Genomic DNA, 72,089 nt, shown 5'->3' on the forward strand with positions numbered 1-72,089 from the left:
TCAGGCACGTTATAGTTAGGAATTAGCATTTAAAAAACCTCAGAAATTCACTGAAAAAACCATAGGTTTCAGGGGTGTTATAGTTAGCTGGACTTTTCACTTGTACAAAACCATTGAAATTCCCCCGTTATAGTTAGTTCAGCTAACTATAACTCGCGCGCCCGCAATGCACTGCTGATGACGTCACATATTACATCACTCATGACATGGTCAGTGACATCACTCATGACATCACTGATGACATCTCAAATGACATCACTGATGACATCATCCAGTGAATGTGTGTTTTTCTGAAAATTAAATATGTTTTATATATGTATATCTCAAGGTCGATGGAAGAATAAATGGGTATATAAGTGTCTAAATGGATGATTTGTTTTTGAAAAATTGATTGTGTAACTGACTGATTAAGTGTATCATAGTGAATACATGGCTTAGTGAGTAATGTTTAAATATGTAAATATCTGTATCAGTCTCTCATTTTGTGTATAAGTGGCTGCATGGGTTGGTGAGTAGCTACATGGGTGTCTATATAGGTTATTAGTTGGTTTTTTGAGTATCAGTCTGAGTGTCTGCATGGTTTGGTGGGGGGTATTACGTAGTGCATAGTTGCATGAATGAGTGACTCACTGTTTGTATGTGTTGAAGACAGCATGTGTGCAGGACTGTATGGGTGGATGAGTGTGTGCATGGGTGTGTTAGTGAGTGATAGACTGTCTCAATAGTGTCTTTATGAGTAACTACATATGTTTTAAACTAGTATATGTGACTATTGGTGTATATAAGTGAGTATATGTGAGAGTGAGAGATTGAAAGAGTTCCTGTATGAATAAGTATGTGTTTCTATAAGTGATTGTTTAAAAGACTAAGCATGTGTAAGTTTCCGTAGAAGTAAGTGTGGTGGTGTGTGTATAACTGTATATGCAAGTAAATGTATGTTTGATTCTTTATTAGCATGAGTGACTATGTGTGTGAGTAACTCTATGGATGAGTGGCATTGTGTAACAGGATGTATAGGTGTATGAGTACATATGATGAGTGAGTACATGTATGAGTGACTGTATAGGACTGTTGGTGAATGAGTGGATGTGTATGTGGATCTTAGAATTACTGAAGAGGTTGCTGTAACTGGTATTGGTATGTCCATTGTTTTGAAAATTGTAGTCTCTATTTTTGAATGTGTGTATCAAAGGTTATATTAGGGTGAGAGGAGGTCTGCCACTCTATCACAAGGATGATGTCATCAGTGATGTCATCAGTGATGTCATTTGAGATGTCATGAGTGATGTCACTGACCATGTCATGAGTGATGTAATATGTGACGTCATCAGCAGTGCATTGCGGGCGCGCGAGTTATAGTTAGCTGAACTAACTATAACGGGGGAATTTCAATGGTTTTGTACAAGTGACAAGTCCAGCTAACTATAACACCCCTGAAACCTATGGTTTTTTCAGTGAATTTCTGAGGTTTTTTAAATGCTAATTCCTAACTATAACGTGCCTGAAACCTATGGTTTTTTCTGTGAATTTCAAAGGTTTTTTAAATGCTAATTTCTAACTATGCCTACAGAGATAGGACATATGAAGAAAGAAGAAAAAATGCACAGAAAGAAAAAAAAGAAGTGCAGAAAGAAGCAACAGAAGTCCTCAAAGACGAAGAAAAGTGCAGGAAGAAGGATAACGTGCAGAAAGAACAAAAAGAAGAGCAGAAAGAAGCCTTGTTGCAAAATCATCCTGTACCCTCAACTTTTTCAGACGGATACTGGTGGTAACTGAGTCTGACTAACCAGTCCTAGAGCCAGTGCTATGTTAAAAGACACTTAGAATACAGTGAAAACACCTACATACACTAGGGAACATTATGCGTTGGGGTCCCCGTGTGATTAGCATGACCTCCTCTGTAAGCCCCTAGTATATAATAGGGCAGGGGGATTAAAACTACCTCTTAAAACAGGCCACAGGGCGTTTTTGCACACGTTAACTCAGGCCCCGTCCCCTCCCTTCACCACTGTGTAAACACGCCCTGTGTCCGTTTTTAGTTGGGAGATTAAGTTCATTTGAATCCTGAGGGTCCCTAGGGTCCAACTAGCCCACTAGGTACCTCCAGTAAGTGCCACAGAGCTGCGTTGCAGAGAGGTGTAAAAAGTGGCATGGCCTGGACCACCTCTCTGCAATGCAGCTCAGTGGCGCTTACTGGAAGCACTTGGTGGGCTAGTTAGCCCCCAGGGGCCCTCCGTATTAAAGGGAAATTATATCCCCAATTTAAAACGTGCCATAGTGCGTGTTTGCACACGTCACCTCAGGCCCCGTCCCCTCCCTTCACCACTGTGTAAACGCGCCCTGTGGCTGTTCTAAGTTGAGAGATTAAGTCCCCTTGAATCCTAAGGGTCGCTAGGGTCAAACTAGACCACTAGGTACCTCCAGTAAGTGCCACAGAGCTGCGTTGCAGAGAGGTGTAAAAAGGGGCTTGGCCTCAGAACACCTGTCTGCAGCGCAGCTCCCTGGCGCATACTGGAGATGCCTGTTGGACTAGTTGGCCCTCAGGGACCCTCAGTATTGAAGAGGCATTAATTCCCCAACTTACAACTCGCCAGGGGGCGCGTTTGCAGAGTGCTGCAAGGAGGGGGCGTCGCCTCCGGCACGATGCCAGTCTTTTATTTATTTTAATTTTTTAAGAAGGGGGGCTGTGTGGTTCCCCTTCTTATTCTAATTTATTGGCCCTGATGACCCCATCCCCAAGGGCCTGTCTCCTAATTATATTTTTTTGACCCCAATCCCCAGGGCCGGCCACTGTTTTTTATTATTTTAAAAAAATATATATTTATAGACACACCTAGGACATGCTGGACAAACCGTACGTACCTATCACCATGACGATTTGCGTGATATTCATTAAAAAGCGACTAAGCATACAATGAATCCACGTGGAATGTATTTACACCACTAGTGAAGCTCTGACATGTCTGATGCCCTACCATGCCTAATCCCGGTAGACACCCTTGTCATTTATTTATACAAACATGGGTAGCTATTGACGGGCACATTTAATACACATGCACACCAAGCCATTCAAAGGGGATTCGACAAAAATTCGACCAAAACCATGCAAGAAACCCCCCTCACAATTAATAAAACACACATCCACTGCCGGATGTGTAATACTTTTTATTTTACTCTCTGGAAAGGGGACGAACATCACTTGAAAGTCACAGCGCGCTCCTGGCAGAGCCCAATGCTGTGTTACACCCACCATTGCCTGCTGAGTGCCACACACCTCTGTGTTGTATTCCACTAGCTAGTGCATATGCTATGACACTCTCTAGCCCATGTGCACTGTAACACCACCCCGTGAATATGTCATGCCACACTTGTCTTCGCACGGGTTATATTGCCCCATCTAACGTGCCTTCCTCGATGCCTATGTTATAACACACAGTGCTATGCCATACATATTACAATCTGGGATCCATATCTTTGTCACAGTGCATATGCAACGTTACACTCCCCAGCACATATTTTATATTACAACTTTAGAGACTAGTTAGGTTACACAACACTGTCCTGTGCATATTACACTCCAAGGCTCATATCGCATAGCACGCGCTAGTGCTTGTGCTATCTCGCGCTCTCCAATGAATCTGTCATTGCGCACAATGTATTGCATATTATATTTCATGCCCGGTTCATCTTATATCACACTTTTTGGTGCATAGTTTATACCATACACTATATCTAGTTTTCATTTTCAATCGTGCTCTCAGGACTATGTTCTATATAACACTGTGTTCACCTACCCTTTTCACGGGCATTACATTTTGCGATAGGGGGTGGAGGGTCAGGGGGTGATTCTGCCAAGTGAGCCGGAGTCACAGTCACAAACGTCCTCTTCTTCCTGAATAAAAGTGAGATTATGCTGCATACTTGTTCATATTTTAAGTAGTTCGCACAGACACACGTTTTAAAAACAATAAAGTTCCTAATACCCGCCTTCTCTGAACAGTTAGCTTGCTGCCCCATCCCCCTCCTCCCTATCCTCTGTTGTGTGAATCCATGGACTAGCCTCCTCCCTCCTGCCATGCATGGTCTGATGTGCTGCCACTGCCCTCAATTTAGTATGATGTAAGGGTGGGCGTAGTTCGTGAAGTAGCACTTCGCGAAGCTACGCAAAGTGAAGGTCGCACTACGCGAGCTACGCGTAGCACTTTGCGAACTGCGTAGTAACATGTTCGCACTGTGCAAGATGTTGTTTTCAATGATTGCACAGTGCGGACAAGCAACCGGCAATGTGCAATCATTGAAATTGGCATCTTGCACAGTGCGAGCTGTAGTTTTCTGCTGCTCGAGTAGATTTTTACTCGAGCGGCAGCTTTCTCAACGCGAACTGGTAGTTTCTCATCGCGAGCGGTCGCGAGCATACGCGACCCCTCGCAATGAGAAACCTGACCTCCTCGCGTTGGGAATCTCACCGGGAGGTTTATTTTCCATGCTCGCGATCGCAACTTGATGTTGCTGATCGCGAACAAGGAAAAAGTCTCGCCGGGATGTCATTTTGCTTGCTCGCGGTCGCCAACTTGACGTTGAGGACCGCGAGCAAGCAAAAAATGACCGCAGCACTACGCAACACTAGGCTACGTGTGTTCGCACTGTGCTACGTGCAGTTCGCGTAGTGCGAAGTAGCGCGAACTTCGCAAACTACGCGAGCGTAGCGTAGTGCTTCGCCCAGGCCTAGTATGATGTACCAGTCCACTCCTCCTGCCCTCCATTGCCCAATTCTATGTCCCATCATTGACATTCTGCTTAAACTCTGTGCTTAGCTTGCTGCCCCTATTCTCCTTCCCCCTGCCCTCCGATGTCTTTGTGCATGCCCCTGCTCCATTCTTTTTGCCCACCATGTTCCATGGACCTGCCACTCCTATCTACTCTGAGTGTTCTGTTGAGCTGCCACTCCCCTCCCACCTGCCTAGCATTGTCAGATGACTGTAACCTGTCCCTGCCACCTCCACCCTGCCTGTCCACATGCCATGCACCTATCCTCTTCCTCCTGTCCACATGGTCCATTGTACTGCCACACCCTTCTGCCCTCCCTGGTCTGTTGTGCTGAAACTGCTCCTCCTGCCTGCCCCGTGCGGTCTGTTGGGAGGCCCCTTCCCCTGAACTTTCTTGTCTGTGCACAGGTCCTGACCCTCCCTTCTATCCTCCATCGTCCTTTGTGCATGCCCCTGCACCCTCCTTCTTGCCCATCATAGCCATTGTGCTGCCACTAACCCTCCCACTTGCCATGCATGGTCTTCTGTGCTGCCATAGTCCCTCCCACCTTCCCTGTGTGGTCAGTTAGCTGCCCCTGACCCCCTCCCACCTTCCCTCCATGGTCTGTGTGTATGCCATCACAGTCTCACTGCTGCTCTTCATGGTGTGTCTTGCTTCTAGTGCCCATCCTGCCTGACCTCCATGGCTATCTTGCTGCTCCTGCCCTGCCCCCTTGCCCCCAGCCCTCTGTTTACATGTGCAGACCCCTACTCCCTCCCTCCTGGCTTGTCTGTTCCAGTGTAATGCCCCTGATCCGTCCCTCCTGCCCTTTATGGTCTGTTATGCTGCAGCTTTCTCTCCTGTCTGTCCATTATGGTCAGCTAGCTACCATTGCCTCTTGCCCCTCTGTTCTCTGTTGTCCATGTGCATGGTCCTGTCCCCTCCCTCTTGCTTTCTATGGATTGTTGTGCTGCACTCCCGTCCGGCATGCCCTGTGTGGTGTATTGTGCTGCTGCAAACCCTGATGCCTGCCCTGCAGGGTCAGTTTGGTGCACCTCTCCATGTCCCTCCTGTCCTCTGTTATCCAAGTCCATCTCCCTACCCCATTTCCTTCCATGATCCAATGTAACATACTTGCGAACATTTTGAACTTGGTAAGAGGGAGATTTTGAAAACAAACTGGGGTATTGATTTTCCCCTTTGAGTTACATTGAAAAAGAGGAGATTGTAGACAGGAGACAGATCAAATAAAGCCCATTTGAGCTTAAAAACATTGGACCCGTTTCCTGGCTGAATCGGGTCTGTTGGCATGTATGGTTGTACTACCATTGCCTCTTCCTTCTGCCCACAATGGTCTATTACATTGCCACAGCCTCTCTTGCAAGTCCTGTATTGTTGGTTTGTTGCCCCTGCCCCCCTTTCCACTGCCCTCCATAGTCTGTTGTGCTGCCACAGCCCTTCCTGCCTGCTCAGTGTGGTTAAATTGTTGCCTTTGCACCCTCCTACCTGCCTTCAATTTTCAGAGTCCGTGCCCCTGGCCTCTGCCTCTCAACAGTATCCTAATGAACAACTAGATTGCTAACATTCTATATTTATTACAAAAGTGTGGAACGCCTGACGTCATCTTGATGTAATCAAAACTGTAATACCTAGAGCATTTCCTTTAGAAATTACATATATGAGAGGGTCTTATTGGCATCAAAATTATGGTTAGTGCTCTAAAAGACTAAAATAAGGACATATTTTCTGAGTCTTCAAATAGCGACAAAGCACTTTTAAATTATTTGTTATCTTTATGTTTTTTTATCCAGTTGACCGCTTGATTAAATGTTGCACTTAGGGGAGAGGATGTGGTGTTACTTCCAGAACTGCAGACTTTGCAACTGGGGACCAGGTTGGAGTTTCTGCTTCAGCTCGACATTCTGTGATTCTGGTCAAATCACTTAGTCTCCCCATGTCTACAACCAAAATGAATTTGTTCTTGTGTGATGTAACCAATGCTCATGTAAAGCACTCCAATACCTGACAAGTCTGCACTATATAACACTGCAAAAACACAAAATAATAAGTGTTTTGCACACTTCTGTCATTGGGCTATATTTGGGCTACATCTGGGTGATTTTGTCTCCGGTGGCCATTTTGGGAGATTTATTTGTTATGAAGTTTCCTAATTTCCTCATGTACTGTAGTCTCCTCAGTAGGAAATGCTTTCAGTTTTTTACTTTGATTCCATCATGAAGGTATTCAGATATGTCACACATTTGCCATAAATTCTGAATGTAAGCACTCTAGTTGCTCATTAGATCACTGTAGTAAAACTACTGTTCACCATGGAAGTCTGCTCCTGGTATTAAAAGTGCATGTTTCAGTCTGCATGTCAGAATTTTTTAATGAAATAGAAGAGGATTTGAGAAGTCACTCAAAATGTGCCCTCATTTTCTTTCTTCAGCATTAATCATAATTTCTATGGCAAAATGAACCCCCTCATTGTGTTCCTTTTTAAATTAAATGTTTTAAGTGTTACCAGTTTATTCCAATCAAGATGGCTTCAGGTGTGCCATACTTTTGTCATAATGAAGACAGTAAGCGCTCTAGTTGTTTTTAAGAACACTCTGGGACATTCTGTCATTGGGCTATACTTGGGCTACATCTGGGTGATATTTGGGCTACATTTGGGCTCTTTTGTCTCTGGTGGCCATCTTGTGAGACTTATTTGTTATGAAGTTTCCTAATTTCCTCATTTACTGCAGTCTCCTCAGTAGGAAATACTTTCAGTTTTTTACTTTGATTCCATCAAGAAGGCATTCAGATGTGTCACACATTTGCCATAAATTCAGAATGTTAGCACTCTTTTTGCTCATTAGATCACTGTAGTAAAGCTACTGCTCACCAGGGAAAACTGCTGCTGGTATTGGAAGTGCATGTTTCAGTCTGCATGTCAGAATTGTTTAATGAAATAGAAGAGGATTTGAGAAGTCACTCAAAATGTGCCCTAATTTTTCTTTCTGCAGCACTAATCATACTTTTTATGGAAAAATGAACCCCCTCATTTTGTTCCTTTTTAAATTAAATGTTTTAAGAGTTACCACTTTAATCCAAGCAAGATGGCTTCAGGTGTGCCATACGTTTATCATAAGTAGGACTGTTAGCGCTCTAGTTGTTCTTTGGAACACTCTGGGAAGCTGCAGTAGAACACAAAGGAATCAACTGACAGTCTCTGCCCTTGTTGGATGTACATGTTTTACTGAGAATGTCAGACTTCATTCTCACATGACTGAGAAAGATAATGTGAATTTACAGAAAATATGCTCTCAGTTTAGCTTATAGATCACCTTCCACACCTCTGTGGGAAAAGCATGAGAAAATATTTTTCTCTCAATCATGATATCCCAGCAGAAGGCTTTTTCACATGGTGAAATCACCTTAGAACATACCACAATTCCTAAAATGAGTATGGTACCATCAACAAATGATTTATAATGTAACTAAAGTCTTAAAACCTTCTATTAACTGCAATGCTTTTTAATGAGGTGCTATCATGTATATTGGTCCCAAGATGGCTGCCAACACTTCTTGGATGAAGTGCTGACAGCCAATCAGGTCTCAGGATGAGATGTGTGGTTAGGCGCCGCCCACATATATACATGATTTTACTTTTGATTTTCTCAGGAACTACTGAACAGATTGACACCAGACCTGCAAAAGGCACTTCCCTGACCTGAGGACTACCTCTCTGCCAAATTTCAAGTAATTCTGTTCAGCCGTTCGGGCTGTACCTTGGACTAAAGGTCCCTATGGAAAAATGTATGGGGAAAACGTGTTTTGGGACCCCCCTTTTTTCTCGGCCCTCGCTTGACGAATCACCCCGAGACTTTCAGGGTAGGAGCGGAGCGGAGCGCCCCACCTATTTTGAAAATTTTGCGAGGATTTGTCAACCGGCGCCAAAGTTATTCCAAATAGAATGTTGCAGATTTCCTATGGAAACACGATCCTAACTATAACTATCTACTGGCGACCGCCAGTAGATAATATATATATATATATGTTAATAAGAGAATGTTAGTGTGATCGCCATACGAACACAGAAACAACACATTTGATGTAATACCAATGAATACAGCAAGTGGTTAATTGAGTACACAGGGGTGCGATCGCAACAAATAATTCGTTTTTTACACTACTAAAATCTATATTTAAAAAAATCTGAAACTGAATGAGGTCCACACAGAGCATGATTAATACTATCAACTAGAAATATGTATGGAGGCAACTGGATTCGAAAAACAGGTGTGTTTAGCTCCTTCAGTGTACATTGCCTGTGACTTAGAAATAATTCCTTCTCATTAACATATTGTACACTATTTTCTTTTATCTGAACTAAGTTCCCCTTAAATGTGCCCAGCCATTCAATATAACACTTTTCCTCATTTCCTTTGACTACTGGAAATAAATGAGCAATTTCACTTCTACTGTGCTCCCATTTGTACTTCAGTCATTCGACTTATTTCTCCTTGCTATAAAAACGTGAATTATACACAATTTTTGCCTGTACTTGTAACTGGCTAAATCACTACACAGTTGACGGTTTTGCTCATGTTGGTTGAGAAAAAAAGGCCTGACTGGGCAGAAGATTCTGCCTTTTTTAGGTCGACCCTGCAGCAGTGCTTGGCCTGCATGTGCTCTCGCTTGAGAGACTTATTTATTACAGTAAAGGGCTTGGAGCCCTCCCATTGCTTACCATTTGTTAGTGTCTGATTTCTTTGCGATGTTCCAAATGGCCAGCGCAGGCCAAGCATAACTTCTGTTCCTTTCTGTGGAGCATGGAACAAGCACAGATTGATTCAACTTAATTAGAGCCCATCTGCTACTTGTGCTTTGATGGACGTACTATTTCTTCTTTTCCCTCCCACCCATCCTATCTCCAATGTTGTGGCCCCATTTGGTGTTCTCTCCCTCCTCGCCCACACCTCCCTTGTGTTGCTATTCCCCTCTCCTGTTGTTGCTGCTCTCACTCTCCTCCCCTGGCACTCCCTTGTATTGCTTCCCTCTGCCTTTTTAGGTCTCGCTGAGCCAAAGGCTCGAAGAGACATTTTGTATGTGGGATTTTCAAAGTGCTACCCACAGTCTTTTGGCTGGCCTAAACCTTGAGTGCACGATCACATGCACGTGCACAGCTGCTCCCACTCCCCCCTCCCTTCTCTATAGCTTTCTTTCACTTTATCCGCTTTGACCCTTGCATTCCCCCATCCCTTCTCACCCAGCCCTTTGATGCTCTGCTCGATTACTTTCACTTTCGCCGCTTTGATGTTTGATTTTTATTGCCTTTGTTTATGTGACGGAGATCCATTGCATTTGGCAGAACATTTCTGGGGCCGTATTGCATGAAATACACCAGGTGGCGCTAACGTGTTTTACAGAGCACCATACAGCATATTGTTCTGCGTTAAAAAAAAGACGCTTTAGGAGCGGAAAGGAGCTATCCCTTTTACTTATATTAAAATGTATTTTTAAAGGTGTCTCAAAGGATCCTGAACATAGTTTATACTAGCATGCTCCAATACTGTCCGTATTTCACTCCTGATTGCACTGGCCTTCCAGGTCTCATGATTTTACTGTTATTTCAAAACCAATCTAACATTTGTTTTGTTTTAGGTATTACCTTAGTAAAGCATACCTATGTGATCTTACTCTCCTTGGTCAGTGTTTTATTATGGATGGCAAGATGTTTTCTCATTAGGACTCGCACCATAAGCCTCTTTCATTCCAAACATCTGGAAACGCATTAGTCTCTGTAACTATATAGTAATGGCTTTCAGTTACAGCTGGCGGAAATTATGCTACACACCTATTTATTGCCTTCACCAAACGATTCTGCTTTCACTGGTGTGACCATAACTTGCCAAAATATTTTACTGATGCTTTAGGCAGTGTCTCCACTTCTGTCTGATCACTCCTCAAATGACACCTTCCTTAATCCCACCCACAAGCAAGGTAAGCCACTCAATTTTATGCTAATTTCAAACACTTTATCGAAATCTAAACCCATCATCGCTCCATCTGACATCACACATTTCACATGCAAATCAGTTCGCCTCCTTGTAGATCGCTCTCTCATGTACCCATCTGCTGTAGAAAACAGGACCCCACTGCACTCACTGCTTTCCACGTGAGCTTCATAAAGACCTCACTTCAGTCTTGCACTACAGCTCATACAACTGCTTCATTATCCACCTTGTACCAAAGATAGGCCTCAGCCATGAATTACACTTGAAATAAGAGCGCATAACAGTAAATGAGGGCAGCAGTACATAAATGGCGAAAGCACATATTCACTGCTAACTTCTTGGTTAATAAGCAAGCCCTTCATACACTGCATAATAATCTAGGAGGTGTCAAATCTATCTTTTCCAGGACCTCATTACCTCACCATCCACAAGCGCTCTGTGCAAACCTTCAGCTCTTTACTCTCTCCATCATCTTCAATTATCAGTATTCTATTGTTCATCCTTACCTGCTCATGACTTCACCCTGCTACATCTGCTCCAAGATTAACACTATAATTAGTCCACAGTGCTCAAGTCCTCACTCGCCTCAACCCTGCGCAGTTACATTATTACGATTTAACACAACATCCTCCTAACAAACGTTTCCTCTTATGAAAGTAGCTAATCCACCCTGTGCCCCCCCCTGTAACCATTTCGTCCTCCCTTCATCAAATCTTTGCCTCTTTCATCCAACAGTTTCCCCTGCGTTTCCCTTCGCACTGACTGCCTGTCCTGTAACCGACTACTCAACCCTCTCCTGTGTTCGGGACCCTTCATTCCACTATCCTATCCTCTCCTCTGTTCTTGTCTATGCTCATACTCTTAGATCGTTCTGCCTCTCCTTTGATATTGCTGGTCACCCCACACTTTTCTCAATGAGCGCACGGGGCATTAGCTGGGTACCAGCCCTTATGCTCCTCAATAAGCAGCAGCAATCGTTGCAGTTTCACCAAGGTGAGTTTAGTAAAAGTTTATTTTACTACTTTCGATAACTGGTGCCTAACGCAAACAGAAAAGGTAATGACAATGTATGGCACATTACAAGATGGCATGTTTTAATACTAGGGCTTCTGATTATATGCATAACGTTTGATCTAGCAGACATGATTGAACATATGGTGAGACCCTTAAATGAAGGCTTAGGGCTCAAATCACAAAGGGACTAATATGCAATAAAGTTACGTGTCTCTTCACTCATGGCAGAATCTCCGCACTGCACTCACTGCAGTGCGCTGGACAGAGAGGCTGCCCAGAGTGCAGAGACTCCACACTTGTACCTTTACTACACGTAAGTCCCTTTGCAAATCAGACCCTTAACCTCTACTTCTTTGTGATTTTTAAAATAAAGAGAGGGAAGCATTTATAGTAAAAATGGAAAACTCGTGTCTCTATTCACAATGCAGTTATTGGTTGTTTTTAACTTTCAAGAAAATAACACATTTGTTCTTAAACGACATCCATATCTTAAATCACACATTTTATGATTTTGACATTTGGAATTTCATGTCATACCCTTCACTTGTGCCCATTCCCGACTTCTTATACCCTTGTTATCTAGCAGTGCTTTCAACACCACAGGCCATCAAATTCTGGACGGAACGGCCCTAAACGGTTTCGCCCATACCTCTATAATCACACTCAAATGCTAACAAGCATTGGCATAGCCAATAGGTCTCGCCTTTGGGACCGTTTAAGTGTTTAGTTATCCAGCACAATATCCTTGGTGCAGTAACATTAACTGTTGCATGGCTAAACACTTATAAGGTCCCAAAAGCGAGACCTATTGGCTATGCCAATGCTTGTTTCAACTTTGTTTTAATATAGTGCACAATAGTGCAGGCTGCTGTGCAACATGGCTTTAATAAGTGATATGACACGGCCAGCATTGGCCATCATAGAACTTATTTTCTTCACCTTAAGCCATATTGCACAACAGCTACTAGTTCTGTGCAACATGTCTAAAAAACAAAGCCAATAGAGCTCGCATAGTTGCAAATTTTTTGGCTTTGCCAATACTTGTTACCATCTTTAGTGGTAGAAAAAGACCACTTTATTGTAAGCCTGGGCGGAGTACGCGGAGTTAAATTCCACCACGCTACGCAGAGTTCCGCAAGCGGTGGCGTGCATTAGGGTCATGCTGTTTGGGGTGATTTTCAGTGCCGGGTGTTTGTCCCGCGCTGGAAAATCATTGCGAACAGCACCAGGCGCAGCGCAAGAAGGCGCTGCTTTCTTTCTGCTGCTTGGGTAGATTTTCTGCCTGAGCTGCAGCTTTCTCAACACGAACAGAAGGTTTTTCAACGCAATATGTAACCACTCGCATTCTGAAATTCGACCGCCCGCGTTGAGAAATCTCACAGGTTGATTTTCCTTGCTCTTACTCACCAACTAGACATTGATGAGTGCGAGCGAGAAAAAAACTCGCTGGGAGGTGTATTTTCCTCGCTGGCGCAAGGAAAAAAAAGGGAGCAGAGTTTTTCGGAACTCTGTGAGCTCCGCGGAACACGGAGCACAGAAAACTCTGCAAACTTGGTGAGGGAAGCAGAGTTCACTGACCAGGGTTACTGATGTGGGGTAGATTTTATTGGGGTGAGATGGATTGGATTGTGGTGAGGTGGATTGGAGTGGGGAGGATTGGATTGGATTGGAGTGAGCAGATTAGATTGAAGTTTGGTGGATTGGATTGGAGTGGGACGGATTGGATTGGAGTGGAACTCATTGGATTGGAGTGGGGCGGATTGTTTTGTACTCGAGTTGCCCAGATTAGAGTGGTGCAAATTGTTTTGGACTGGAGTGGGTAGATTGTTTTGGATCTGAGTGGGTCAGATTGTTTTATATTGGAGTGGAGTAGATTGTTTTGTGTTGAAGTAGGGTAGATTGTTCTGGATTGGAGTGGGGCAGATTGTTTTGGATTGGAGTGGGGCAGATTGGAGTGAGGCAGATTGTTTTTGCTTGGAGAGGATTTGATTGCTTTGGATTGAAATGGGGTAGATTGTTTTGTATTGAGTGGGGCAGATTGGAGACAGGCAGATTGTTTTGCATTGGAGTGAGGCAGATTGGAGTGGGGCAGATTGATTGGATTGGAGAAGGGCATATTGCTTTGGACTGGAGTGGGGGAGATTGTTTTGGATTGGAGTGGGGCAGATTGGATTAGGGCAGATTCAAGTGGAATAGATTGGAGTGGGGTGAGGTTGATTGGATTGGAGTGAAGTAGATTGGTTTGGGCTGAATTGGTGTGGGGTGGACTGGATTGGAAGGGGTGAATTGGGATGGAGGGAGGGAGATTAGATTGAAGTGAGATGGATTAGATTGAATGGGGCAGATTGGAGTAGGGGAGAGTGTCTGGACTGGAGTTGAGCAGATTGTTTTGTATTGTTGTTGACAGATTGTTTTGGATTGGAGTGTGGCAGAGTGGAGTGGGGTGAGGTGGATTGGATTGGAGAGGAGCAGACTGGATTGGGGTGTATTGGATTGGATTGGTGTGGGTTAGTTTGGAGGGGTGTGACTTGGGAGGGAGTGAGGAGGATGGGACTGGAGTGGGTCAGATTGGAATGGGGCAGATTGTTTTGGATTGGAGTGGGGCTGATTGTTTTGGACTGCTGGATTGGAGTGGGTCAGATTGTTTTGGATTGAAGTGGGCTGATTGTTTTGGATGTGAGTGGGGCAAATTGACATGGGGTGGGTTGGGAGGATTGGAGTGTGGTGGATTGGATCGAATTGGGGAGAGTTGGGTGGACTGAATTGGTCTGGGGTAGATTGAATAGAGTCAATTGGCTTGGAGTGAGGTGGGGTAGGTGCATTGGAGTAGTTTGGAGTGGGACATATTGGATTGGAGTGGGGCGCATTGAAGTGTACTCCACTGCATAATTTCGAAAATTAAACTTAAGAAAGAAACAATGTCACTTTGCAATATATAGACCAAGATAATGATCATCTTTTGAGAACAGTACCCACGAGTAAAAACAAAGCATGAGTGCAAAGTGAGGAAAAAAGAATTGGTAAAATATAGTAAAGTTAACTATAGAAAATGAAAAACTTTGCAATTTTGTTTGTCCTGCTGGCCAAATTCTTGGCTTCTGTTGGTAGGGGACTGGAAGTTAAAAAGAACAAAATAATACTTCAATCATGTCAGGAGCAGCGGACGGGCACTGACTAACTTGAATCAATCAATACTGGTCCCTGCTCCACACAAAGGAACGGAAATGATGGTTAGCAAGCAATGACCAGTGATGAGGCTGTAAAGAAGAGTGTGATGAAGGCCAACAAATACTAAGCAACAGGGCAAGCTCAAATCCTTTTTTGCTAAGAGCACCATCTTGTAAGCGGTACGCATGTGCTAACGCATGCTACAGCAGGTTTAACCCTAAAAAGGTGGCCTGTGGTATCACCACATACAGTAATGGTTTTATCTTGCTTGGTGATCTAAATATTTTCAATTTTCCTCACCTCCATCTCCCTAAACCTGCATTTGACTTCCAGTTGTAGCTGATGGGCCTACCCACTTAAAAGTCCACACAGAGAATGTCTGTTCTGCTAAAAAAAAAAACAAGCAATTTCCAGTACTAGCACTTTTTGTTGCCTTGTGAAGACCATCATGGAATACTATGAATAGCATTCAAGGTTAAAAGTATGCACATCAATCAAAATGCAGCAACGAAATTGAGAAAAATATTAACTACGTGTTAATTTAAGGAGCTTCCAATGTAAGCCAGTGTGCAATCACTCCACTATAGCAAACGCGGCTAAAATCTAAAACTAATGGTTAGCAATTGTCCTCATCTGGATTTGTGTGCAAAAAGTAATGCTCTGGTTAATTTCAGTACATGGTAAACACCTGGCTGTAGCCAAATGTAAGAGACTATTTAGTCTACAGGGATTCATGGCAATCCATCTACCAGCCCTCACTCACGCCCCACACTCCAAATCTTCTTCCTAACAAAACTGTGTGGCTGAGGGTATCAAATATTGATAACACATCTAAGATGATCAAGATTCAGCATATATTTCATGATTCCCTTCAATAAAGCATTTTAAACTTAAATAAAATTCAGTATACAACTGTCGGCTGCCCAAGACTTTATATACTAGTTTTAGAAATTGAACTGATGACGTCCTTTCCAGTTCTGTAAAGGACATGCAATATTCGATAACTGACAACAAATTAAGACCAAACCTGGGTCAAATTCAATTTTTTACAAAGTGGAAGCATCCAACCATCCACTTTCAGCACACCAGAAACTCTAATTTCTGAAGAATATGACAGCAAAAGTGGCTGGAGTGAGTACTACAATGTCTGCCATAAAACAGAGGTGCTGGAACATAAGGCTCCGAGTGCAATGCACCTTTAATGAAGAAATTATATCCAAAAGGCTAGTTTCTAAAACTGGAATAAATGAAAGAAGCTTTCTTGCATCCAAATCGAACTAATAATTCCAGTTGCTTTTGATCAATTACTAGTTAGTGATCACCACATTAGGGAACATTCAGTGATTCAAGCTTGCACGCACTGATGGATTTTTTGGTTTCAGCGATTTTCCAATGAAACCCACAAGATTTCCCTTTAGGCACACCTATGGTTCATTTTTAGGAATGTTGGAATTGAGCAAGGAAACTCATTTTACCTCAACATGTTAAACACATCCTTTGATTCAGAGATGCGTTCATTTGAAGAATTGTAGTGTTCAATTTCAGATGAGACAATGTTATTTCTGTATGGATGTCGTCCAACAGAGAATATAGTGATGTCGAGTTTTTATCCATACGGGGTGAAATTGCCCGATTAACTTTTTAGGTTGCTTCATGTCGGCAACATGACAACAAATGGTCTATGTTTTACTTTAATGATTAAAAAAAAAAAGTTTAAGCTGATGTCTCATCCAAAATTGTAAAGAGATACTGAATTATTTCCAAGGGAGTTCCTCGTCTATAGAAGACCCAAGATATGCTTTCGGGTAAGGAAGGAAGCTCTTCTTTTTTGTTTGTGCTAATCTTTTGAGGGGTTCAGATTCCTGGCCAGGACTTCAACGTTCAAGTGGAAAATGTGATACATTTTGACCAGTGCAATGCAGAACAGCAATTCTGGAAGTCAGAATTAGGTGATAAACTAATCTAATCTGGTTAGGCTGCTTATACTTGATACTAGCAAGTAATCTTCAATATTCAAGCCAGTTACTAATTTCCACAGAATTTACATCCAGAAACTATACAAGAGATACATAGGGAATTAGTATCGCATGTGATGCTGATATTCGAAGAGTGGCCATTAGTCAATAAAAAGAAGATATCCTACAATCAGTGATAGCCAGGAGGCTAGTCCGAGTCCGTGAGCCAATTGCTACTGAGTGATCATGAGATCTGGGTATTGCAAGAAGCTCATTCATAGAATGAGCTGTAACAAATATTTGGATTCATGACACGCAACATTATGAAAAATCTATTTGAGTGCTTTATTCTGGAACATTGAAGACTAGGGGCCAGATGTATCAAAGGGTTATACCCATTCTGTGCCTATGGGAAAATCTGTTCATACATATGGCCCTAGGAGCTTCTTGGTACCATGGATAACTTTAATTTGACTTATTTTTTTGTTTTATTAGCATACTTTCAATATACTCACTTTTAAAACATGCGCTTCTGGACATCGACCTTTAAGTGTAAAAACTTTTTGTTATGCTGTATCAACCTTCACATCTTCCAAGTAAGTCTTCACTGCACGAACACTGCAAGTACTGGAAAGTCATGGACACCAACCGTTTCTTAGCTAACCTTTGTAATAAAAGGTGTCGAGTATTCTTGGTAAGAAGGGAGAACCAGCAAGTTTTAACTCTGATACTACCCAGTACTCCTTGCACATCACAGGGCGTAAAGTAAAAAAGTCTGGTAAAAGGCATATGGGTGCAATACCATCCATTAATGCCCATCGAATGTGATAGTCTGTGAAACAAGCCGGGTAACTGAAAGGAGTTTTGCTGCAATATAAAGCAATGTAAGGATACACATTGCTAACATATCATTATTAGCAGAAAGAAAATAAAAGAATTGTGCTATGATGGGGAGTTGCGTCATTTAGCAGGCACGCACACAACGCGTGCGTGGCCTACAAAATTACACTTTTTTAACCAATTTGATCAGCAAATAGATCAAAATAATTAACGTGAAAGCATTATTTTTTAAGTGCGGTATGTGGGAAGGAGATCAGCATGGATGGCTGGGGTGGAAGAAGCAACTCGGAGGGCTTTCGTGGGAAGTAAGCAAAGCAGGGGGAACGGAAGAGAAGGTTGGGTAGGGGTAGCAACATGGAGGGTGGGGTAGGGAAGAGAAGCAACAGGCAAGAAAGGAGTGCGCGGGCGGGGCGGAAGCAACACAGAGGGCGGAGTTTGGGAGGAGAAGCAATAGGTGAGAAAAAAAGTCACAGGTAGGGAGAAGCATGGGGAGCGGGCAGGAAAGCAGCTAGTACAGAAGAGCAAAAATGGAGGGGGACGGAGAGAAACTCATGGGTGACAGACAGCAATATGGAGTGCACGGGGAGAGAAGTACATTAGGGAGACAGCTAGAAAACACAGTCACTCCTATGAAATGCTTAACCCAAAAGAAATAGTGGTTGAAAAGCAAGCATTAAAAGCGTAGAAACCTGCTAATCAAAACAAATGGTGACGAGTCCATTGTTTATGGGTGGAACAAACTCAATATTGAAAAGCTGGGACATGAACCAAGGGTAAGTAATGGGTGGGCTCCAAGCACCAGTATGTTCTTGATGTGCCCACAACACATCTTGCAACAAACAGCACATGCATGGTCTAGTAGGTGCGACCTAAAAACAACTATCTGAAACCAGCCTTTCTCCCCCTGCTCTTACTTGCTGCCTTCGTGGGGCGGCAAATGCAAGGATTGCCAACACCCCTCTCTCTTACCTGCGGCCGTATGCAAATACAGGGACCACCACAGGTGGCAAAGGTTCTAGCTACGCCACTGAAAGCACTCACAATGCCCTCCTTGCCCCTGTTTTTCATACGTTTTCTCTCTCTGCTGGACTCCCCTCCCGTCTTCTCTTCTGTCCACCCTTCAAGTTCCATTATGTCAGTAATAGAAAGAAGATTAATGCAATGGTGTTATTTATTGTTAGTAAACGTAGTGCATTTTCAATGTGTATTACTTTCCATTTTGGCTTCAAACCAAGCATTTAAAACTCGCCCAGTTTTTTTTAGCTCAACTAGTATTTTTTCTAGGACACAATGTTTTGACTGTTGATATTCATCAGAATGACTTCTATTTACTTTTCTGTTTCAAAGAGACATAGTTTCTTGTGTTTGTGAATTTTTGTTTTCGTGAGAAACTATGGTTTTCCAGCGATGTTCCCTGCAAAACGGCGATACCCTTAATGCATTCCTCCAATTCCTACAGTCTCAGTTGAAACACTGAAGCGAAGGTGGCAGGTTTTGAAAACTGTGGAGGCTGCAGTAATGCTCGTTATTTGTTGCAAAATTTGGGATGCTTGTTTATACGTAATGGGTTGTTACTCCCGTGTAGAATTATTCTTGCCCACTTTGCATCCTCACTACCGTAGCATTGTTTTGTGAATTGTGTTACATTTTAAAAGCAATGCGTACATTGTGCCTGGTAAATAGATTGCATTGCAGGGCATCATTACACTATTAGATGAAGGGAAACTCTGCATTGCCGAATGAGAATCTCTCCCTTCAGAAGAATTGCACTCCCTGTTTCAACTCCTTCTAATAGGAGACTAGTGCTTCACCTCCCGCTAGCAGCTGAAATTTGTAAGGCAGAAAGGATTTGGCAATCAAGTAAAGATTTCAGGTCTTCTTTGTGTGGGCTCTTTATACCAATGTAAAGGTTTTGTGATCTTGGCAGTGTCAAGGACAAGCATTTTGTTGTATAATGTTGTATGTTGTTGTATTGTGCCACACCTACTTTTTTTTTTGTCTCCCTCCCCCTCACCGTTTGCCCAATTATTATGTTTTTGCTTTATCTTTCTCGCTTCCTTAGTTCATGCCATGTAATGCAACCTTTATCTCTCACTGTTTTGCCTAATTATTATGCTTTTGCTTATATCTTTTTTGCTTCCTTAGCTCATGCTATGTAATGCAACCTTTTTCTCCTGTGTATATGTAAAGTGCTCTGATACCCACGGGTCAAGTTAGCGCTATATAAAACTTCAAAAATAAAATAAATAAAATAACAATGCAATACTCTTGGTTCCGGGGTGTGCTTCAAATCAGTCTCAAATCTGGCAATCCCGGCTCCAGGTGATGCTGAATAAGCAAAACCATCCACAAAAAATGATATGGGCAACCGGGGCCCAACAGAAGCCAACCAAAACACATAATGTATTCTTTCCTGCCATTTGTGTCACATGATGTGGTCTGGTCTGCGACTTTTGAGCTAAACAATATGCCAAAGCATGTTTGCAACCAGACCAGCTCCAGTGAGCAGGCCCTATCATAGCGACTGCTTCTTTACATGTAAAATGCAGAGAAATTAACAGTCCCACAGCAGTGGGGGGTCCTACCTCAGAGAAATAAGTTTTCTTTGTGCCCCCCTGCATACAAAACACTTTCAAAGTGTACTCCTACATGCAGAACTAATTGAATGTGGGGGGCCTAGTGAAGGTTGCGGGGGGAGAAGGGATGTGAACCAAATAAGCACTGTCAAAGTCAACATGAGCAGCGAGGGCACTCACCGAAGAATCAACCTCACTCACCACAGCTCCAGTCGGATCTCTTGGCTGTAAATTAAAGGAGATGCGTGGAATGCGGGTGGAGCACTGAACCATGAACTAAGAAGTGCTCGATGTAAATAATACAATCATTGGCATAGCCAATAGGTCTCGCCTTTGAGACCTTATACGTGTTTAGCTGTGCAACAGTTGATGTTGTTGCACCAAGGATATTGTGATGGATAACTAAACACTTACAAGGTCCCATAGGTGAGACCTATTGGCTATGCCAATGCTTGTTTTGTTATGGGGGGCATAAATACCAGGAGGCAGAAGCTTGGGAAATAGTACCTGTGTAACAGTTAGTGTGATAGTTAGTGAGTTAGTTAGGGGCATATTATCAAGCACGGCGTTAAAATTATCGCCGCTTTAGCGGCAGAAAACTGCAGCTAAAGCAGCGATAATGGGCTTGATAATATGCCACAGAGAATTCCAATAGACGCCCATGTTGACACCAGAACATGTGCTTCTATGGGAATTCTCACGGGCATATTATCAAGCCCATTATCGCCGCTTTAGCGGCAGTTTTCTGCCGCTAAAGCGGAGATAATTTTAACACCGTTTCTTGATAATATGCCCCTTAGTTTGTTAATGAGAGAGTTAATTAGTTAGTGAGAGAGTGAGAGAATTAGTAAGCTAGTGAGTGAGAGAGTGAGTTAGTGAGAGAGAAAGTTAGTGTGAGAGAGAGAGAGAGTTAGAGAGTTAGTTAGTGAGAGAGAGAGATAGAGAGTTAGTTATTGAGAGAGAAAGTCTATGAGAGAGAGGTAGAGAGTTATTTTGGAGAGAGAGAGTCCGTGAGAGAGAGATAGTTTGAATTAGTGTTTTTAAAGAGAGTTAGATAGTGAGAGAGTTAGTGAGAGGGAGTGAGAGAGCAAATAATCAGGCAGAAGGAGAGGCAGGAGCAGTGCATCAGTGGAGCAGGACAGGTGGGAGAACAGGGGAGCAAGTCAGGAGAAGAGGGAACTGAGGACATAGGAACATCGGTGCAGATGGGGAGGGATCTTAGGGGCAGTTTACCAGGGGAGAGGAGAGTGAAGGGCAGAAGTGGGGCAGGAGTGGGGAGGGCATGGTAGCAGTGGGGTAGAAAAGAAAATGAAGAAGAAGATGGAGGAGGAAGGGGAGGGGTAGAGAAGGAGAATGAAGGGAGAGAGGAGATGAGAGGAGCAGTATTTAGTGTTACAGAGTCATGTGCGCGCGGGCCTAGCAGCGGCGGCGCGGCAAATAACTGGGACCACACAAAGGTACTGCGTCTCGGCGCGAATGCCCAACGGGGCACGCCCCCCTTTATTTATACAGACGCGTACGCCACCGTCACGGCGTACAAATAACGTTCTCAGCTTGCGCGCTCTAGCGTCGGACGCTAGAGCGCTAACTGCAACATCCCTCTCCAACTTGGATGATGAAACTCGGACTCGAACTCCCCACTCAGTCACTTACTTGGCATGCAAAGTCTTTGAGGCGGCTGCTCGGTGGAGGATTCCCTCTCAGCCCATATCTGGCCGTCGCTCGGGTGCTGGTGTTTGACGGGCAGTCGCGTTCCACCCTGTCCGCTTCGGAGTTGGGCTCGTCCGGGCCTGCTGTCGACTCTGGCCGGTTCGGAGGTGATGGAGGTTCTCTTTCGGGGACCTCGGTGTCCTCGTCTTCCTCTCCTACGGTCTCTTGTCGGTGTTCTGTGGCCGCGGGGATCCGTTTGAACCACCAGATGTTGCGTGTGGCTGACTCGCTCCCCCTTCGGGCTGTAACCATGGTCCCATGGCGGCGTTCCACCATCCAGCTCCCGGGTCTTCGGTTGTTTATGAGGACATTGTCCCCCGGCCCGAGGGCGCGCTCCCGACTCCCCCTGGCCTGGCTCACTTGCTGGTTCCGGCGCACTCGTCGTTGCAGCGCTTGCTCTTCCTCAAACGGTGGATCGGCCCACCCGGGGGCTGTGGGTAGACCATCACAGCGTGTCCCTTTCAGCATAAGGGCCCAGGGGGCTTGTTTGGTGGAGCAGTGTGGTGTGCTCCGATACTCCCCAAGGAAGCGTTGAATCTCCCGCTCCGGGTCTTGATGTTCGGCGCCTGCTATTCGTAAGACTTTATTTAGGGTCCGCATAAAGCGTTCGACCTCGCCGTTGGCTTGGGGCCACTGCGGGGTGATCCGCCTGTGTCGTATGCCCTAAAGTGCTAGGAATTCTCGGAATTCGTGGCCTTGGAACGGTGGCCCATTGTCACTTTTCAGTTCCGAGGGGCGTCCAAACATGTGGAATATCTTCTCTAATGCTGGCCCTACAAACGTGAAGGCTGTGGATGGCAGCGCCTCCACCAGGGGGTATTTGGAGAAATTGTCCACAACTACCAGCGTTACTCTCCCGTCTGGGAGGGTCCCAAAGTCTACACTGCTTTTGTCCCAGGGGTGTCTCCCTGGTTCTTCAGTCACGATGGGGGCTGGAGGTTCAGGTCTGCTAGTCTTCTGACACGCCGGGCAACTCCTTACGATGTCTTCCACTAAGGTGTCCATTCCCGGGAACCACACCTTTTCCCTCATTCTGGCCTTCATCCTCTCCGTCCCCTGATGTCCCTTGTGAGCGAGGAGGGTGGCTTGGCGGCGTAGCGCTGTTGGCACGATGATCCTGGCTCCTCTCAGGACTATTCCTTCCCTGGTGGCGCTGAGCTCATTCCGTATGCGCCAGATCTGTTGCAGGTCTGTCCTCTCTTCCTCCGTCCACGTGTTGGCAGACTGTATGAAGTTGGTCCACGACCCCTTTTGGAGGGCCTCTCTGGTCTTGGTCATTATGGTGTCACGCTCTGCTGCCTGTAGAATCTCTTGGAGTGTCAGCACCTGGGGGCAGGTTAGGGCAGCGATGAGGTCGAGGTGTGCTTCAGCGTCGTCTTCCTCGTCTTTCCCCGCCGGGGTGGGCTCGCATTTGTCTGGGTGTCTAGACAGGAAGTCGGCCGGATTCTTGGCGCCTGGCCGGTAGGTTATGTCCATGTGGTACTGTTGTAGTCCGATGGTCCACCGTTCTATTCGCGGCGGGGGGTGTGGTGCTGTCCCTTTAAAAAGGGGCACTAGTGTTTGGTGGTCTGTCACGACTGTGAACGGATGTCCACAGACATACAGGTGGAAGTGTCGACAGCCCCATCTTATGGCCAGTGCCTCCCGCTCGATCTGGGAATACTTTTGTTCGGTCGCTGTGAGCGCCTTGCTCGCGTAGGCCAGTGTTGCCCACCGCCCCGGCTCTTGTTCCTGTGTGAGGACCGCCCCGAGTCCCACCGGGCTGGCGTCGACTAGCAGCTCAGTCTTTCGTGCTGGGTCAAAATAGACCAGGGTGGCCTGGTCGAGGAGCGCAGTTTTGATGGCTTGGAATGCGTTGTCTTCCCGGGGCCCCCACTGCCACGGTGCATCCTTCTTTGTAAGATGTCTGAGTGGCTCGGCAATCGTTGCCAGGTTCGGGATGAACCGCCCACAGTACGTGGCCATCCCCAGGAAGCTGCGCACCTCCGAGGCGGATGCGGGTGCTGGGGCGTCTTTGATGGCCTGGGATTTTCGGGGGTCCACCTGAATGCCGTGGTTGGTGAACGTGTAGCCAAAGAATTCGATCCGCTGCTGGAACAGCTGACACTTTTCCTTGTGGAGTGTGACTCCGTACTCCTTGAGGCGTGTCAGTGTGGCTCGGACTCGCCGATAGTGCTCATCTACGGTTGTGGAGCGGATCGGGCAGGCCTTGTAAGATGTCCCGGATCGTGTTCTGGAAGATCTCCGCCGCAGACGATATCCCAAAGTTGAGCCGTCGGTATCTTCGCAGCCCAAGGTGTGTACTGAAGGTGGTGATGTACCTGCTCTCCTTGGCCAGTGTCAGCTGGTGGTAGCCAGCGTTTAAGTCCAGTTTGGAGAACCACCGAGCCCCGTTGAGGTCCGCAATGATGTCATCCATGGTGGGCGTGATGTGTCTCTCCCTCTTCACACCCGGATTTTGCCTGGTTGACGGGGCTTTTCTGCGATCACCATCGGGGACACCCATGGGGTGGGTCCGGTGACTGTTTCTATGACACCTTGTTCTTCCAGTTTCTTTTTTTTTTTTTTTTTTTTTTTTGAAACCGTTTATTGCAGTCTGTAAAAATTTACAGGTATGGGCCTACAACCACCCGGCCGGCCGCTAGAGTGACAAAAGCATATTGCATACATACAGTAAGAGTCTCTTGGCAGTGCAGAGTAGCGAAACAGGAGTTATCAATGTTGCAGGCCGCATAGCTCCATGCCCACAATACGGTTCCCTTTTCTCAAAACAAAACAACACGAAAAACCACACCCGCAAGGCAACCCGCGACCCAACGTGACAGCATGTGCTCCATAAGTGGGGGATCCAAACCAGCAGCAGAACTCTGACGAGGGGAATGGGAGTAGATCAGGGACTGGGGGACCGCGTGCCCACGGCCGAGGGAGGGGGGCCATCTAGGGAGACGGAGCAGGCGAGGCAGCCGGTAGCCGTGGCGGCTCACAAATACCCCCGCGGTAAGCGTTCCAGGGGCCCCAGATTTTCACCCACGCCCCAGGCTTACCCCTCGCCACATACACCACCTTTTCACGAAACATACACCAATCCATATGCTCTTTCCAAGCCAACACCGCAGGGGGCCTCTGGGATCCCCACAATTGAGCAATATCACGCTTAGCTATCATGTATCCCAGAGTCACCCACCGCGTCTGCGGGACCGAATAGTCATTTGGTTCCCACACATTCAGCAGGCATCTCCTCGCTTCAGGCAACAGCGCGACACGCGTAACCACACGCAGGACCTCATGCACACCACGCCAGAATCGCTCCACCTTTGGGCACTCCCACAGTATATGCATGAAAGTTGCCAACGTACCACAGCCACGCTTACACATTCCGTCACCAGCAAAGCCCATACGTAGAAGCCTTGGCCCCGTCACGTAAACCCGGTGAAGGATCTTAAGCTGGACGAAACGAAGGTGAGCCGGGATGGCCACCTCTTTTGGAGAGGCCACCGCGGAAATCCAATCCTCGTCGTCCAGCTCTAGCCCGTCGGCGACCCAGGCCTCGCGGAGACTAGTCAGCAGGCACGATCTGTCGTTGATCAGTTTTTTATATACGAGGGAGATCGTGCTGTCTGGGACATGGCCATCCAGCACTCTGTCCTCCAGGGGGGAAGACTCCGGAATGGACGCGACATCCGGGAAGACGGAGCCCAGCGCATGGCGGACTTGTAGGTACCGAAAGTACTCACTGCCCTGCAGCTGAAACTCCGTCTGCAGCGCCGCAAAAGTCTTGAATCCCCCCCTCGTCCAGAGATCTCCCACCGTGCTGATTCCGATCGTGTCCCACTTCTCGAAGCCCTTCGACGTCCACAGGGAGCCCAACCTCTCAGACGCGTACAGCGGTGACGCTCGGGTCAAACGGTCCTTCCACCCCATGGCTGCATTAGCCGCGTGCCAGACACGCACCATGACACGCGTCGGTCCCGTCAGACGGGAGTCGGGCGCGGCAGAGTAGAGCGCTCGATTGTAGTCGCCACCGGGCAGGAGCATCTTGTCCATCTCAAACGCCGGGTTCAAGGCGGGCCCGTAAAGGCCATGATTAATTGCAGCCAGTTGGGAGGCCCAGTAATACCGTTTAATGTCCGGGAGGGCGACCCCCCCATCGTACCACGGGAGCGTCAATTTAGCTAGAGCAATGCGCGGCCTCCCGTCCCAGAACAGGCGCCGCTGGAGGCCCTCCACCTCACGGAAATAGCGTGCTGGAACCAAGTCCATAGTATTCTGGAGGGCGTAGAGGAAGCGCGGCAAGGACATCATTTTAAACAAGGCCGCTCGGCCGAGCGGCGAAAGCGGCAGACGCCGCCAGCGCACCACGTCCTCCTTCAAGCGCTGGAGGGGGGGCAACAAATTCCGCTCATAGCGGGCCTCCGGGTCAAGAGTGATATATATACCCAGGTATCGAAACCCCTGGGAGGCAATCTGGATCGGACAGTCCCGTGGCAGGACCGGAGCCTCCCCGGAAAGCACATATACACAGGATTTCGCCCAGTTGATGACAAGTCCTGAGTTGCGACCGAATGAGCGCAAAACATCAACCAGGACGATCAGTGATTTACGCGGGGAGGCGAGATACAGGAGGATATCATCAGCATAGAGGGACACACGGTCCTCATGCTCGGGGGTCCAGCGGAGACCACGGATGGAAGGGTGCCACCGCAGCCACTCCGCCAGGGGCTCCAGGGCCAGTGCAAACAGGAGAGGTGACAAGGGGCAACCCTGTCGCGTGCCCCGCCCCAGCGCGAATGGGACCGAGACTCGCCCATTCACCACCACCTGCGCCAATGGGCCCGAGTACAACAATTTGACCCAGCTGATAAAGCCCGGTCCAAATCCAAATTTCGCCAGCATCGCCCAGATGTATGGCCACTCCAGCGTGTCAAACGCCATGGTGGCGTCCAAGGACGCCAAGATGGCCGGCTCCCGCACAAATGGGACACGCGCGAGCACCCCGTGCAAGCGCCGCAGATTGAGCGCCGTGTTGCGGTGTGGTATAAAGCCAGATTGGTCTTGGTGGACCAAATCGCCCACCACGCCAACCAACCGGTTGGCCAACACCTTGGCGAGGATTTTGGGCTCCGCGTTCAGGAGCGAGATCGGCCTATAGGATGTGACCCGTTCACGGGGCTTCCCCTCCTTGTGGAGCACCACAATTGTGGCCAGACGCTGGTCCGGCGGGAGGGAACCCTGCGAGTGGGCCGCCAGGAACATCGCGCGCAGGTGGGGCGCCAACACATCCGGGCGTAGCTTGTATAGCTCAATGGGAATACCATTGGGGCCCATGGCTTTGCCGGACGCAACCGATCGAATAGCCAAGGCAATTTCGTCCGAGGTGGGAGGAGCGTCCAGCGAATCCCTGTCCTCCACCGTAAGGGAGGGCAGTGCGATGTCCCGAAGCAGGACATGGGAATCTTCCTCCGAGCAGGGGGAAACCGGGGAGTAGACTTCGCGGAAATAGTCCGCAAAGCAGGAGACAATGGCTTCCGGCTCGGTGACACACGCACCATCCACACTCTCAATCAAAGGGACCACGCGGCTCGCTCTCTCCCTCTTATCCAACCACGCAATCAATTTGCCAGCCTTATCACCCACATCATACAATCGCCCCTGCTGCTCTCTACTGAGGCCCCTGGCCGCCTCCGTGACGAGGGCCCGATAGGCCGCCTGCTTTAGGTGTAGAACATGCAGCTTGGCGTCTGTTACCCCGCTCCCCAGGTCACCCTCCAGTTCTGCAATCTCGGCCTCTACCCGGGTCTCCTCCTCCCGCTCGCGCCGCCGGGCATGGGAGATAGAGGAGAGGGCCTCCCCTCTAAGAACTACCTTGAAAGCCTCCCACAGGGAGATGGCCGAAGGGACCGACCCCACATTCTCGTCGAAATATCGCTGTAAGGATTTGATCAAATCGGCACGAATGGTGGGGTCGCGCAAATACCATGCATTGATTGGAGCCACCCTGCCATCCCCCCTCGGGAAGACATCGAAATGTAACAGCAATGGGGAGTGGTCTGAGATACCCCGCGCCAGATGGCGCACCTCCCCCACCCTCCCTGCATGGGCCGCCGGGACAAGGATGTAATCAAGCCGCGAGAGGCTACCATGGGCGCCCGAGTGGAAGGTGTACTGCCGCTGTGCGGGATGCTTCAATCGCCAGCAATCCACCAGGCCCAGCGTGTCTAAAAGGCCGGGCAGCCACGCCTGTGCCCGGGGGAGGTCCCTAGGGGGATGGCGATCCATAGACCCAGAAGCTACCGCATTAAAGTCCCCTCCAACCACCAGCAGGCCACTCGGAAGGTCCAGAAGGAGGTGCCCCAGATCCGCAAATGTGGTGGCTTGTAACCCAGGCGGGACGTACACTGATATAAAAATAAACACTCTACCCTCCATTCTTCCCACCAGAACAGTGTAGCGTCCCCTCTCATCATGGCGCACCTCATCAATCTCCAACGGGAGCGAGTTCTTGATCATAATGCCCACCCCCCGCGAGCCCGAAGTGAAGCCAGAATGGGCCGCCAAACGATATCCCCGCCGATTCATTGCATGAAAGGAGTTACCTATAAGGTGCGTCTCCTGCAGGAAGACAACATCTGGTGAAATAGGTTTTAAGTACTGCAGGACCACACCACGCTTAATCCTATCCCCCAGGCCGTTAACATTCCATGACAACACAGTCAAATCCCTACCCCCCATCATACGTCGAAACAATCGGTCGTCCCCCACCGAGCATCTTAAGAACAACAACACAGTAGCGGGTTTGCCTTGCGGTGCAAACAAACAACACACCCCCCCCACCCCCCCATCCCAACAGAACTCCCCCCTCCCTGCACCCCTGCATGAGCCCAGACAGCCCCCCCAAAGTGCAGTGTGCCTGTCGCCCCATAGCTAAAACTAACTAGTCCCCCAGAGGAGGAGGGAAGCCCCCAACAGACCCCGCATGACCTCCATAGGAGGGGAACATATGCAATCAATAAATGGTGAAGGAACATCTTCCAGTTTCTTGAGTTCTTCTTCCACCAGTGGACGTAGATGAAAGGGAATCCGTCTGTGTGATGGAGTGGTCAATGTGAAGTTTGACTGGCGGGCGTTTGATTTTCCCTAAGCCGGTGAATAGTTCCGGGAACTGGTCCAGCAGGTTGGCTGTTTGAGTGTGTTGAACTTTCCGGAGGAACGCTAGTAGCCCTAGGTCCTCGGCGGCGTGTCCACTTAGGAGCGTGTCCACCTCTTGATTGATAATGTGTACATCAATTGTGACTTCGGCGTCCTCCGTTCCCACCGGTACTGTCATTTTACCTAGGAGGGGTAGGGGGACTTCACTTCCGTAGGCATATATTCGGGCCTTCGATGCCTTGAGTTCTGGCTTCGGCCGGAGTCGGTTATATTGCTGCACTCCCATAACGGTGACTGATGCCCCAGTATCGATCACGGCATTCACTTTTGATCCTGCGACCATGATGTCGCACCGAGGTTGTGGTCTTCTCGTGCTTTTGAGGGCTCTGGTGAACGAGACAACGTATGTCTCTCCTCCGCCGTCAGACTCCTGCAGGGCTTGTGTGTGTCTGGGCCCAGCGTCGGTGTGGGAGGATAGGGACAGCTGGGACAGTTGTCTCACCATGCTTCTTGCGGGCTTCTTCCCCCGGTGATCCTTCCGTGTGGCGCGCTTCCGGCAGACGGAGGCAAAATGGTTCAGGGTGCCACAGTTGGTGCACGTCTTCCCTTTTGCCGGGCAGGTCTTGCCTGGGTGCTCTTCGTACCCGCAGTAGTCGCACTGTGTTTGAGGCGATCTCCTGGCTGCCGGTCAGCGTGTCTTCTCGTGCGTCCGCACTGCGTCTGCGCGTTCTGTCTTAATTGTCACTCCTGGCCCTGTGCTTCGTGTGAGTGCTTGTTCCATCTCTTCTGCACGTGCGTCGGACAAATCATGGGACCGTGCAAGCACCAGGATATCAGCCATCGGAATGTTTGGTTGGCGAAGGATGAGGCTCCGCAGCTTCTTGCTCCGGATGCCATAGATGAGCTGCGCTCTGATCTCCTCTTTTGCCCGGTCTCCGACCAGATGAGTGTCTGCTAGCACCCTCAGCCGTGCATAAAAGGCATCCACCGACTCTCCCTCCTTCTGCTTCGCCTGTCGCAATTTGAAGTGCTCGAAATCCGGGTTCATCTGGGGGTCAAAGTGCGTGTTGAGGGCCGTCACGGCCGCGTCGTAATCGTCTGCATTTCCTGTGTTAGGGAGGTGCTTGAACAGCAGGTAGACTTCCTCCCCCGCGTAGTGAAGAAGGAGCGACCGCTTCACCCACCATCCGTCTCCCTGGAGCCAATAAAGTAGTTGTTGAGCCGGCCGATCCACGTCTGCCAGCGTGGGGCGGCTGTGGCGGGGTCAGCAGTCTCGCTGAAAGGCGGTAGGACGCCGGTCGGTGGGTGGAACGGGTGGACCGGCGCTGGGTGGTCGTCATCCCCCATGGAGCTGCTAGGGCTGTGTGGCGCTGGGTGGCTGGGCGGGTGCGTGAGGTCTGTGCAGCGAAGGGCACCGAGGGCCACATGGAGGCACACCCAGGCGAAGTCAGAGGCCTTTATAGGAGCTGGCTCAGAGGGTGTAGCCTGAGGAGGCCAACGTGAGGCAGGGCCGAGGTACAACAAGCGGGAATATTCGTCCGCTATTCGCTGGCCGTGATATGTGGTGCACACTCGCTCACCGTGTGGTGTAGGGCTGCAGCAGGGTGATGGCGCCTACAACATCAGCTGTATCGTCAGGCGAGCGATGTCCCAGGCTCAGGCGAACAGCGTGACGGACCGGAGGAGGGCCGGAGTGAGGACGGTGCACAATCGCGGGACTGCCGCGAGCGGGTCAGCAGGAGACAGCGCTGGACGGGGTGCACACGGCGGGTCTGGCCGCCTTCGTCGCCAGTGTTACAGAGTCATGTGCGCGCGGGCCTAGCAGCGGCGGCGCGGCAAATAACTGGGACCACACACAGGTACTGCGTCTCGGCGCGAATGCCCAACGGGGCTCGCCCCCCTTTATTTATACAGACGCGTACGCCACCGTCGCGGCGTACGCATAACGTTCTCAGCTTGCGCGCTCTAGCGTCGGACGCTAGAGCGCTAACTGCAACATCTAGGAGGCATTATGACGGTGGAGCAGGGCAGCAGGAGGAGGGGGTGGGGCAAACAATCGGGGTGGTAAAGCAGGGAAGGAGAGAGCCGAGGAGGTGGAAAGGGTGGCTAATGGGGAGGAGGAAATAACCCACCTTGTGTTTTGTATACACCGGACAACTTGTCATCAGGAGGGGCCGAATGCTATACGGTAATTCTGCTTCATCTGACTCAGAATAAGGCCACCATTTCCAGAGGATGGAAACACTACACCGCCATCAGATACCCACTGCCAGCGAAAGTGGACAAACACAAATCTTACTTGTGCCATTGGAGAGACACAAACAGTCCTATGTACCAGTAAGATGGCTGCACATACATCCACCATGCTCACATAGTACAATTGAGATGCTCTCTCTTCTGGTGATGCGCATTTCATCATGAGGTGAAAATGAACTCCAGTTGTAGTGCCCGCGATGCGCGAAACCAGAGACTAACAAACACAACTGCTGCCAGGACACGCACAGATTGTCTTATCAAACACCATCTGACACCCGAGCAGTGCAGCAGCCAATGTTTTAGGGACACATCGGCGCGCAGACTGCAGCACCGGGCAGGTGCATGGGTAAACACAAGCATCGGGTGTGTCCTGTGCACACAGCGTTCTTCTAGAAACATGAATAGGTGCAGGTGTGCAACTTACTTCGCACATACACAGGGCAGTGCGGGGCGGTGGGGGGTGGCCCGGGTATGGCAGTGCTGCTGTTCGCACGGCACTGTTGATTCAGAGATAGGTCTGGGCCCAGAGGTGGGTCCGCGGTCTGACAGGATCAGGATGTCCGGGACCAAATGCTGACACTGACTTCTGGACAGGAGAGAGTATAAATCCGCAGCCTGCCTGTGTTCGGTCTCCAGTAGCCGACACACTGGGCCAGGTTGCCCTCTGCACTGAGCAGCACCCCGAACATCGCAGGTAAGACAGGTGCCGAGAAGGACGGATTACTGATTTGAGAGTTCACTGCATAGGAATGTGTATGGCCTAAGATTCACAGGTTCGGACAGGGCAAGCGACGGGGTGACATTTTTGTATGAAAAGCGCATATTTAATAATGAGCGTTGAGTCTGGAATTACCCACCGAATTTGGGCTTAAAGAAAGATTTTTTAAATTACTTGCAGCTATTTTCTGCAGGGGCATGATGCAAAACGATGGAGAGAAGCCCACCGTCCTCCCCCCCAAAAAAACACTCGGAACTCAGGGATATTCATAGGCCTTGAGCTGACTGGGGGGCTTTGAATAGTCGGGGTGGACTTGCGCTGCCGGGACCCCTGTTATGCCCCGGGTGCTTGCAGGCCTATTGGAGTCCTCTTTCTGACTCTCTGCCTTTGCATCTGTCCTGACAGAAAGTACATCCAGTATGATAGAAATAAGAAATGTAGCCAGGGCGATAGAACAGTAGAGGTCGTTTTGAACTTGGTCATCGACATCACTGGCACTGACTGACCGAGGTACCAATTCCTTATGATAGTGATGCAGCGTGGAATGTCAAATTCCCCCTTCGTCACAAACCAAATATCACAATAACACATTCACTCAAATACATTCATTGGTGGGGCCCATAACACCAACACGCACACTTCATTGATTTGTTTCCCTAGAGGGATAAGTTTCCAAACGCTGACATGAAAGGAATATCTTTTCACCTAAACCCTAAACCCTAATATGCATTAAAAACTTTTATTAACTTCAAACCTCGTGATATTCCCCTCATTTGGCGATGAATCAGTTAGTTGGTTTTTTTAGTTTGATAATTCAATTCATTTATTTATACTTCTCTTTTAATCTGATTTCTTCAAATAATCGATACAACACGTTTGTCTATTAATCAAAACATCGTTTATCTAATTAGATTGCAAATTTTAGAAATCATCATCCAAACCACAGAACATCATATTTACCTAATCTGGCTATTAGTCGTCCTCTAAGTCAGTCAAGTCGTGGAAAAATCTTTAAATTCATCAATGTCAGGCCGCAATTCAGTTTCTCTAAGATTCAGAATAACAGCTGTCCAGCAGTGTCACCGTCCTCTCCGTCAGCATAACATCAGGAAATTCGCAGCAAGACAAATCGAACGACAGGACTTTTTAACTACCTATTCTACCGTCTTTTATAATAATTTTAATGTCAAAATGTATCACGAATGAGTTTTAGACCGTCCTGATTGGTGGATTTGGGGTCACTCGGTGAAGTTCTCACATAGTCCGTTAGATTAAGTCATCGCACTTGCTGGTTCCGGTTTTAAAGACTGTTCATTGTTTTGTAGTCCTGGCAACTCTCCCAGTATGACCTTGGTGGGTACATCTCTCCTGGGGTCAGGACGAGGCCATTGTTGCTGGCGGTGGCGCAGGCGCACTTCACCCAAAACCTCGTGGGACAGTAGCAGTCACGTCGTGCGTCTCAATCGGCCATCTTTACAAAGGCCCAAATGGTCAACTTAAGCAAAACAAACACAAAAACATAATTAAAACATTGAAATGGCTAATAAAATGTTAAACCCTCACTAATTCCCCTATGTGTAAGTAATTATCTAGCATAATAGCAACATTTAAAGCGTTTATATTCACCCAGTGATGTCATCTGGTGCAACTTACAATTACATCACAAAAGCAACATATATCAAGCAATATTCTAATTTTCTACCATTAGTATGCGTACATATATTGGTATACAATTAGTTTAGCCATGCAAAATGCAAATCCCATGTGTAATTCTTTTGTTAATATAATTGGTGAGTTATCACTTCAAACGGATTAATAATATTACCATTAATTGATTATTCAGATTAATACAAACATGCAGAATAGGGGGGTGTACAACATTTTGTACTACCCGCTCCAGCAGTAGCAGCTCTGCACAGTGCTTTAAATGGAAATGCTTGAGAAGTGCCGGTACTCTCCAATTATAAGTATTACCTTACTCTTGAGCAGTGCCAGTACTCTCCCTCTCAAAATAAACAAGTTATGAGTAGTTCTCTGCTTATTGCCCTGTTTTTTGGTAAATAGCAGTCAGAATGCAAAGAGAAAACAAGCGTGTCATGAAAGTGAAAGTGATCGCGAAAGCGATCGCGATTATAAAACAAGTGGGGGGAGTGCGGCCGAAAGCAGGGACACGCAGCGTTTCCCTTGTGGGATCGAGTGCAATAATTGCTACCAGATGGCGCTGCTCGCTCCCGCAAGGGAATCGCCAAACGTGCACGCGTTGCCATTCAAAGCAATGCAACGCATGCACGTATTTGCCTGAAAAAGGGAATCGATGGCTAAAGGTCTTTTTCCTATGCAGCGCATGGGCACTGCGTAGGCGAGACCTAAAAAATGAATCGGGTGGCAAGATAAGTGGGCAGTGCTCTGGTCCCAAGACGCATACATTATAATACCATCACACGAAGCACAGCATATCCCAGAAAGCATAAGCGTGTGCATAAATTGAAATAACGTTGTGCAAAGCATGGTGCTCATAAAGCGTGTACCACACCAAACACTTGAGGAAAGCGCTTGATTACATTGAAGCATGTCGGCCTTGAATCTGGTGCCGCACTAAATGGGAAGTAAATGTAATAAAAAGTTCCAAAGATATGAAATACAATAGCATTGATGGAAGAGGACAATTCCTGCGGCGATACTTCATCGGCGTTAACATTCGAGAAAAAGGTGGGACAAGCAGTAACTATTATCCAAGTAGAAGCAATTTCTTTTCAAGAACACTCACAAAAGCCAATCAAAAGCTGAAGGTAGGCTAAAAGCCCAAAGAGTGAATATAGCATGGTTTGAGAGGTGGTGCATGAGCTGCCTAGGCTCAACCTAAAAAGTAGCAGAATAGCACAGAAAGCGAAGTTGCTGCACTGCGTTGTGCTAAGGGAAGAGGGCAGGGACAGACCCATATCTATTAAGATGTGGTGTTGATGGTTTCTTCCACAGTGCTGGCACTGTATCTGGCTGCTAAGCATCACACACATGCCTCTGCACCTTAGTCCAAACAATTATGAATGATTGCTAGCTTAGGTTTTATACTGGAAGGATATCATTATAAAATACTATGCCTAAACACTTTAAAACTTTGTCCACATTGTACGTGTGCTGGATTTCAATACCTTTGTAATGTGTGAAAAGATAGGAGAAATGTAGGCACCTTTCCCCATTCAGCTCTTGCTTCAAAGAGGCATTAGTTTTTGGTGCAAGGTCCTGTCTACCATTGTTGGTAGCTAGGGCTTTCCATCAAAAACCATGGGTGGTAGCATGGGAAAGCCCATTTATTGCAAGCTAATAAAAAGCAGCATAATCATTGTTTGCATTACGTTTAGGGCTACTTTCCAGCACAAGTGAAGTTTTGCATTGTGTCTTTACACTAGTGCAAAATTGTTGATGAATCTACTCCTTAGTCTCTGTGTGTGATGAAACATGCTGGGTCGGCTGATTCAGTAGACTAATGGATACAGTGCAGGAAACTGCGTTTTACATTCTGCTCAAATATTTAAATTCTGCCTTGTTCACCTAGGGGCATATGTATGAAACTATTTCGCGATCACAAACACTGCGAATCGCAAAAAAACAGTGTTTGCGATCGCAAAATAGACAAACGCGATGTAAGACACATTTTCGCATCGCAAAATAAAAAAATCTCACTTTTTGTGATTTCTTATTTTGCGAGGCCCAAAGTCTGCGAATTACTCTGCGAATTCGTAGTCTGTGATACACAGGCTGCGAAAAATCACAAATAGAGAAATCGCAGTTTGAGAATTTTCAAAGCAGTGTATGAAAAATTCACAAATTCCGAATTCTGAAAAATCGCAAATTTGCACATCAATTTTACCACCAAGTCAATGCAGGTGGTAACCAGGTGCAAGGTATATAAACAGGCCCACAATGCAACAGGGACTTCCACAATGGCAGCGCTATATGTGATAGCCAGGAGGCTGCAAATTCGGGCAGCAGGGTGAGAAGGAGGAGGCGACAGAAACGGATCTTCAGAGTGCACATCACTCTGTTCCAGCAGACTGAGGAGGAGATCCATGAGAAGTACAGGCTAGACTCAAAGACCATTTTAGACCTGATAGAGGAGCTTTCACCCCATCTGGAACACCCAACACGCAGGACCCAAACCATTCCTACCCATGTGCAGGTCCTTTGCTCACTGCACCTACTGGTCTCAGGGAATTTTTAAGGGGTGATAGCAGTGGCAGGCGGGGTCTCCCAGAGTGGCCTGTCGCGCTTCTTCTATGCATTCCTAGACGCAATGGTACAGAGGCTACAACATCACATAAAATTCCCCAGCACACAACAGGCATTACAGCAAACAAAACTGGACTTCTATCAGATTTCACGATTCCCCCACATAATTGGCTGCATGGATGGGACCCATGTGGCCCTCACAACTCCATCAACCAATGAATATGTGTTCGAAACCGTAAATCATACCATTCCCTGAACATACAGGTCATCTGCAATGCCAAACATATCATCAATGACATAGTAGCTAAATACCCAGGCAGTACTCACGACTCTTTCATCTTTAGACATAGTGGGATATACAGACGTCTCAATGCTGCCGAGTTTGGTGAGGGCTACCTGCTAGGTAAATGCATGTCACACATCCCAACATACAGTACATCTTTGGGGTGTGGGACATTGACTCACCTCTCGTTTCCAGTCCTGCAGGTGAAAGTGCATATGTAGTGCGGGACTTCATCCTGACACCGTACCCAAATCCAGCCAATGCAAGGGAGAGGAGATACAACCGTGCACACAAATCTACGTGCTGTGTAATTGAGCGGACATTTGGGATCCTGAAGAGTTGGTTGCACTGCCTGCATAAAAGCGGAGGAGCACTCCAATACAGCCCTGAGACCTGCTGCAAGATTGTGGCTACCTGTGAAATGCTCCACAACATAGCTATGAAAAAAGGCATCCCAATCGAACTTACTGATACTAATACTTCTGACGATGAGGGCCCAGGTCCCCCTGGCAGACCAGCAGTTGGAGTTGGGGCAGCTGCCAGACTACAGAGACGGGATGAGATCACACAGAACTAGGTGAGTAATAATGACATGTTGCAAAATATATTTTGTAGCAGGCCTGTGTTTATTCAAACCCTTATCTGTAGGATAATATTTCGTCACACAGCGTGACCAACTCAATGAGTGTCGCTGTACGTAGCACATGTTAGGTCCACAGTGCAGGTATGCATGCAAGTCTGGAGTGCTGTAGGAATTGGTTGCCTCACCCATTTGCGTGACTCAGTGTTGCCAGTTCATCTCCTCCTGGAACGGACTGCTGCTGCCCATTCTGGGTGCTGACTGCCCTCCCTTGAGTCCACAGCGGTTGCACCCTGTCTCCCACTGCACCTTCTTGGATTGGGCACTGGTGGGGGGATGCTGCTCCTGCTGGATATCTCCTCACTCTCCCCTGAGACCAGGAATGCTGTGCCACCTGTGTTTGCTGTCTGCAGTTGTTCCACAGCAGTGGGACCTGCACCCAGTGCTTAATTTGTGCCGGTGCTTTCCGGTGGTCCACACACGCTGGTGCATGTAATTAATTTATATTAATTTTGTTAGCTTCGCTATCGCTACGGGACTTGGCAGGGGCACAGTGTTACTGTTTAACTTTGTTGTGTTCAAGAAAGTGTTCAACAACAACTTCTCTCGTCCGGAGACTCTGCCAGTATGACTTCTTCAAGTTGTCAATGATCAAATTCTGATCTCACTGACTGCTTGCGGCTCGCCTCTAAGTTGATAATGATATGTAAAATGTTGATGCAGTGTCGCTGCCGGCCCAGTGGGCGGGACACTGAGTTGGGCAGGGCCGGATTTTGGCTCTCTGCGGGGGTTGGGGCTGTGCGCGGCAGCGTGCGCAGATTGTTTCAGATTGTGGATTGCGCACGCATTCACCTCATTGTCATGCCCGAGCATACCTGCACGGCCGCACCTAGTCATCATGGTTAAGGTTCGCTCAACGGCCGTTCACTCACTGGCTCAGTTAAGTACTGAGTGACACGACCCGGCCGGACGACTTTGACCGGCGTTGAGCCTTGAGTTAGCCAGTACTGGTCTGGCAACAGCTGCACCAGGTGAGACAGGGCCTCCTGGCACGCTTAATCAATCAGGTAATAAAGCTGCGCAGCAGCCGGCAGTGCACAGAGTCCCAGTCCTGAGTCCCATGGCCACCCATGTCCCACTCAATGTACTGGTCCCCGTCACTGTCCCCGGCCGGCCCGTCTCATCCTCATCATCCAGTTCACTCCCAGCACGAAGTGTGTTGCGGGCGCGCCTGGGAGCCTCAGCCTGACCCGCCCTGGCTGAGCCAAGAGAAGACAGAGATTCATGAATGAGATTCATGAATGAATCTCCAGGCACTGGCAGGCCTAATCAATCAGTTAATAAAGCTGCGCAGCAGCCGGCAGCAGTGCACAGAGTCCCGAGACCCACGGCCACGTCCCACTCCCACTCAATGTACTGGTCTGGACTCAGTCCCCGTCACTGCTGTTCCCTTCCCATCCCCTCCAGTCCACTCCCATCCCAGTGCGAAGTGTGTTGCGGGTAAGGGTGGGCGTAGTTCGCGAAGTAGCACTTTGCGAAGCTACGCAAAGTGAAGTTCGCACTACGCGAGCTACGCGTAGCACTTCGCGAACTGCGTAGTAACATGTTCGCACTGTGCAAGATGTTGTTTTCAATGATTGCACAGTGCGGACAAGCAACCGGCACTGTGCAATCATTGAAAATGGCATCTTGCACAGTGCGAGCTGTAGTTTTCTGCTGCTCGAGTAGATTTTTACTCGAGCGGCAGCTTTCTCAACGCGAACTGGTAGTTTCTCATCGCGAGCGGTCGCGAGCATACGCGACCCCTCGCAATGAGAAACCTGACCTCCTCGCGTTGGGAATCTCACCGGGAGGTTTATTTTCCATGTTCGCGATCGCCAACTTGATGTTGCTGATCGCGAACAAGGAAAAAGTCTCGCCGGGATGTCATTTTGCTTGCTCGCGGTCGCCAACTTGACGTTGAGGACTGCGAGCAAGCAAAAAATGACCGCAGCACTACGCTACGCGTGTTCGCACTGTGCTACGTGCAGTTCGCGTAGTGCGAAGTAGCGCGAACTTCGCAAACTACGCAAGCGTAGCATAGTGCTTCGCCCAGGCCTAGTTGCGGGTGCGCTTCACCTGTGTGCCTCAGACTGACCTGCTCTGGCGCTGGCTGAGCCAAGAGGAGACAGAGATTCATGAACATGAATGATGAATGAATCTCCTCAAATCTCAATATATTCTTTCATTTTTTAGACTGATATGTTGATCATTGATGGCGTGGCGGCTGTAGTTTGGTGTTGTTGCCGGCCCGGGCTCAGGTTTGATTGGAAGGATTCTACAAATCTGTGTGGCCTGGGGGGGTGGGGGCTGTGCGCAACAGAAGGCATTCGCCATATTGCCACGCCCCAGCATACCTGCGCAGGGCCGCACCCCATCACCGAGCCATCGTGGTTCAAATAATGGCCGTTCAACGGGTCAAGAACCGAGAGTGCCTGCTCTCACTTCCAGCCAGCGTGACCCAGATGACGTTGCATTGGCGAGTAGCCGCTGCCATTGCCAGTGAGTACTAGTGGCATCACTGATGCAATGCAACAGTACCAGGTGACTTGAGGCAGGGCCTGGCAGGCCAAATCAGTTAAACTGCTGCGCAGCAGCCTCAGGCAGTGCACTGCAGTGTGTCCCGGCCGGGCCAGCCGCCCAGCCCACCGCGAACGAACAAACCCAATAAGTAACTTGAGTTTTACTAAACAAAACAGAAACACAGTACTGTTTTTTTTAAGTTAAATTAGTTAAGTAGCGTAGCCGCCATGCCCAGTACTGGCCATGCCACCATGAATATGCCGCCCGTGCAGTTGGTGGCGTGCGTGGCCCGCCCATGCCAAACCAACCAACGCTGCTTTTTTTTTATGAGCGAGGCGAGCGTGCCTCATCCATCAGACAAAACACAGACCCTGAACAAACTCCATTGTGAAGTGAAGTATGAAAGTGGGATTGAATATTATACGGGGTACAGCAGTCGGTGCAATACTATAAGCAATTCTGCCTTTGGACGCGGCTCCTTTGTTGAACTAGTAAACCGTCTTCTGGCTACTGACTCCTCGAGTAACACTAAATCCTGCCCTAAGAGGCGGCACAGAGGTAATCGATACACTTGTGCAGCCACTGCTCTAAAGCGGAGTGTTGGACTCAGCTTTGGCTAAGGGCTCCAGGTCACAAAGTGAACAAGCAGAAGTTGAAGAAAGGCACTAGAGAAATGGTCAAATGAGTTATCTGCTAGTCTGTTTCAATTTTGACAGGTAGATGGCATTGCATTGCTCTCTCTCTCGGCACAGCAGAACTTCAGTTTTTAGTCTATGCTCGTTGCTGGAGGCTCTTGTAATGCTCAAACGGATGGATTGTAGAGAAACAATTGCTTCTTCATCAGGCATACAACTTCATGTTGCATTTGAGTCATGAGCACCATAAAAGCCAAACTAAGCAGCCACTACTGTGTTCCTGTGGCAGACATTGTGTTTCCCGACTGTTACCTCAGAAGTAGTGCTGTAAGGTGGTGCTGTGTAATGATACTGGTAGGGGGCAGCGATGACCACTGCTCTACGCATTGTCTTGCTGCTTTGCTGTAATGCTGTTGGAATGTAGATAGAAGCTTTGTTGTTCAAATGAGTAGAGGTCTGGGGTTTTGGGCATGCAGAAATTAGTGTGCATCAGTGGTTGGAAAGGTAGAAAGGTGAATTACCTTGTGGAGGTTTGGGAAGCAGAGGATTGAGAAGGTAGGTGTGCGTACCTAAGGGATCAATGCATAGTGTCTGGTGGAGTAGCAAGCATAAGAAAGCAGGCTGCCTGGCTTGTGATGAGGTCCTTTACAGTTAAGTTTCCAAGGTACCTGGCAGGAAATGCAAAGGTGTCTGCATTGCATCAAGTATCAGGTCGGGTTCTGACTTAGATATTAGACTAGGTTGGGAAACACATTTAGGGATGCTGAAAGCTCTGATTTGCTATGGTGTCTATGATTATTGGTCCTCGGTGTTTGACGTGTGGGTGCCGGAAACAAAAAAACGTACTTATGGTTGGTAACTTTTTCTATGATCGATACTCTGTCTTCCACGGCAGAACAGATGCATGGTAGCAAGAGGGAGGTGAGGTGAGATATAACTTAGAAGATACCAGTAGGGAGGAAAGGGTAGGAAGCAGAGAGAGAGAGAGAGAGAGAGAGAGAGAGACAGTGGTATTAAAGAGGGGTGAGCCATGAGGTCACATACCAAGAGAGAGATGACAGAGAAAGAGATGGGTGAGGAGAGAAGAAACAATATATAGAAAGGGTGTTGAAGGAGGAATAGGTAGACTAGAGAGAAACTAAAGCAAAGACAATCAGAGTTAGAGGTAGACAGGGGGGGGGTGGTGGTGAAATTTAGAGAGAAAACTAGAAGCAAGAAGAGAGAGAATACTGGGGACTCTGCTACATTATGCTCCCAAGCAGGGCGTTACACGTATGTGATTGTTCAACAACTTTGAACAATGTTTTTAATAAATAGGACATCAAGGTTATGGTGAAAATCTGACTTTTCACAGTGCCAGTTGAGGAAGTGGGCGGAGCCAGTGTAGGAAGTAGATGGAGCCATAGAAAAGTAGGTGTGGCCTTCGACAAAGATTTGAGCACCTGCACTTCAACTTTATCAAATTAAGCACTGCCTGCACCAGGCCTTTCGCCATATCCTGGCAGCAGTGGGACATCTCCACTTTCATGCTGACGGTGCAACGTGTCAGTTGGCTAGTGGCAGTGCACAGGCCTTGGTGTAGCTGTTCAGACGGCTGTCGGAACGTTGTCTCACCCTGTGCCTGGCTGCCTGGTCCCTCTTTAATGTTGCACACAGTTCACGAATGGACCCTGCCATGTCCATGATGCCCTCCCCCATGTAGCGTAGGCTTTTGTTGACTGTGAACAGCTGCCGGTTGATGGATCTCATTGATTTCTGTTGCAGGCACTGTATCTGAAGCATGCTGCCCTCCAGTCCAGCAAACACTGTGGCCTCTTCATCTGTGGCAAAGCTGCTGCTCGCCCTTCGCCTGCGTCTCACTGCTCCTTGCTCCCTATGTTGGGGTGTGTGCTGTTCCGGCACCTGTGTCACACGCTGCCTTGACTCTGCCTGAGCATCATCCTCCCCTGTGGACTGTGTGTCAACCTCCAGTGGTGGCAGTGATGCCACAATGGTGCACTTTCTCGGTGTGACAGTTGTGGTCTCTGTGGTATCGTCGAAGTCCACCTGCCCTGCCTGCTCATCCATATGTTCAACCTCCTCTTCTCCAGCGCTGTCATCCTGTGTCCTAGGTTGTGCTATGGATGGAAAGGGAAATTTTGATTTTATGACATTGTCTGCATTTCTCACTCAATAAAGTTTTCTCAATTTGTATTGGCTAACTGCTATCTATCGCTTTTTCCCTTCACAGGAATTCACATACTGCTTCAACATTGCTGTGCCTCATTGCCCCACTGTTATGCATCTGACTACGTCTCCCATGATGCATTGCTGTGTGTGCTGGAATGGGATGGTGATGTGTGCTGCTGCATTTGGCATGCATCTTACCTTGGCTGGTGGTTGCAGGGTCGGAGCTGTCTATGTCAGCCACACCACTGACGCTCTCGGGCAGGAGGGTAGACTTCACCAAATCCTCATGGGGTGTTGAGTCGGTTGCAGTTGATGTTCCACCCCCGGTCTTCTTGGCCTCCGCCAGCCTGGCTGCCACCTTCTCCTTGGACCTTTGGCGCATGTCATACCATCTCTTCCTTAGCTCCTCGACAGTGCGCTGGGTCCACCCGACAGCATTGACCTTCTCCTGTATATCCAGCCAGATCTTCCTCTTTCTGGACTCAGGTACACGGAGTGCCTTTTTGCCAAATAGGAGTTCATGGCTTCACACCATCTCTTCAATCAGCACCTCCTGCTCCCTCTCACTGAACTTGTGCTTTCTCTTTCTCACTGCCCCCTCCTGGTTGTCCTGTGACTCCATTGTAGTTGTTTGGTAATGCTGTTCTCACTCCTCTGCCTCTCCTCACAGCCTCTGACTCTGCCTCAGGCAATCAGGTGCAGCATGTCACTCCCACTTCCTGGGTGTGATGTCATCAAGCTGCACCTGAATTGCAGATTCCCTAAATTTGCGATTTTTTATTTGTGAATTTCGCAAATAAGGAATCGCAAAAACAGGATTTGCAGTATATTCTGCGATTTTTTTGAAATCGCTAAATGTTCGCAACTTTTTATTTACATCGTGATATGCGATTCTCAAAATGCGTTTCGCTAAAATTTGCATTTTGGGAATTGCAAATCGTTTTTTTGATACATATGCCCCTTAGACTTTCATCTTTCAGAGATTCATAAAATGAAGTTCAGTTATTCAGCACCAAAATAACCCTTGGGTGTTATTTCAAAAGGTGATGATGTTGCTCATGCTTTTAGTGCTGTGTGTAAGGTAGAGTAATACTGCGGCTGCTCATACTGAACTTTTTTAGTGTGTGTCAAGAGAAACTCCCTGTGTTGCTGCACCTCTTCTTATTTGGATGCTCACTTTGGTACTCATAATTGACCTCTACAGTGTGATAGTTACATTTGATGGAAACATTTTACTATAGAAATGCAAAGAAAAATTATTTGTTTAGTAAAAACAATGAGTTCAGCAATGACTTAATTTTTCAAGGAGATTTCACTCTCTATTTAAATAAATAATCTTTTTTGTAAAGAGAGAGATCAGAGAGCTTGTAATGGAGTTAGAGCTGTCATGCTCTCAATCTAACACCTTTGTTTGCAGAACCGAAACCTGCCTCTTATTTACTCCACCAGGAACCTGCAAACAGACAGCACTCACATCAGCAGAGAGATAGCCTCGTCGCCAATTGACTTTCATTAGGCCCCACTGAGTGATTTTGATTGTGCTTGGATTGCCTGTTGTCTCTCCTTTCTTAGTTCACTGTTGACAACGCTTGTTATCGCTGTGCTTTTCATTTCCAATTTGCAGTCAGGGTCGCCTCTTGTGTTTGAGGATTCATTTGATGAATAACCAAATGCAAACATTCTCTCGCACATTAGAGAACTGCTTTATTTAAACAATCCGGATACTGATAACGACCCTTGGAAACCCCCTGTCTCTTCTCAACAGAATCTCCCACACTGAGAATCGCACGAAATACATTTTCTGACCTACTAAGGGTGTGTGAAATTCGGGGAATTAGCATTTGTGCCAACCAGAACATTTTTGAAAATGTTTGTGATATTCTGTGAAAATATATGAAATGCAAAACTAGCATTTTGCTCTATATTTTAGAACAAAATGCAAATTTGAGTTCATTTTAGACTCAAGGACGTAGCAATCAGCTACTCTCCAGTTATTCATGTTGTTCCTCTTGAGTCTATGCCCTTCCGCTAAATTGTTTGCAGAGAATGACACATAATCATACAACATGGCATAATAATGTCATTTTGGGAACTTCCTTTAACAAACAGAAAGTCCTAGCAATAAATAAAGAGGCTTTTAAATTCTGGGGTAGATTTACAAGAAACTGACGCATCTGTACAGATGCGTCAGTTTCCCTGCGACTCCATGCGAAACCCTTGCGCCACCATGGATGCGCCGTATTTACAATACATCACACCATGGCGCAGGTTTGACAGAGGTGTCAGAAATTCTGATGTATATGTTGACGCATAAGTCACACATTGCTGGAGTTGTGTTGAAAGCACGACACAGCTCCAGCATTGCTCGGGAGGCCTATTCCCAATACACTGTGCACTCCTTATGCCTGCTCCAAGCAGGCGTAGGGTTTTGACGCAGTGGTGTCCTAGAAGTGGCGCAGTGAAATCTTGTAGATTTTACGGTGTCACTTCTATGAGGCTTTCCTGCATGGGAACACCCACCCTTCATACATTATACCTGACGCAGGTATAATGTGGTGCAGGGCTTTACAAGGTGACGCATCTCCCTAGAAGCGTCAAGTTGTAAATGGGCTGCAAGGTGGCGCTTTTGTTACGCTGCCGCTGAGTCATGAAAAATGATGCAACGGCGGCGCAAAAGTGTCACAATGAGCTTGTAAATCTTCCCCTATGTAATATCTTGTCACATTTGCTGCACTTCTAAGACAGAGGTGAAATGTCAGGCTGTGTGAAATCGCTGATTGGTGTTTACAGACGCCTTTCACTTTGGGAAAGGAAAGGCTGCGCAATCTCATTTTTTGAAACACAAGGCAAAAATGGAAATACCTGTAAATGAACTGCACATCATCAGTTAGAAAAGCAAAAATGAAGCACATTTTTTGTTATTCTAAAGTGTTATGGAAACAAAGATCTTAATACAAATCACAACACTTTACAATTTTGCACAAATTATAAATTTTCACTGAAACCTGATTTCCACACACTATTATTGGTTTGCAGTATAGTTTTATCAGTAAAACTGAATGTCTGCGAAAATGTAATGGCCATTTCAGTGGAAAATGTGCCATTTATAAACGACAGTGTGGAACAACACACTGCTTTAGTTACATTAAAACAATTGTTTACTTCATGTCCATTAAAGCTAGGTGGTTGCGATAGTTTATTGTTCTAAGATGTGGGTCATAGTTCGAAAAGGTTTGGGAAGAGTGGTCTATGCTACAAACAAAAGCTGTGTTTGAATTTGTAAAACAGCCTATACTAATTTACTTACCAGTGTGTCTTGAGAATAATGAACAGTTGATGTTTTTGAAGCCTGTACTCTTTGATGGGAATTTTATCTGATAGTTCTAAATGATATGTTGCTTTTTGGGCACTAAGCTATAAATGACCTGTGGGGGGAAAACAATAGAAACTACTGGCTAAAGAAACAATCCATCTGAAGACTATATTGACATCTCTTGAGATCAAAAGCATTCTCCAAGATGCAGCTGAAATTAAACACTTAGGCCACATTACGATGTCAGGTGGAAAGCCTCCTCCCGACAGTCGGAACTCCTTGACCGTGTCGGAACGCTTCCGACCGATTTGGTCGGTTTACAATCCGCCCGTCGTATTACGATGTTTGCAGTCGGATTGTAAACCGCACGGTCTTTCCGAATCGTTTTTGACTGGCTCTCAGAGAATTCGTGGCAGTCGAAACCTCATTGTACAGCTCTACAGACAGCGTTTCAGACCAAGCGAATATGATGCCGATTTCCAACAGCCTTTCCGAGTTGGCCTGTATCGTATTACGATGTTTGCAGTCGGATTGTAAACCGCACGGTCTTTCCGAATCGTTTTTGACTGGCTCTCAGAGAATTCGTGGCAGTCGAAACCTCATTGAACAGCTCTACAGACAGCGTTTCGGACCAAGCGAATATGATGCCGATTTCCAACAGCCTTTCCGAGTTGGCCTGTCCGACATGAAAAGGCTGTCGGAAAGTGACTTTGGGGGCCCCTGGCAACCCCCCTTTATCCTGTGGCCTCTGATTGGGCCACTGTAAAACCCTGCACTGTGTGGCAAGCATAATGGGGTGCCTGCGACAGGGTGCAAGGTTTTCCACACACACCCCATTGCCCTATTGGAGCCTATGTTGTCAGGTGGAACACAGGCTCCCATAGGAGTCAAAGGGAATGTGACCTAACAGTATTCGGTCGCATCATAATCGGTCTGGAGGAACCAATTTCAAGATGTGCTGGGCGGAAAGTTTCCACCCAACATCGTATTGAGGCCCTTAGTTGTCAGAAACTGGCCCTAGTAATGACCATTTGCAATTGGTCAACTTGGATTTGTACCATGGTCAGTCTCACTTCCTTTTGAGATTTTCAAAGCCTGTTGAATTGAAAATGTAACATGCCAGTATGATTCCACTAATACTATGTGAGGATTCATTGTCTGTTGTTTTGAGTAGGCATGCCTTTGTCTTATTGTTATCCTGTTTATCATAACTCAATTTCATCCCATTTTCTCCATTCACTATGGAAATCTTTTCTGTTAGAAAGAAGAGCTCACAATTCCTTGCTAATACAGTAATCTTTGTTATCTTTAGTAATGCAAAATACTGGCTTCTGGTCTCTACAATAAATAGGTTGCCCATACTTATAGTAATCTGTAAGCAAAAGTACGGGACAAGTCACAAAGTAATTGCATGTGTAAGTCTATCTTTCAAGTGTAAATAGCCATTTTTGCCAGTGCAGAGGAAGTTTTCCAATTTACAAGTCATATTTCCCCATGAAAATATTTATGTGGAGAAAATAAATCTCTAGTTGTGGGTGGAGGGTGGGTATTGCCTTAAAAGTTTGTGAAGATCTTCAAACCAAAACATTTGTGAGCATTCAGAAAAAACAATTATTTACCTTTCTCTCCCTCAAACTGTTAGGAGATGTACTTCTGTGAAGGCCAGGAATACAGTTGTTTTCAGAGCAGGCAGGGAAAGGTGTCAGCCGCCAAAATGTGTGGGGTTGTAGGTGAATATATACAATTCACTCCCTGTGATGTATTTGGCCCGGGGTCCCCATCCCCAGGGGCTCAAAGTATTTTTTAAGGGGAAGGAGCTCTAGGGACCCCATCCTCCAGGGCAGTGACTTTAAAAAAAGAACGGCTCCATGCGGCCCCCGTCCCAGAGCTTTAATGGCTCTGATGCAGACAGGGAAACAGAACAACAGATTGCTTTTGCCCGGAGGGAGCAACAGAAATAGCTGCGAGCAGCATAAATAGCTACTCCCACTGGGTGGGAGCAATGCTGGCTCATGCAGCATGCGGGGAGTCGGTTGGGGACTTGGGTGCCCTAGGGCTCCCCTTGTGGCCCCAATGTGTGCTCAGTGGGGTCCAGTGGTGGGCACTGGCGTACTCACCTATAAATGATGCTAGCCCTGGGGGAGGGGGTCCATAGTGCAAAAATAGGTTTGGGGAGGGGAACCCCTCCCCTTTTTACAAAAAGCACTGCTCCGGGGAATGGGATGCAGAGGGCCTATAAAGGCTCGGGGAGGGCAGCCTCATGGCCTCCTCCCCTTATTATTACATTTTTGCCATGGGGGATGCGGCACCTTGGGGCCTAAAGCGACTAGGGTAGGAGGGCCATATGGCCCCTCCCTTTTATAATGAAATGTGGCCCAGGGGGTTGGGGTCCTTGGTGCCTAATAAGGATCAGGGAAGGGGCAGGGGAAATGAACAGCATGGGGATGGGGTGCACAGTGTTAAATGGTAGCTGGCAGTTCAGTCGGTAACCTTTCAAGTATTGCCCGGCGGTAATCGCCTCTCATACCATTCGATAATTTACCAATGAAAGAGGCAGGCGCCGGAGACTGGAAGGCAGGAAGCAAAGTTTTATTCCGTCGGAGCAGAACACATCAGATCAGACAGCAAGGTATCGTCACGAGGTGCTCTAACTGCATCTCTGAGGCCTGGCCTCTTATACACAGGTTTATGACTTTATTGCAGGGTTATCATACATGGTACATTCTTGAGATTGTCTTGGAACATGAAAGAACATCCTCGGAATCCCCACTTCGAGCTCGTTCCCACACATATCTACAGTGGAAGTCCCCACCCCACCCACAGTAGGGGATGGCTATCACACAGCAGGATATTCCGCCAATTCCCGGGGGTGTGTGTGACCGTTCGGGTCTCAGGGGGTGAGGGCCTTGATCTGCTGTAATCCCTTTGATGTGGGGTGTTTTCCTTACAGTAGGGGCAATAAACTGCATCCGTAGGGCTAGGTGATGGCCTGGGATCGGTTCGGACAATCGGGTGCGGAGGATGGGTGTTATCAAAGAGATGCATGACCATATATGGGATGTCGGTCAGGCGTGGGATGTGGTTCCATGGCAGGGTCGCGCAGAAGGAGAGGGTTTATGGCCCGTGTATGAGAGAGCGGGGGTGGCCAGCGCGCGGGGGATGTTCGCAGCGCCTGAGGGGCGCGCTGGTGATCGGCAATGAGCGGGGAGAGAGAGTGGGGTGCCTAAAATGGCGGCCGTGCGTTCGCTGTACGTGGCGCTGGGGAGAGGCAAGATGGCGCAGATAATGTTCAGTTACAAGCTAAATTTCCACAGTCCTCCCTTTTAACATATCTCGCCAGCTTGCCTGGCCGACATTTACCTTCGTTAACCCTTTAGCTATAATACCTGGAATGTTTTTCATGCATTCCTTAAAAGTGCGGAGTTTTTAGGACAGGCAGGAGCAATCTGACACAATTGTACATAGTTACATACAGTTGATAAAGTAGGCGAGGAGGTAGTGCATACAAAATTACATCAGCTGTGCCGCATGTCAGGCCCAGGGATAGGAGGAGGAGAGCTTGTTTGAGCACAAACATGATACCGTAAAGCAAAAATGTTTCTGGCAAAACAAGGGATATTTCGTACATTACTTAAGGCCCAGACTTCGTGTGGATCAAAAATAGTCAGCATAGTCGTGTGCACGGCTGGTGTTATACGAATGTCATTTACACACAGTTAGAGTTTCTTAACTTATCAATGTACAGTTGGAAGTGACTGACGCAATATCATGAAAACTCGATTGGAAGATAGTCAATATAAAAAGGTGGTTGGGAGAGGAATTCAACTTATCATGGGTTACAGTCATGGAAGGGAGTTCTTCTTTCCAGTGTCCTATTATAACGAGCCATCACTGGTAAGCTCTTATTGTTGTTCTTCTTTCGTTGGCACTGTTGAGCACCGGCGGTGGAGCTAAGGTCCAGCTCAAATCCGAGTTTTCACGTAGCAGGGTGTGACCATTCGTGGTTCTCGGATCACAGTCCTGTCCCCTAACTCATTTTATCATAGGTACCCTGAGGCGGGGTACCCGCATTTTGTTCTTCTGTTGTTTAAGTCAAATTCAAAATCCATATAAAAGAGAGAGAGAGAGAGAGAGAAGAGGTGTGGCGTACTTTGGGATGCCGAGGGAAGAGGGGGTGGAATGGGATCGGATCAAAAAGCAGACCAAGGGGAGCAGAATCTTTCAGCACTGGGCCCATCAATCGGGCCCGACGGGTTGGGACTTCAGGCATGCTGGTCGGCGAGCAGGGGGCCTCGAGATAGCCCTTCGTTCTATCGTTTATCATGCTGATAATGGTGCCTCGTCTCACGCCCTTTTTGCTTCGTTGCTTCCCCCTTGGTCAATGCTATAGATGTTCCATGGTCCGCAGCCAGGCTGTGCGTCACGTCCGACCCCTCTCTTCCGATGGCCGCAGGTTATCTTTGAATGAGTACAAGAAACAAAATCTTAGAGAGTTGGCAGGGAAGACATTTACACACTTCATCCTCTCTCCCAACCACCGAGTAGTTGGGGAAATGCTTTTATCGGTTGCTGTATGATTGATGTCTATCAACTCTGATGTCAGTGTGCGTGTTACTAATTTATTAATCATTGCTGTGGTGCAGGTTTCTGTGGGTGTCCCTGTCCATCGTCTGGCCTGCTAGGTGTCGATTCCTGTGCCCTATAATCGTTGCAGGAGGCCTGACATCTGTTGACTTTCTGGTTTATTAAAAAAAAATTCGAACCGGCTTCTCCGGTAGAGACTCGTTCATTTTAACACAAGTTCTGTTAATACACATTTTCCTCCGAGGACTGCTAAGTTTATGAAGAAAGTACGAGGTGCTACTGTCATGGGTTCACAGGTATCTATTTCGGGGAGGGACATAAGCTAAACATTTTTCTTGCTGGAGACAATAGGTAACCCCCATCAGCTTAGGCGATGTACCTTTAGAGAATAAGGTCATCAGTTGTTTCATTCGAAATACTCTGAGACGGCTAGTACAGGGTTGGGGTTATTTTGGGAGAGCGGGGTGCTTAGACATTCTAGTTCGGGGTAATTGGGCGGGGGCAATTCTGGGCGGTGGAGATGGTGTTGTTAAAGCTCTAAAAAACGAAAACCACTGACAAATAGTCCCCGTGATGAGGGCCAGATTGGGAGACATTAGTCGTCTTACCTGCCCTTTCTTTCTTAGTCAATTAGGTTCAACATTTGCAGAAAGGAGAGGTAGTAGCGTGGTAAAGTACGGTCGTTTTTGTTTCTGTCAATTTGTTCGAACACCACCGTGTTTGAGGCCAATTATACACATACTGAGGAGGTACAATGTCGTTAATTTATTCAAAAAGAAAGAGGGCAAGAGAGCCTTCAGCGAGGGAGGGAGAGAGTGTAAGAGAGAGAGAGAGAGAGAGAGAGAGAGAGTGTAAGAGAGAGAGAGAGAGAGAGAGAGAGAGAGAGAGAGAGAGAGACGTGCGCATCAAGTAGGCTATTTGGTACACATACGACACAAAACGAGAGAGAGAGAGAGAGAGAGAGAGACATGCGTACGATAATAGGCTACTTGGTGCACAGACAACATGGAGTAGCACGGGTCAGTTCTATGTAAGAAAACACAAGCGGGGGGGAAAGACATAAAGTCGGTGATCACGTATACACAAATACCGGGTAGGGCGTAACAGTACATACATCAAGCACAGGAATTAAGACGGAGACACAGAGCTACGTTAAGTACGGGGACCTCTCCTTTCCTGTCCTCTTTCCTATGCATGCTGCGTATTTTCAGTATTTTCCGTAATTCATTTTGGGGGGGTGTCGGACTTTTTACTCCCCTCCCTTTGATCGATAGACAAGCATATTAGTCATACGATGACGTTCTCTTCCAGCGACCCAAGCCTATGAAATGCATACACATTCATACCGTATAATCAAGGCACATACGCGCAGTCATACCATACAGTTTTTCACGCTCCCAGTGGTGGTCTGCACTTCACGCACCATCCCACAACGTTTGTCTATGTTTTTCCCTACATTGAGCACGGTGCGGTCCATGTCCACTCCATTCTTCAGTCGGAACTCCGATGTGACCTATAGAGAAGAAAAGAAGGGGGGGGTGTGCAGCATTCAAAGCACATCAGTGCGCATAGACACGAAAAAGTTCTACTTACCACGTACCAGGCTAGCGGCAGGAGCGGGTAATACCACGGACCTACTATATCCTTCCTTTCGACTATACAAGATGCTCCATTTTATTCGTCTCCTAAATTCGGGTTCCCTTGTCGTGCATTTGTTTTTCAATCGGTCGTGTATTATGGGGCAGGGTACCGTACCTTGCAGTCGGCAGATACCTTAAGCTATAGTCAACCACTTTCCAACAATTCTGAAAAAGACAGGCGTGATCGGTTAAATTTTCATCAATCCAAAATTCAGGCAAATAGAGTCTGCATTATCTGCTTTCTATTGATTGGGAGTAACAATCATTTATTCAAAAAAAAACCTTTACCAACCTAGATGACTTGTCATGACACTGATTCCGTAATTCCTTTAAGAAGCCCTTTATTTAAAACATTGTCAGTATACAAATACGGGCCTACAACCGTTACAGGCCGGCCACGGTGTGGAAGGTGTCGAGTATCATGAGCAACACTATCTTAGCATAAGAGAATAAAAACGCTAAATAAAAATGGGTAGGTCAGCAATCAGTAAGGTTGTACGTATGCTCGGTCAGTACCCTTCCCGTCCCTCTGCTCATCATGTGTGGAAACATCACATACATATCCTTTTAACACAAATGCCACGTGACAGGAACGCCACAAGGAGTTGTAGGCCTCTCCTACATCGGCGCCATTTTGGGGCGAGGTCGGGCCAGTGTACAGTCTAAGTCTTTCCATGAATTAGCTGTTGGACCAGAATTCCTTTCGGCAGTTCGAGAACTTTCGTTGGCATCGATGGAAAAGAACAGACAGCATGAATCGTGATTCGGGGATGGGGAGGTACAGTTTTGGTTCCTACCGGGTCATGTTGAGATTCCACCGGAACCGATCCGAGCGGATAGGCCGCGGTGTCTTCTGATAATTCAAACAGAAGCTTGCGTCAGTATGGCGTCACCACGGTCTCACGGTGACGCCGTGATCCGTTCTTAGGGCGGGACAGTAGGCGGGTCTTTCTGCCGACGTCCTGCCTCAGTCTTTTTCACTGCACCAAGCGGAGGCAAGGTGGCTGCCGCCCGGGGCAAAGAACAATGGCGGCGGTTTGTCCTTACCGGAAGTCCGCGGGAGTCGAGGGCCAATGACCCCCGCAGAATCTGCAAAGCTGAGGGGGCGTTTTTCTTCAAGGGTGGGGCCCACGCCCGAGCAGACAAGCTTCCGAGTCCAGAGCCGCCTTTCCAGCGGGCCGGGCCTGAATCTGAAAGATCAACCGCCATCCCGGGGGTCCAGCAGCAGCGACAGCAGCAGTTCAGATGGTATCGTCACCGGGGTGGGTCCCCGATCATTCGGCTGCGGGGGCCCACTCCTCGCGTCGGGCGCTAGTGGTTGTCTTGGTGAACCCGTGCTTGGGTGGTTGTCCGGCGGTCGAGTGCAGGGGCACCAACTCAGCTGGACGGCGAGTGCAGAGAGGAACCTGCGCTTGGGTGGTCATCCGGCAGGCGAGTGCAGAGGCAGGGGTGCCCTCTCTGTTGGCGAGCCTCCACCTGGGGAGGCGGGGGAGGCCCGTCCGCGTCGCTTCCCCCCGCCAGGGCACCCTCCGTTATTGAAGGAAGAAGAGAATGGGAAGATCCGTACAGCGTGGCAGACTCCATCTTGGCGCTGCCAGAGCTTCGGCGCTTCGTGTAGCCTCCGGCCTATTCGCACAGTTGTCCGCCACTGATGTCGATGGATTTTGCATGGCTTTTATAGCCCAAAGCCAACTAAAAGGACCGCCCAAAGTAGGTCAATGTTGCAACTTCGAGGAAGGAGAGGCGAGGACGGTGTCACGTGGACGTAAATGCTTTGGGATGCAGGTCGCAGCAGACTGTCATGTAAATAGTTGTTTAAAACGTGTTTTAACCTGTTTACCCTGTTGGTGTGTTTGTTATACCTATAAGTTATTAAAATGTTATAACTATACTACTTTGTTGGAGTGTTTGTACATATTTGCAATCTGGTAACGAGCACAAGGATGTTACTGCGTAATCGGAAAAATAACATAGCCCAATTGTGCGCGATCTAGCCCAGTTCGGTGACGTCGATGGTGGGTATCAGCAGGCTTCCGTTTGTGCAGGATTTTGTCGTGCTTATTGGGCGGGGTGGGCAGTAGGGCAGACATGTTTAGGCAGCGAGAGCGATGGAGCCGGGCTACCTCGTGGCCGTCTCGACCGTGAGCTTGGCTCCTTCCCTTAGTTCCATATATCCCACAAAGGGCTGTTTCCTAGCGTTTCTTTAGTTTTGTAGGGTCAAAAAGAATCCTACCAGTGGCCACTGACTCTCGGGGTCCCCCTTTGTATATTTTAAGCCATAGCTTGCTACAAACTACGGCGATTAGTTCGTATTTAGTGAACATGTCCTTATTAGGGGTGCCTTCCAGAGGAGCCGGATGGTTCACCTCTAAAAAGCGGTCCGGGCAGAACCAACTACCAATCAGTGGGGAGAAGATAGGCATGACGGGTTTCAACGGGGACAAAAGTCAGCACTACCTATCCTTTCACTGCTTGCAAAGACTAGACAGAATATCTCTATTCCTCGTTATTTGTAAGCAGAGAATACCTCCAAAGAACCAATATCGAACAACTAGTGTTCGGACAATCAATCAATCAATGGGGAGATAAAGATAGGCACGACGGGTTACAATGGGGACAAAAGTCTGCGTTACCTACCCTTCACTATTTGCAAAGACTAGACAGAATATTTCTATTCTACGTTATTTGCAAACAGAGAATATCTCAAAGAGCACTATTCTTCAAAACAATCAATGTTCGGACAATCAATCAGTGGGGAGATAAAGATAGGCACGACGGGTTACAACGGGGACAAAAGTCTGCGTTACCTACCCTTCACTATCTGCAAAGGGAGAGAGAGAGTATTTCTACTCCTCCCCGTTTGTAGGCAGCGAATATCTCAAAGAGAACAATCAATAAGCAATACTAGTATTTCAATCAATCAATCAATCATTTCGCAATTCGTCGTGTTTCACGACCTTACCCGGACCGCGTGGACAGTTTCTCGTCTTCCGCCTCCAGCGCCCGATCGTCCTCTACTCTCCGTATTTGCCGCGGCACTCCTGATGGTTCCCAGTCAGGACCGTAGATCACTCGAGAGAGGTCTGCTCGGAACCAGTGAAGTTCGGATGATCGGCTGCCAGACGAGGGTCTATCGGGCAGGAGCTCTCCCGATCGTTGCAGTCGTTCACTCTGTCGTCGGGACCTCTCCCACTGGATCCACGTGTCGCTGATGGGCCCCACGCTTGGGACGCCAATTGTTAAATGGTAGCTGGCAGTTCAGTCGGTAACCTTTCAAGTATTGCCCGGCGGTAATCGCCTCTCATACCATTCGATAATTTACCAATGAAAGAGGCAGGCGCCGGAGACTGGAAGGCAGGAAACAAAGTTTTATTCCGTCGGAGCAGAACATATCAGATCAGACAGCAAGGTATCGTCACGAGGTGCTCTAACTGCATATCTGAGGCCTGGCCTCTTATACACAGGTTTATGACTTTATTGCAGGGTTATCATACATGGCACATTCTTGAGATTGTCTTGGAACATGAAAGAACATCCTCGGAATCCCCACTTCGAGCTCGTTCCCACACATATCTACAGTGGAAGTCCCCACCCCACCCACAGTAGGGGATGGCTATCACACAGCAGGATATTCCGCCAATTCCCGGGGGTGTGTGTGACCGTTCGGGTCTAAGGGGGTGAGGGCCTTGATCTGCTGTAATCCCTTTGATGTGGGGTGTTTTCCTTACAGTAGGGGCAATAAACTGCATCCGTAGGGCTAGGTGATGGCCTGGGATCGGTTCGGACAATCGGGTGCGGAGGATGGGGGTTATCAAAGAGATGCATGACCATATATGGGATGTCGGTCAGGCGTGGGATGTGGTTCCATGGCAGGGTCGTGCAGAAGGAGAGGGTTTATGGCCCGTGTATGAGAGAGCGGGGGTGGCCAGCGCGCGGGGGATGTTCGCAGCGCCTGAGGGGCGCGCTGGTGATCGGCAATGAGCGGGGAGAGAGAGTGGGGTGCCTAAAATGGCGGCCGTGCGTTCGCTGTACGTGGCGCTGGGGAGAGGCAAGATGGCGCAGATAATGTTCAGTTACAAGCTAAATTTCCACAACAGGGTCAAAAGATGCTTGGAGATGTGAGCCATGTGGCCTCCTTACCCTTTTAAGAATCAGGCAGTCCTGGGGGATTGGGTCCCTGGGGCCTTTAAAGGCTCAGAGAGGGCAGGCACACTGCCCTTCTACCACAGTTCCCTCTAACATGCGAGGGTGCGCGCACATGCACCAGGCTTTTCTCCAGCATGCACCCACACTTGAAAAGCTCGCACAACATGAAAAGTCCATTGCTCAACCACATATGTAAATGAACATGGGCACACTGCAAGGAGCAGTGGCGGCGCATTTGCAAGACCAGACGGAAAAGCAGCTATTCTGACACAGACACGCTGCGGATTAGAGAGCTCACAGCTTCTGCACTTGCTGCTTGCTCTGTTAGGAGCATCATAACTCTTGGAAAGACAGCGTGGTGCAATGGTAACGCTGCTGACTTTGAAGCATATTCGGTGGGTTCGAATCCAGGGAAGGAAAATGATTTTGTTTGTCTTATTTCACATGCTTTACTAAATTCTGCATTAAAGTTTGCTATTTTATAATTGTGTTGTTTATTTGTATTTTTTCCTGTGCATATTTGAGGCTTGTGCCATGCCATGTGTTTATGAGGGGCTTTGATTGAGCATGCAGGCTCTATGTCTGAAGCCAAAAAAAGTGTGTGTCAGTGAGTTGGCCTCTCAGCAGAGCACACAGAACAATGTTTATGTATACCATTTCCAACTGAAATTTTGTGGATGTGTGTGAGAAGGGGGTAGACAGATGTCAAAATATTTGCAAGGCAAAAGTAAGAGAAATTAAAGTGCTTCATTTGAGGGAGTGCAGTGCATGTTTGGGGGCGATGAAGTGACAAAGATGCGAGGAAGTCCATTCGGGGAAGAGTGAAAAGAGGATGCTGAAGAGGAAAGAGAGGTGGTTTAAATTTTGCAGATTGACAACATATGCAGAAAAACATAACATAAAGCACACATAACTGAAGGCCAAAATTCATTCCACAGGCCTCAATAATATTTAATTCACAGACTCACAGTTTCAGAATTGAAACATTTCCAATGTTAATTATTTATAAAAAATCGTTGTTACTCATTTATCTTAAACAGCTAACACCCATTGACAAAGCCAATCATACTGACAGACTTTAGGTGTATGTCAGTTGTTGTGTTATTTATCTGGATACAATTACATCTCAGGGAGAAACCAAAATCCAGGTCATGTGGCACACTACAGAAATTTATTTGGCATGTTCCTTTATAGAGCCCCCACTTTTCTCATCCCATTTAAAGACCTGTCTGCGCATACTTCTATATGACTGGTTGCAGACAGCAGCTGTGGGTGCTTCTCGAAGTCTGGTTAGAGCATCTGTTTCCAAAGTTAAAGCTGCATGCAATGCAATACACTGGGCAAGCATACATTTTAAAGGGCTAAAGTTGCCGTGCTGGTCAATTTACACAGTACAGTAACTGTTGAACCTAATAATGCAGGAAGATATGGGCAGTTTTTAATGTGTTTAATTTTTCAAGACTATACTGCTTTATCAATCTTGCTTTATCGCTACATTCATTTGCTTTAAAATGCACCATTTGCCAATCTTTTTTCATTTCTTTCTTGGGAGAGGGACTCACCCTAGACCCTAGGTTTGTTCATTGAACTTGTTCACATCGCTCGCTATATAAAAGTCATGCCAAAAGTTTACGCCCACCACTTTCAAATGCCACTAGCCATCACCGATACTGTGACTCCAGGCAAATTGCTTAATCTCCCCATATCTTAAAAATAAATCTTAATGAGTCTTTGTCTAGTGCAACTGGTGCTCATGCAAAGGGCTCCAGTATCCTTGGGCCAAGTTCACACTATATAAAACTGACAAAAACTAGCAACATTTGGGGCCCAACGTAGGAATGTAAGTATTGTAGACAGCATATTTCTATTTTTTGTAGTGGAAATGGCCTGCATTTCATCCACAGAAGTGTAGCTGCCCCGGTTATGTTAAAGACTTCTCAGTTCATTGTTAAAACCACTTCCTTGTAATAAATACTTTCAAAATATTTTGGATGTATTAAAGGTACACACTTGCACATATTAAAGAAATACGCTTCTCGAATATTGAATGCAACTTGTATAATCGTCAACAAACATATAGGAATATAATATTTTAAATATTTTCAAGGGTCAGCTCGTATAAATAAGAGTGCAGCCCTTTACTTATGGTGCTGTTAGAATTTGAGGAGTTAGGTGAATGAATGTCTCTGTTGGGCTTTTTCAGTGGGTGCTGATCGTAGAATCACATGCACTTTTTTGCCAAGTCACCAAGAACACACTACAGAGATCTCATTGATGTGCACACTCATAAATTGGTGGTCATTGCAGTCACGAGGAAAGGAGTCATGCAAACCAGAGTTTGGCTGTCAACTTATACATTTACTTTTTTTAAACTCTGCAGCAAAGAAATGGCAATGAGGACAAATGTGACAGTAAATCTTTTCTGGTTTAAATGAAATATCTTATGGGGTTAAGACACCCTCGGCAGAGATATTTGTGTGCCCAGGAAATCTTACGGGATAATAGTAATGGTCAGATAACTCTAGGAGTAATGCAGTTGTTGGAGAGATCTGTGTTTTGTCTAGTTCCTGTTTCGACTCATAATGCTGCAAAGAGGGTTAATGCATCTCCTGTAAAGCACAAGGTGTAACATGCAAATCACAATTATCTTTTTCTTGTAGATAGGTAAGAGCTTTACTACTTTTGACACATAACCAAAATTACAAGCAGAACATAAATTGCAATCCTATTGTAGCACAGTGAGCTATGAACCAGGGTCAACAAACCTCTTGCAAACTGCTAGGCATGGGTTTAGAACCTCATTGTTATCTTTCTCAATTTGTTGCATAGCGCTGTTGATAAGGATTCCTTTGCACAGTAATACATTTATATTACTACAGACAGCCCCAGCACCGCTACATTTTAAATCCATACTTTTTGTTTCTCCCAGTTATGCCCTCTTAACATATGCCTACCTTCTTCGAGTACATGCATGCAGCTTATATAGGAAGGGTATACAAAGTCAAAAACCTGCCTCAAATTTTCTTTTCAAGTACTTGACCTGGAAAGTGATACTTATGTGCCTTTGTTTACCCTCCATTGTGTTGGAATCTAGGTATTAGGCTCCAGGTGGCTCCCAGCCATGATCATTTTTTAACAAAAGTAGGGCTGTTGGCCCTTTAAATGAGGCCTTTGTTTTGGGCCAACCTTAATTGTAAATAAGAAAGCCCCTTCACTGCCTGAAGATTCCTGCTCAGAACCAAATGCAGACAACCTGTGGGTTCTGCTCAATATGTTCTAGTGCTGGAGAATTACACTAGGAATTTTTTTAGCATATTTCACTTGGTCCAGCCTGAATCCCTTTTGGAGCTCAATAATAGCTGCCTCATTCTTCTGATGTCTTGCATCAACCCTACAGTTCAGTTAATACATATAATGGTAGCACCTTCTGTGTCCTGTCCTTTTTTAAATCTGGGGTGTAGATGATACAGGAGTAAACATTTCAAGTCACAAGGGTGTGAATCTACATTGAAAAACTGGCTCAAGACCTTATTAACCCCTTCCCTGCTCATGACGGAGCCGCTCCGTCATGAGCCACGGTTGCCGTGTGCTCATGACGGAACGGTTCCGTCATGTTACGGCCGTTGGCGGCCGCTCCGCCTACGCGGCGCTGTTTCCCCGCCTGTGCGGGGGGACAACGCAAATGGGCGGAGTCATGACGGAACCGTTCCGTCATGAGCACAGCTCAACCGTGCCTCATGACGGAGCGGCTCAGTCATGAGCACAGCGCCACCGCGCTGCCCCCCCGCACCCCCCAGCACCGCGGCGGAATTCCCGCCGCGGTGAAAGGGTTAAATAGAGCTATATTTGTGTATAATGCACCTGTTTCGCACTCATTGTAAACAAAGGTTTGAAGTGGTGATTGCCACAGATTTATTCTGGTGAGCGAAGCACTCAAATGCATGATCAGTTGCTTGGTGCACATAGTTTTGTTTGAAGTTCAGAGAGATCTTGAACTGCAGCACACAGAGGAGAAACATTAGAGGGAACAATGCCCCCTGCCCTGATATTTAAATTTCAGGCCCAATGGATGGAGTCCCAGAGGAATAATTTGGCTTGTGGAGAAGGGCCACACAGATTTCTTCCATTCTATAATGTAATGCAGCCGTGGGGGATGGTGTCCCAAGGACCAATAAGGTTGTTGAAGGGGGCAATGGAGCCCCCTCCCCTTTAAAAAAAAGAACAGCCCTGGGAGATGGGTCCCCATTGACAAAAGAGGCTCGGGAGGGGTCCGCTTGACCCCTTCCCCTTTTAGGAAACATACGCCCCCCGGGGGATGGGATCCACAGAGCCTGAGAAGGCTCGGGAGGGAGGCTGCATGGTCTCCCCCCACTTTAAAAAAATGAAGGGCCCTTGTGATGGGGTCTCTGGGGCCAAATAAGTCTCGGGGAGTGGGGTCGCATGGCTTCCCGTCCCCTTTTTATTGTATTTTACCCCAGGGGATGGGAGTCCTGGGGCCTGAAGGCCAACTCTACGCTGCACATGTGAAAGCCTGTGCACGGTGTGGGTTGGCAGCCTGTGTGGAGTTTACCACAGGGCTTGGTCAACCGCCCCTGCAGGGCTTGCTGCCAGAACCTGTGGCTAAGCCCCCCGCAGTGCATGAACAAAAGCTGTGTGAAGCATTGGGTTGGCTGCGTGTGGGGAGTTGGAAGCAGGGCCTCACTGCAAGACAGGCCTTGCGGCCAATGCCACACCGCGCATGACGAAAGGCAGTCCACAGCTTGGGGTTGACTGTCTGCGGGGGTTTTACTCCCTCCAGATGGGTTGGCCTGGTCTTGAGCCAGTTTTTCAATGTAGATTCACACCCTTGTGACTTGAAATGTTTACTCCTGTATCATCTACACCCCAGATTTAAAAAAGGACAGGACACAGAAGGTGCTACCATTATATGTATTAACTGAACTGTAGGGTTGATGCAAGACATCAGAAGAATGAGGCAGCTATTATTGAGCTCCAAAAGGGATTCGGGCTGGACCAAGTGAAATATGCTAAAACAATTCCTAGGGAGGTTTGCCACAGGGCCTTGCTACAACCAGACACTGCAGCCAACACACCACTATACACAGCCAAAAGCCGTATACGGGGGGGTTGGCTTTACGTATGGTAATAAAATATTACTTTACATTAAATAAAGCCCTAGAATATCACTGAAAATAAATAAGGTTACAGTAACTTTATAGTTAGGTGTGATTAAAAAATCTGGTTTCATTCCAAAAAGCCCTTTGAAGTTCACTGAAATAAAACAAAGGTTAAAGTATCGTTATAGTTAGGCGAATATGTCAGTGACAGGATTAATGTATTGAACCTGGCCATAGCCCTCCAAAAGTCAGCTATGGCATGCAATTCTAAAATTTGTTGCAAAGCTGACCTAGATTTCTTCATATGAAGGTAAGTAGAACCTAATAGGGAAGTTGAATTGAGACTTAGTTGAATAGTTAGGATGAAATCCCCAAATAGAAAAATTAGATACTGCCAACGTCTACATGGCCCCCGTCGCACAAGTGGCCCGCCATCACAACCTCAACATCATCTCCTACGCCGACGACACACAGCTCATCCTCTCCCTCACCAAGGACCCACACACCACCAAAACCAACCTCCACGAGGGAATGAAGGCCGTCGCCGACTGGATGAGGAGCTGCCCTCTGAAGCTGAACTCGGACAAAAAGGAGGTCCTCATCCTCGGACCCACCCCCTCAGCCTGGGACGACTCCTGGTGGCCTACCACACCGGGAACAGCACCGACACCCACCGACCATGCACGCAACCTGGGATTCATCCTCGACTTCTCCCTCTCCATGTCTAAACAGGCCAACACCGTCTCCTCCTCCTGCTACAACACCCTCCGCATGCTCCGCAGGATCTACAAGTGGATCCTGACCGAAACAAGAAGAACGGTGACACAGGCCCTTGTCAGCAGCAGACTGGACTACGGCAACGCATTCTACACAGGAATCCCAGCCAAACACCTACGACCACTACAACGCATCCAAAATGCCTCTGCCCGACTGATCGTCAACGTCCCCCGCCGCAGCCACATCACCCCCGTCCTGAGAGACCTACACCCGTCGACAAGAGGATCACCTTCAAGCTCCTCACCCACACACACAAAGCACTCCACAACACCGGACCAGCCTACCTGAACAGTAGACTCAGCTTCCACACCCCCATCCGCCAGCTCCGCTCCGCCAGCCTCGCCCTCGCCACCATCCCCCACATCCAACGAACGACCTCCGGCGGCAGATCTTTCTCCTACCTCGCCGCCAAGACCTGGAACACCCTCCCTACCCACCTACGGCAGACCCAAGACCTACTCGCCTTCAGAAGACTCCTCAAGACCTGGCTCTTCGAGCAGTAGCGGCACCCCCCCTCCCCTCAGTGCCTTGAGACCCTCAAGGGTAAGTAGCGCGCTTTACAAGTACTCTGATTGATTGATTGATTGATTGGCCCAGTTCAAGCAGAAAAAGATTGAATAAAGAGGGATTATCACTTTTAGCTACATAACGGACAAAAATTGTAAATTTCAAAATACGTATCACAATGTAAGCAATCAGCCAACAGTTGGGTTTATCAATTTTGACTTTTGTTACCCAGCCCCTGCCCAGAACCAATAATGCAATACCACACTGTGGCAAATGAGTTCCAGATGTTGCCAATCTCATACAGCCTAGGTTACATAGCTTCTTAGACTCTTGCAGTGTATAATGAGTCTCCTTCTAACAGAGAAGTTGAGATTTGAGCGTGCACAGCTCCTCTCTGATATTTATGTTAGCTGAAGATCTCATACCATTTATATTGCAGCTAAGTATATGTACATCCTGGTTATAAAACTTAGCGCCGCTTTGTAAATAAGGAGAAGGGAATAGCGACACAAGAGCGTCACTAAAAATGACATTCTGGTGGCGCTATCCCCTTGTAAAGATACCCCCTAGTGCCTTAACCGGTTCCTGACAAATTTCCATCTGGTCTTGAAATCAAATACTCAACTTTGCGAGCATCTAAAAGGAGACAGATGCACTAATTTTCTTAACTGATGGAATAATTTTGCTCGTATGCCAACAGTGCTTCACAGTCTTGTGGTAGAAGGCTGATCTGACAAAAAACTCAACTCAACATGATTTGAAGGGACTATCGGGGCATGCTAGCTGGTAAATCTGTTGCCTAAAAATATAGTTGCTTACATAGATCAAAACAGCACAAGGGTACTGTGATGCTCTACCCCTAGCTGGCTTGCAGAAAGGGAATCTATGAGCTCTCTTTATTTGGCAGTCCATTTCCCAATCATTAAGTGGAGGAAACAACTGTTTGAATAGGTATAAAAAATATGCTCTTGTGCAGTCGGCCACATTTTCCTCAGGATTGCCTAGTATATGTAGGTTGTTGAGTAACATATGATTCTCCATGTCTCCCATCTTATAGGTCATCTATTTTTCCTTGACTTCATGTTGGCTTATAGATTTTGAGTTGCATGACCAATTTTATGAAGCTACAAAAGCATGAATCAGATATCCTTCAGTCACTATGGAGTATGCTGAAGTTCTTAGACATATTATGTAAGACCACCTGCGTTTTAAAATGAGAAATCTTCAAAGAGGAATCCGTTATATACTCCTCCCTCTGCATTTGAAGCAGATTTTAAATACATGATAGTGAAGGAGCAGCAACTTTGTCTTGGGCAAAGGAACCCATATTTTAACCAGAAGAAAGACAATCAACGGCTTCACCTAGGGTTCCATTAATTTCTACGTTGCCCTGAGAGGAGAAAATCCATGTCTAAGATGCTGAGTGTTGGTGGGAACCAAATCGGTGCATTCCAGGTCAGAGTAACTTGTCATCCTCATTAGATCCCCCAGCATCTGAGCAATCTGCGTCTTTCATATTGGCCAGGGCAGTTAGAAATGGCTTCCTCTTGTCCTATCCCTTTTTGTGAAAATAATAATTTACTGGTTTGTAGCTTCCCCATTGCCAAGTGTTGAATTGCATTTTATCTGATAAGGGTTCCATCTTCTGATAGATCACATAAAGATGAGAAAGCCTTCAAAGTCTCCTGTGTTTCATGATTTCCATTTCCTACAAAAGTATTGTCCATAGGCGGCTAGTCTGGCCCAGAGAGGCCTGGTAGAACAGCTGGCAGAGTATCCTGAACATGAGTGGAAACATTGCACTTTTCCAGAGCTTAAGATATTACTGCTTAAGTTTGTTGTAAAATCTGCAGTGGCCTCTACCTGTGCCAGTGAAGAAGACCTATTCATAAGACCAGCATCAGCAGTCAATGCCCTGTTTTTGAGGAAATACCTGAGTTACCATCAACGGCACAGGAGAGGATACTAGAAACTCCTGAAATGGTTGGTGTATCCCCAACTGCAATATAATGCAGTCATTTCTATTTTTACAGATCCCAATATATATCAGGGAAACCCCACTAATAGGCCAGTAGTCTTTGAACTAAAGCAATCAATCATTGATTCCTGAAGGGAGACTATGGGGAGTCATTGTGCCGAGCACAATCAGCAGAAGACAATTCCAAAGAGGTAGTTAAAGTCTGCACCTCAACCATGCCGGAAACAGTTCCTGCACTGACACTGCTGTTTTTTCCACAATTTTCGACGCAGAGGCGATTTCCCAAGTTTCAGCACATCCATTCTAATTTTCCATTACTGGAGGTTTGCATGACCGTTTTTGCTCCTTGATCACTTTGGGCACTTTGAGCGCCTTGTTCGGCACCACTGCCTCTGAGGAAGTGTCCATAATAGATCCATGCCTGCTCCAAGCACGAATGCCTGGATCTAGTGCGGACCATTGTTGCAGCACCCCTGGATCAGCTGCCTGCCAGCTGTTCTGGCATTGCCAGGAGCCACCAATTCAGCAAGCTGTGGAAACTCATACTACAGGGACATCCAGAAAATATAATGGTTCAAGTACCATGGGCCCATAGGAATTGGCCACAAGAAGGGAGACTCAGCTCCAACAACAAAAAGCTCCTAGGTCAGTATCATCTTAGTATAGTTTTAGGAACCATTTCTTCAGTTTTTGCCCTGCTGCTCTGTCAGAATTTCTTTATCAGCCAGATTACCACCCATCGGCCTCAGCGCCAGTAGTGAGGAGTCAGAAGCTCACCACTGTCTTGCAAACCATGGTCCACAGCAAGATTTGTCAAATCTTAACTCGCTGTAAGGCAAAGTTGTGGGGCTTGGTTAGGAGTATGACAAGATATTATGTTACGTTATTTTTGTTGGCAAAGAGAGGTCCCTCTCATAGTGATGTCTGGATCCCTGATGCTGATTTTTGTTGTCATGGGTGAGCACGGATCATGCGTGTGTGTCATCGCATAGGCCTGTCAAATGGATTGTGTTTGTTTTGGACAGGTGGGGTGTCCAAAGCACCCCCTCTTAGTGGTGTAAGGCTACTGGCTTTACTAAGAGTTAAGCAGCATGAGTGAGGTGGTGGAAGCATACTGTGCAGTGATCAGTAGGAGTGAGCAAGCTTTTTTTACCTGTGTCACTGGAGTGAGGCCTACAGGCTCACTCATTTAAATGTCCACTGCCATGTGCTTAACTCACTCACTGCCTTGGTCTACATGGGTTTGGCTGTTCAGCACATATGTGTTCTACATGTGCTTGGTTTATGTGTGCCTGTGAATGCCATAATATAAGGATGGTGCAATGCTGTGCAGTGAATGTATATTATATGCATGTGCAGAGTGCATGTGTGCCTAGGAATGGTACATTTTATCAATGATGTAGTGCTGTGCAGAGCAGGTATATTATAGGCATGTGCTGAGAGTATGTGTGCCTGTAAATCGTACAATACATGGAAGATATTGGGTTTCATTTTTGGAGACCCAAGGCTAATTGGAGGAATATGGGGAGGTATAGAAATACCTCCATAGATATTTGTGGATTGCTGCATTTCTGTGAGCTCACTGGGACACACAGGAGGAAGGGACAGTCAGGCTCTACAGCTACGTGAATATAAACCTCAAAAACTAAATCACATTTGGTTTCTGGAAAGGAACTATAAGAAGGGGAGCTTGAACCACCCAAATTTACCAACTGTCAAGCAGCCAGTCGAGTTGTGTGAGGAGGAAAAGGTGTGCAAGACTTCTGCCTGTGACCATGACTTGGGGCTAAGGCCTGCCAGTCTCTCAGCTGATATAGAGACATCACCCAGGGACTCCAAGATCACCTACCTCTGGAGCCAGGAGTACCAGTGATTGCCAAGACCAGTGTGCCATGTGAGGAAGAGGAGAGCGCTAGAGTGAATTAGGTCCGGTGGGGGATTCTGTCGATTGGAACCCTGTAGTGAGGAGCGAGGAGGCAGCTGGTGCACCAATCGGGTGGCTGTCCATATGCATAAAAAATCCGGCGACCTCCGTATGCCAGAGACAGAAATGCAAAGTGAGCTGTGACCATGAAGAGTGCTGTGTTGCCAATCGCGGTGTTGCCCATGTGAAGAGCTAATCCTGTGACAGCACAGGTGGGGCTGTAATGAAGATTGCTGCTGTGCACATTGGGCCGTAGCCCATGTACAGAGTCTAGAGAGTAGAGTCGGTAAGCCATAAGCCAGCGGGGGCATTAGGATGAGGTAAGGAACATGGTCTTGTTAAGACCGTTGTTGTGAGGAGGAGGCTGCAATTGTGACCTGAGCAGGCCCAAGCTTCAATTGAGTACCAGTACCACAGCGTCTCAACTCCCCACCTCTGGGGAGGATTTCGAGTTGTGAGCCAGTATTCAACCCCATGTGTCTACCTCCCCCCAAGAAACCTTGAATTCCTCGACCCGCCCTTCCACTGAGTGTCAAGAGCTGAAGGCGTACTTGGCTCAGTTACTCAGGATCCATAGTAGGTCGGCCTCAGGACATCAGGAGTAAAATGTCTCAACCCCCACAGTTGCTCCAGCTTGCCACGTGGCACTCTGACAGGGATCTGACTGTGTTATCATTATATATAAAGTGAATATACACTAGGGTTTCTTGGCATTGAAGGGATCACAAAAAATGTGATCAGACAGTGAACAGGCCCAAAGACATTTTTATTTTAGAATTACTACTTACTATTATAAGTATTGCATCTAGCACTACTGCTGGCACAAATACTCTACTGAAATACTACAGTACCTATGTCATCTATTATTACATCTTGAGATTACAATAAATATATTGTAATCTCAATAATAATAGTACTACTAATGCAACTCCAAGTATTTTCTGATGCTATCATTAGTGCTCAAACTATTACTTGAACTTTAACTATGTGTATTACAAATCCTAGAAGTGCTGTATCTAATACTACAAGTAACAATGCTAATAGTACTACTAGACGTTCACTACTACATTTAACTTGATTCCTAGCACTAATAAGAGTAAATCTACACCTACCTTGGAACAGGATGCATAACCAGGTACAGTATCATAATGTCTTGTAACCTCTCTTTACTAACCAGTCTTCACAAACTCCAAGAAAAGGCACAACTATGAGTAAACAATTTGATATGCATTTTACTGTGTTTGACTTGACTGTATGGAAAGTACCGGATATTTGTCAACACCACCAACTTCATAATTTCCCCTTTTGTTAGCATTAGTGTTTACAGCACATTTAACCGACAGTTTGAATTTGCTTCTTTCCATTGAACATATTATCATCTGACAGCTGGGATCTTATGATTTTACCTTATCTTCCAACTCATTCCTACTGAGCCACTACTACTATTATTTTAAGTTAATACCACATGCTGGCCTGTGCAGCCCATTGGCCCGCCAATAACCCCAAAACTAGGCCTGTCTGACCCGACCTGTTTGCCCTTAACTTGGGCGAAGATGTGAGAATCTACGAGGACGTGAGGTGAGTGGGGGGAGTGGACATTCGGCCTGAGTCCCTTAGAAGGGAGGCCATGGTAGGGGGGAAAGTGTGAAGGTAGATGAGACGGCCACGCAAGGTCGCAGTGCTGCTTGTGTCCTCACCCCCCCCCCCATTCTGCTCCCTCTTTCCCTGTCCTTGTAGTCATTAATAAAGGAGCCTGAAGAAATGAACAGCACGGTCTGCAGTATTTAATGTTCTTCTCACTTCACTAGCCTTATGAGGAGGCGTTCCATTTAAAAACATGAACTTGCTTTTCTTTTACCTGGAATCTGAAAGGATCTCTTCATAAACCTCCAGTTTTGTGGCCACTACATCCTTTTCTCTGTCCCTACTTTTAGTTCCGCTGAAGGCTTCTATTGGGGATCAGGCTTGGTACATCTCTGAGCGGTACGATATATAGGGGAGAGTGCCTCACCTTCAAGTGTTATTAATGCCAGAAAAGCATCAAATATTCATCATTACCCACCTGATATTAAATTCCGCAAGTACCTTTTCTACCCAGGGGACTTGAAGCTTGTGGTGTGCCCCTGAGAATAGTGGAGGTAGCAAACAGAAGTATCCTGATCAGGTCTGTGTAGGGCACTTTTTGGCTTATGTAGTGAATAAGGACATAAGTTTTAAATGGATCTTGGTGGGCATATACTTTCTCAAATATAAGAAGAGGGTCTGCAATTTTTGGCACTTAAGGTATTGGAGGAGTGAAGAACAATGATCGCAAAGAAATTGAGATCTGGACACCTGCTAATAGGGAGGAGATGCGCAAAAACTAAATCTAATCCGCTACAAAATAAAGATCCCTTGGTCACTGCACTAAATGGCAAGAACAACATTTTCTCTCTGTGGGAAGAAGAACTGAAGGTTAATGTGATCCCCACTCTGAGGCCAAACAAGGTTACTTGGCTTCAAAGCTCAAGTGGGTCAAACTCTGTGGTGGTCATTCCAACAGCAGTGCCCCAGGAGGAGAACAAATTAACATGCACACATTATGCGGGGTGTCCTCAAAAATAAGAATGTGGTACATAAGGCTGTCCCTCCTAAACACTCCTCTTCTTTTTGTCGGGTCTCTGACACTCTAACAATAGCTCCGAATGTAATGGGCAAGTCAGCAACATCATCTCATGAGGGTCCCTCTCAAGGAGCAGCTTCTGGCACTTTGGATGGGGACTTTATGTTGCCAATCATAGATTTAGATCTATGCCGGGAGTATGGGCAACAAGATAAGGACCATAAATGACAACCCTTGGGTCCCCTGCATTGATATTGCCTCCTGGTCTGCAGATCGTAATTATCAGTGACACCAGATTTGGAAGTAATTGACAATCATCTCCGTCACCTCCCCAGATCAGGAGGTAAAGGTCTCGGCTTTAATACTCTGCTTAGAGAGAGTTTTATCCTCCATCTTAAATTTGCTGGAAAAATTTGTAGGGGGGTCGGTTAGGGTGTTATTGAGATAATCTCGTATACGGAACAGAAATTGTTCCCTATCTTTAAATATCACCCCAAGAAGGATACAGTTGTGGGTGAGCCATGTCCCCCAGTCAAAGTTTAAGGGCGAGACAAAAAAAAGGAGTGGGACGAAAAGATCCAACCGTAGAATCACAAAGAGAGAACATAGAAAACTGCGATTCAGAGAGCGGGAAGACCTCTTAAAAAGGTCAGAATGGATCTCCAATTAGCCCCTCCGATGTTGGGCCCTTTATGTGTAAACTCAAGCTCGTCACATGAGAGAAATTCAGAGGGGACAATGACAGTTTCCTCAGCTCAGCTAGTGAGTCATCTTGCATCTTGCCCTCTCTAAATCCAATGGCTATCCCACATGGAATCACCTAATCCAGAAGATAAAGGTCCCATATGGTGTGATGTTTATGCCTGTATGCTAGACTTCATCCCCCTCTTTGACTCTGATTTAATATTGACTATGTCTGCCTTACTGGCTTGTTGGATGTTTTGACTTTGACTTTAATCCAAAGCAGGGCAATTAACTTGTTTTCTTTTTTACACACAGTGCTAGGATCCAAAACAAGGGTGACCCTTTATTCAAAAATCATTGTAAAAATATTTAAAAATTCTGAAAGCTTGCACTGCAGAGGTATTGATGTTTTTCCAGTGCTGCAAAAGAGGGGGAGTGGACTGGATGTAAGCATGAACCTATGCCAGAGCAGTGAGTAGCGTAGGGAGCTGTCCTCCTCTTTGCCCTTTTGTGGTGATTTGTTGGTTGATGCCAAGGGCTTAAAGTCCACCTCAGACAAATTGATAGTTGGATGTCATTTAGGGAACCAATAAAAATCTCTTACCAATGTGCAAATGGTGAATTTTAAAGATGAAATTGGTTAACCTGGTCTTTTAAATGGTGCATGTATAATCAGTTGTTCTCTGCCGCCCCACAATTAGTAATAAGCTAAAGGTTGTCTACTGCAACGAAGTGGGAATAAAAAATAGTAGGGAGGAGTTTCAATTCTCAAGCTTGCTAAAGGCAGACTTGATTTTTCCCCAGGAGACATAGTGTGATTAAGAGTTTCAGTACGAAGACTAATTCATTCTTGATTGTAAAGCTAGACTCTCTAGGAGAGGACTCGCAAAGGAGCGAGTTGCATTTCTATTGTCCAGTAGGTTCAAGTGAAAGTGTATTTGTCATAGAGATTCCACAGATATATGTATGGGAGTAACTCCATTCCATCTTGTTGGGGAGCTTGGTGTACCACCTCTCTTACTGGTAAATACTTCTATTCCACCTGATGCATCTTATGATGCACTCTTGCATACATTTTTTTCCATCATCATAAAATCCTTGGATAAGGATCAGGGTCCTCATGTAATATTGGGAGGGGATCTAAACTGCAACATATCTAAGTATGCCTTGTATCAACTATGTGACAATGCAAAAGAAGAGGCCCTGCAAATCCCCTCTATTGCTTTTCCACCAAAGATAAGAACAGAGAAGAGAGGGACGCTCCTATTTGACCAATTGAAAAGTAATGACTGTATTATTGTAAATGGGAGACTACACTCGGGTTCCCCTGCACAATACATGCATACATCTCCAAGGGGAGGTGCAATTTAACATTATGTGGTGGTTGGTTGTACTTTGTTTTATCTGTTGGGCGACTTAAATTAGTGGATACGTCCATCAGTGATCATAGTTTGTTGATTTTTTCCCTGAGCTTCAGCATGCCTCCTATTAGCTCAGTTTATTTAAAAAAAAAAAACACAGGGAGAACACAGTGGGAACATAGGATGATTATTGACCTAAAGAGAAAATTAGAAACTACACTTGAAAATGTAGATGTCTGGGTGGGAGATGAATTAAATAGTTTTAGTATGTTTATAAAGCAGTTAGTAGTAAGTGCCAATCGAAAATTAGCAAAGAGCAATTGTAAGCCTATCCCCCTCCCAATTCTCTTATTAAGGGGCTGATTCCGATCCGGGTCGGAAAGCATTCCGACCGAGTCGGATCCGGAGTGTTTTCCGACCGAGCCGGACCCTTACAGTCCGACCAAGCGAGTACGATGCGCACGTATGCTGTTGGACTCGGTTCGGTAGGACTCCCATAGAAGTCAATGGGAACCGGTCGTACGACGCGTACATGGGCTCCCATTGACTGAATGGGTACGTCTCGAACAAGTGCGCCCCCTACAGTGGGTACACATCGGTGCCATCCGCACCTTACATGCCTGTGTTGGGAAGACCCATAGGTCTCCCCATGTGTCCGAGTCATAGGGCTGCGGGTGTTAGGGGGTCCGACGCGGACCCCTGAAGTCCAACTCCAGGAGCTTTTGCAAGCCGGACACTCTGGCTCGCACAGGCTGTCCGACGCGTGCATCGTACTGGCTCGGTTGTAAATCGCATCCATTGCACGCCACGGTTAGCTTCCGACCGAGACGTACGGAGCGGTTCGGACCATGAATTTCATGTAGCTC

Source organism: Triturus cristatus, chromosome 11 (assembly GCF_964204655.1).
Source record: "Triturus cristatus chromosome 11, aTriCri1.1, whole genome shotgun sequence".
Taxonomy (NCBI): Eukaryota; Metazoa; Chordata; class Amphibia; order Caudata; family Salamandridae; genus Triturus; species Triturus cristatus.